Below are 72,089 nucleotides of genomic sequence, written 5' to 3'. Positions count from 1 at the left end.
ATAAAAGTAAAGAGACATGATGGAGGTTTTGCATTGTGCCAGTCACACTATATTGAAAAAAATATTGCAGAAGCATAAGCATTTGCAAATAAGAAGCACCGACCGCTTATGACTCTAAGATCAACATGCTAGTAAATTCTGGCAGATCAATTGCACAACTTCAGTATGCTCGTGCAATTGGTTAATTGATGTATGCTTCGCATAACACAAGGCTAGATATAGCATTTGCTATTTGTAAGCTTTCAAGATACACTAGCAACCCTAGCACTTTACATTGGAAAGCAATTTGTAGAGTTTTTGGTTATCTTAAAAAGACTACTAATTTGGGTCTATTTTATTCAAGATTTCCAATGGTACTAAAAGGTTACTTAGGTGCTAGTTGGATTACTAGCGCAAGCGATAATAAATCCATACCAGGATGGATATTCGCTATTGGGGGAGGTGCTGTTTCTTGGGTATCAAAGAAATAAACTGTTATATCACACTCCATTATGGAATCTGAGTTTATAGCATTAGCAACCGCATACAAAGAAGCATAATGGTTGAGAGATTTACGGTTTGACATAGAGTTGTGGCCACAACCAATGCCATCTATTTCTTTGTATTGTGATAGTGAAGCTACATTGTCAAGAACATATACCAAAGTATATAATAGAAAATCTAGACATATTAGCTTTAGACATGAATTTGCCAACCAGTTAATAACACAAGTAGTTGTTAACATAACTTATGTGAGGGCAAATAAAAATTTGGCAGATCCTTTTACTAAGGGACTCTTGAGAGATATGGTACAAAGTACATTTAGTGGAATGGGGCTAAAACCCTTTACTATAAATCACTAGTAATGGTAACCCAACTTTGCCTAGAACATCACCAGACCAAAGTTCAATGGGTAATAACAAGTTATTGATAAGTGGTTTGAGTAAGCACTGAATAATTTATATAGCCTATTCCAGAATGTCAGTGCATACTGCTACGATAGAGAGGATGAAATTTAAATTCTTAATGAGGCATAATAATATAAGACGTTCGAATAGCAGGAGCATATACAAGTAACTTCACATATATAAACATAAGGAGTGGTGCCGCTTCTATCAAGGGTTTTTTTGAGCATTCTCTTGTAAATGTTTATGAAACCAAGATGTAGCACAGGGCCATAATAGTGCTAAATAGATACAAAGTTTTCTCCAAGGAAGCTATAATATGATCATGTGTGTAATATTTTCCGGTTTTGACTGATAAATACATAGTTTAAGGTATGTAAAGGCTACAATTGTATTTGTAAAAGCCTTGAGATACTTCCACTAATTGAAGGTTAAAATTGAAAGATACCTTTTTGTATGCATGAACATATGTATGATTAAAGTTAAGGATAGAAAGATTGATTGATTATAATGTTTCTAGTTTTATATATTTTAAAATAAGTGATAAATGTTAAATATTTCCAAATATATGAACATATATATATATATATATATATGTATATATTATTGAACTAGGGAAGGATTGTTGGTATATTTCATTAATATAATAATTTAAGATACAATTGTGCTGTATGTGTAGGAAGTGAAACTTTCTTTGACATGTCTCTTGGATTGAAGGATTGAAGAAATACAACGAAGAGATATGTCATTTGGTTACTGAATTAGAAAGTTATGACTTTTTGGTAAAGGATACATACATGAACAAGCAATAGGATTGCATCCATTCGGGGAAATGAAAGGATGTAGCAGTTATGGTTTTTTATTAAAGGATGTATCCATTCGGTGGCAGTGACGTAGGAAGGAACATGACCCTTTATATTCACACTTTGATCCATCTTCAACGGGTTCCATAGTATCTATATATAGCCCATGTTGGCTACATATTTAGATATACTTTTTCAAACAATAGTTTCTTTTCCTCTTTTTCTCCATCTAAATCATATAGTTTCCTTTTAGAAGATTTTAAGGGAATTTCAGTTCTTGCTAAACTAAAATTACAAACTTTGTTGTATCCTAGGAGTGATTTGCTTTAGACCCGTTAGCAAACTCATATTAGAGTGGGGGCAAATATCACTTTAAGGAAAACGTATTAACGTGCCTAAAAGTCATTTTCTGTCAAATTCTCAACCCTATTCTAACAGTTGGGTCACGAAGGGCCTCAGGCAGACCAATATGGTTGCGTGTAATATTGCATGGCCCCAAGCAATGATCAGGAGCTTTGTAGGTATGACCAATGATCGAGCAATCATTTGAAGGCACTTAATGAATGCCTCTGCTAAGCCATTATGGGTATGAACATGGGGTTTTGGATGTTCAACTTTAATCCCAACCAACATACAATAGTCATCAAAAGTTTTCGATGTAAACTCTCTAGAATTATCCGATTGAATAGATTTGATCGAATACTTAGGGTGATGAACCCTAAGCTTGATAACTTGAGCCAATAGTTTGGAGAAGACAACGTTTCTTGTGGACAACAAGCACATGTGTGACCAACGTGTGGTAGCGTCAACCAATACCATAAAGTATCTAAATGGTCCTCAGGGAGGTTGAATTGGTCCACAAATATCTCCCTGAATCCTTTGTAGAAAAATAGGAGGATTTGAAAGAATCTTATCATAAGAAGGCTTAATGATAAGCTTTCATGTGGAGCAAGTTTGGCATGTAATATCTACCTGAATCGAACCTAAACTTCGAGTTAGGGGATGCCTTTGTGAAGATTTGAGAGGATACGGCGCATCATGATTCGTCCAGGGTATCCCAAACGATCATGCCGAAGTGTGATTTCGTGCTTAGTCCCTAAGGTAGGCCACGTAGTGACATTCAATAGGGCGTATAGTTGTAATATACAAACCACTTGGGATATGCTCTATCTTCTCTAACATACGCTTCTGGCCATATTCGTAGGAAGTGATGCACATAAATTTAACTCTGTTTTCTATATAGATTTCTATGTGATATTTATTGTCGCAAATATCTTTAAAGCTTAACGACGTTCTTCCAGAATGTGAAAAATAAAGTGTCTTATGAATGGTCAATATAGTGTCATTTGACAACATTATACAGGCTTAATCATATTTTTAGATCATATTGGATAGACCTGAAAGGGTTCTCAGAAGTGCATTCGTACGTATAAAAGTGAAATTAGGCTGGGTTTAGACTCGAGCCGAGAGAAGCAAGGGACTGTAGGCCCTACTACAGAGGACTTGGACTGCAGGAGCAGGCCCGGACACATAGGTCCAGTTTGTAGGCGTGAATCCTGTGCGGTTGATGTAGCGGAGGGCTGAAGGCCTAGAAGGTGCACAATCCGCTGCAGCGCGCGCACAGATGCACTAGCAACAGGTGCTGGGATCAGATGCGGCGCCGACCACGGATGCACCCGCATAAGGCTGGGATTTGGTGCGGCGCAAGCGCAGTGGACACCAAGCCTTACTGGCTAGTGTCATGCAGGCCGAGCCAAAGGGTTGGGCCACTGTAGGCGAGCCCATTGAAGAAACTTTTTTTTCTTGCAGGCCGAGATGGCAAGCCCAATTTGGGCTTCAATTATTTCTTTGGCATTTCATTTTTTACTCCTATTATTAATACATTTGTTATTCATCTCTTTATGGTGATTTTAGATTTTTGTATTGTTTATTATAATATTTAGTTTAATAAATTAATTAGAATGTGTAAAACCTAGTTGTTAGGGGCATAAGCATAATATAGGTACGTTTCATTGTATGATTTTTGATTATATCGATACGTTTAATTACCTAGAACATGAGAACATTTGGTTGATGATACATTTGAATTTTTGGTATATTTGAGATCTCAACGTACCAAAAATTGGTATGTTTGTTTTCAAATAAATCATAAGTTTTAATTACTTTTTTTTTCTTTTTACTAATAATGAGGAATTACTCAAATTAATTAATTAATTTTATAAAAAAAGTCATTGAAAGCTAGGAATTCAAGGGATTAGGAAAATTAATTTGGAATTCAAGGGATTAGGGAAATTAGCTTTCCTAGATTGTAGGCAATTAGTTGCAAGGTGATTATTCTTTTATACAAGGGAACTTTAACAAAAAGCTCCTGGTATTGTTCACTTTAACGAAAAATCACATTTTTATACTAAAAAGTCAATCCTGGTACTATTCACTTTACCCTTTACTTTGTCCTTATCGTTAAAACTCAAATTTTTTAAGTTTTTTTCATTAGTTTTTCTTTTATACTAATGATCTGTAATCTAAAAAATAGAAAATTGTTGATGTGCCAATCGGTCAAAACCTCCTAATCAAATCTTAAAATGGAACTAATGTTTGATCTGAAAAGTATTGAAAAATGCAGGGTATTCTAAATTCTCCTATTATTTAATTATTTTTTGTATGATATATAATAAATTACGTAAATCAGTTTAGGTTCTCGCTCAGGCCCAGCCTAATCTTAGTCTCAACTTGTCGCCTGACTAGCGTCTAACGTCATTTGTACCTTGGTTGCGCTTGTGGTGTTTGATTAATTTACCCAAAAACTGGTTTTCGAATCGAAAGAATCGAATTTTTGCAGGAATCATTAGAGGGTAGGTGAATCTTTTATTGAAATGAGGTTTTGTGCATTTTGTTCCTAAATTTGAAGTGGCGACACACTAAATTATTGATATTTCCTATTGGATATTTTAGTTGGTATTTAGTGAAGCAACTGTAAATGTCTAGATAATTTTGTTTGAGTTTGTATTATAGAAAGAAATTAAATAGAACTAAGATTTTGACTAATAAATCATGTGTTTGTTGTAAACTTTCTAGTTTAAGTGTGATTTTGTAAATTCTAGAGTATATTTGATTCTAGTTATTCTTTCCTATATGGACTTGTATTCCTTGGGGATGAAGAATTTATTCTTTCTCTTATTACTATAAATAAAGGTACTGCGTAGGGGGTAACATATCCTCTACACATTCTTCTACACAATCCTACAAACACATCTCTATCTCCAATCTCTCTCTATCTGTCGCCGGCCCCCTTCCTTGTCAGTTAAAATAGGCTACCACACGTTATTAGTATGCTCCTACCGCTAATATTAGGAATTTGACGTGGAAGCTTATTGCATCAAACCAGTTCACCAATATCATCACGCAATCAGGTTCTTCCAAAACAACAGTTTTTATCTCAATATTTTTGTAGCCCTGATAGCATGAACATTTACCATAATGCATGACCCAACTTTACATTTTTCAAATTTTAGATTCTACATAAATTGTTTATGCATTATATTCATAATTGTTGAATTATGTGAATTTGATATAGCCATGAATTGCAACAAATATATGTCCATGCATTGATTTATTTGAATAAATATGCCTCGAATTAATTGAAAAAAGAAAAGAAAAGAAAAACATCGAAAATTTTAGGGTTCTTCGAACCCGTGACCCCGAGCAAACATGGAACATCAAGCTTCACTAAAACCCGACGCCTATGGCGTCCAACCCAGAAAATCCCACTCGCCTGCAGTGAGACCACAGCCTTGCTGTGCAATTTTTTGGCAAAATCCAACATGATGTCGTGATTTTTGAACCAATATCATTGAAATTCCAGTTTGAATTTCATGGGTTTCCTTTTTCCTTACCCCCTATGTCGAGGTACTCCCTCTGTCACTAGGAATTTGCTCATCGTCGAACCCCATGGCCTTGCATTGAGAACCATCTTCCAAAACACGATTGCCTGAAGTGGCAAAGTCGGTCTTCTTCCTTGATGAGTGCACCCAGCTCCGACTGGGGTGTTTTTGGCTAAAACCCAAGCCCAAATTGGGATGGCCCTTTCAGCCAGTGAAATTTTTTATTTTTATTTTTATTTTTTATTTTTTGTGACTGGTCTCACCTGATGTGGCCTAAGCCATGGCTCAACCCACAACGCGACACCAACCCGTAGGGCTATGGTGTCCCTGTGTATGTGTCACATTAAATTTCATCCCGAAGTTGGAATACTGGTACACTGCATCGCAACGCATCGGATTGCGCCTCCGAATGGGCTTACAGCCCCAGTTTGGTCCCTACCACACCTGATCTGCACCCATCTGGGCCTCTATTTCTTAAACTCGGTCATTGCAGCCTATTTGCTGCCATTGGGCTTGCAGCCCAAATATGAATTGGGGCATATACATGACCGACCTTGAGCGTCACCGAAGTAGACGCCCGCCAAGAACCTCCACCCGGGAAGGGCCCCAAATTGTTATATATATATATTTGCAATTTAAATTCTTGTTTTTTTTTTCTTCCCTCAGTCACATGTAACTATAGTTTTACTCTTTCAAATGAATCAAATCTAATTAAAATTTAACAATCAAAATGCCAGTCATTTTTCTTGATACAGCTCCACTCGCTTTCTATCTTGGTCTTCACAAAAACTATCGCTCCTCTCTCGGTCTTCACACAGTGAACATTCTGATATTGGTGGGAAATAATAATTTCTAGAGCTAAGAATCTTGAGATAAACTAGACCGGATGAAATAAATCTATCAATGGAAGTATTGAAATATCTGAGACAAATGATGGTTGTTTCCCGAATGCATGAGTTGCTTATAGAATTTTGTTAATCATACCAGTTACATTTGCCTATGCAAAAAGAAGTTTTTCAAAATTAAAGTTGATCAAATCTTATCTTCAATCAATTATGTCACAAAAAGATTGAATGGGTTAAGGGTTAACTATTTTATCAATTGCAAAAGAATTGATTGAAAAATTAGACTATGTAAACTAAATTAGTACATTTGTATCTAAAAACGTGAGACGTGTGATATTTAAGTAATGTTGTATATCTTTCTTGTTTTGATTTAATTTAAATGTTATTTGATATAGGAATAGACTTTTCATATATTTAGCGAATTCTTTATTATACATATCAATGTACAAAGGGTCGTGGGTCAGAGAACTCCGACGTCCCACTTCGAAGGCTCACCTAGGGCTTCAAATTCTCAAAGTCGGCCTGGCTATATATGTCTGGCAAGAAAAATTCCTAGAAAAAGAGAGAAAGTTAATCTTTCATAATTGTCAAATCAATGAGGGTAAAATACACGTTGCCCAGCATTTAGCTGGCATCTATAGATCGGATTATTCCATTCATAAAGTTGAAAATTATGTGATGGTAACAAACCAGCAAGGTGCTAGTCTATGTGCCATATAATCGTCACTGAAAATTCAGAGATCTCCCTAATTTTCTAGACAAAGGTTTCATTAGAGTACGGACAATTGACTGGACTGAACTATGAATCTCAGATAAAAGTCCACAAACCCCACACAGGTATCCCCAGGATTGCGTTCTAGAAAATCATGATATTTACGTATTCGTTGGAATCATATGGCTGTGAAGAATTGTCTGCATGCATATGTAATGACCTCGATGGTTCTAATTGCCCTATTGAGTATCTATGTTTACTTTGAACAAGTATAATAAGTTGTCAAGTTGAGCCAAATTAGTCATTTCCCTGACATCTCAGAAAGCAAGAAATTATCATGTTTTGGGTCCCCAAGATTGTAATTACGTTCTAGATAATCATGATAAATTAGTATTCATTAGAATCTTATAGCTGTGTAGAATTGTCTGCATGCATGTGTAATGGTCGCGATAGTTCTAGTAGCCCTATTAAGTATCTATGTTTACTTTGAACAAATCTCAGAAAGCAAGAAATTATCTTTTTCGGGTCAATGTGAAATTATTATTAGATTTTTCTTTGCATGTGATCTACAGGATTGAGATGGTCTTTGTATGAAATTTGAGTCTTTGGGAGCGCATACAAAAATGAATTTTAACCTCTTACCCCTTAATTGTTATTACTAAAAATTTGATTTTTACAATGTCGACTGTCTATTAGACTACCAATGTAGCTATTATATGTGTGAACATCTTGCATTATAGAATCATAGGTGCAAGCATGTGGCCTTTTACCACAATGGTGGAAAGGCGTTGAGCCTTTGCATGACGGTATGGATTCAAACCCTATCGGCGGCTAATCTAACATCTAATCTAACAAAATCTATCGTTTGACAAAAAAAAAAAAAAAAAAAAAAATCATAAATGCAATGTAATATCGATTCATTGAAAGAGAAAAGAGTACCAATACATTAAAGATAAAAGCAAACCACATACCAAGCCAATTATTATTTTGCTCTTCTATAATATTTTAGCTAGCATTCCATAATAAATTTACTACAAATTGTATCCATACGCATTTCAGGTTGTGTGTCAATAATATGTACCTTAAAGTTGTATTGTTTCAATAATAACCGTTGTTTCTTATTTATTTTTTACTGGAGAAATTAGGTCCTCTTTTCTTATTTTTCCATTTTATTATTAAAACCTTATTTCTTTTTAATAAAAGAAAAAAGAAGGATATTACATAAAATAGGGATATATTTCACAATTTGTAACTTCCATAAAAAATTATATAGGTAAACATTTCATTAATATTAATATAATGAGGTATACGAAGTCAAAGAACTTTAACAAAAAAGTGAAAACCGATAATATTTCAGTCAAAGAACAGTTGTGGATAGAGGCCGCATCCAAAGTATCATTTTTTTTAAGACATAATCAGTTCTAAAGTTTAGTCCAAGTTTTCTTTCATGTTTGCTTACAACATGAAAGAAGATTATATTTTTGTACCATATTTTAACACTACATAGTGAATCTTGTTACATCATGAAGTATTAATATTTAGCTGTAAAATTTTGGTTGCCAACCTACTTTATTTATTTGATACAAAAAGTTACGCTTGTAATCAAATCATGACGTGTTCAAGTCTTACTAATTATCCTTTTGGAAATAGGCTTTAAACCTCAAAATCAAGTACGAACATTAACCAATGTTGGGATATGTCGGTAGGAAATCTTGTGACTTACAATGCAAAAAAAGAAGGGAACTTTAATGAAAAGCTCATAATACTGTTCATTTTAAAGAAAAATTACATTTTTACACTAAAAAATCAATCCTAATACTATTTACTTCACCCTTTACTTTGTTCTTACCGTTAAAACTCAAAATTTTCAAACTTTTTTCATTAATTTTCCTAAAAAATAAAACAAGCTTATACTTACGATCATGCATTGAAAACGCTCAAAAGCTGCTGTGTTTAAAAGTAACACTCCATGGCATGACGAAATGGTACAACTCCACCTTACATTAATCGTATTGAACGTGCTGTTTTTAAAGTCTAAATTAATCACACAAAAAAAATGTCTTCAATACGCAAATTAAACCCCAGATGAACATTGTAAGAATGCAAGAACCTGATGAATTTCTTGAAAAAGAATCAGAAGAGGAAGGAGAGAAAATCGAAGAATTTTAGAGAGGGAAACTGAGAAATACTCTTTGTATTGACTTTTCATTAACCTCTCAATTTAGCAATACAAGTTGGTATTTATACAATTCTATTTGCTTACTCATTAAGTAATCTAACAAACTAACTATTACATCCCTTAATCCTTTGACAAGTGTTAGGATCTGAAGCTTCCTTTTGATCTTGAGTATTTACCCCTTTACATCCCCCCTCAATCTCAAGCGTCTGAGAACTAAGCATGAGATTGGAACAATGGTGTAAGAACAAGGAAGTAGACAGGCCTTTTTTCAAAATATCAGCAAATTGTTCTTTAGAAGCAACATGCTACACATGCAAATCACCTCAAGAAACTCTTTCACACACAACATGATAATCTATCTCGATGTGTTTGACTCAAGAGTGAAAAACAGGATTAGAGGACAAAGCAAGATCGGAGATATTATCACAATAAATCACAGGAGCAGTGAGCAATGGAACCTGCAGATCACAAAGAAGTTGTCGAAGCCAGGCCAATTCCGCAGCAGTTATAGCAAGGGCTCGATGCTCAGCCTCAGTAAAGGACCTAGACACAGTATGTTGCTTTTTAGAAGCCCAAGAGATAGGACTAGAACCAAAATAAACCACATAGCCAGAGGTAGACCTTCTGTCATTAGGATCACCTGCCCAATATGCATCATTATAGGCTTGAAGATGTAACTTTCCGGGCTTGAAATGTGTCCCAAAATCAATAATACCCCTAAGATATCTCGATCCTTTTGACTATAACAACATGAGACTCCATAGGGTTTTGCATAAATTGGCAGCATTGATTCACTGCAAAAGCAATGTCGGGCCGAGTAAAGGTCAGGTATTGTAAAGCGCCAACAACACTGCGATATTGCTCAGGACTATGATAAGGGTGGCCGTCTTCCTTGAGTAGTCGATGATAAGGAAAAAAAGGTGTTGCACAAACTTTGAATCCTGCATATCCACTTTCTCCAAAAGATCTTGAATGTACTTTGTTTGGGAAACAAATAAACTTGAAGGTTTATATGAAATTTGCAATCCCAAGAAGTAATGTAACTGTCCTAATTCCTTCATCTCAAACTCTTTAGTCAACTTCAAGATAACATCATCTATCAAAGAAGAATCACTACCTGTGATGATGATATCATCAACATATAGGAGCAGTATAACAGTACCAGAAGATGAATGCTGCACAAAAAGATAGGGATCTACAAGGGAAGCTTTAAATCCAATTCCGGGCAAGAAACTTGTAAACTTGTCATTCCAGGCTCTTGGAACATGTAAGATCTTCTTTAATTAGAAAGCGTATTGTGGAGCATGCAAAATGGAAGAGCCAATATTAGATATAGGCAAACCTAAACCACTAGCAGTAGTGATTGTATCAGTGCTAAGTAATGGAGCAGTATTAGTGAGAGAAGCAAGATCAGATGTCATATGAGATGTAGCCCCTATGTCAGTAACCCAATATTGTTCCTAAGGTGTAAATGGTTGATAAGCAGCATGCATTACAGTTAAAGTAGAGGGTGGACTCCTTCATTGATAAGAAAAATTGGCTCGATGATAGCACTACATTGCAAAATGGCCAAACTTCCCACAGATTTGACATTGAACAGGAAATGAAGAAACAGTTGTGGATGAGTGTCTTTGATAATAGTCAACAGCAATGTGACCTTTCTTAGTACAGATTTGACAGACAGGAACTTCATAGCCATGGTTAGGACAAGTGGAAATATGTAGCTGAGCTCGAGCAGGACCAAGAATACCAGCACCACTATGAGAATTATTAGCAGGAAACCAGGAAGTGTTTTCAAATTGATTTATGCCCCGAACTCTACCTCTATAATTGTTGGCCCTAAATCCTCCAGCATTGTTGTTGTAACCACTTGAGTAACTAGAGCTTCCAGAATTATTAGTAGTATTGTTATTGTAACCACCATGATGAGTATATGGCAAAGAGGTGGACTTCGCAGATGACCCTTCAGCAAGCAACAGGGCCTTACAATTATCTTTGACAATCATAGCAGTGACAAAAGATTCAGACAAATGAGTAGCATCAACTATAACCTCTTTTTTAATCAATTGTGCTCGAAAGTCTTTTAGTGAAATAACATCTTCTCTTCCTCGGATTACAGGTCTAAAGGTGTTATACTTTGCGGGTAATCTTTTAAGAGCCAAAATCACAATATCATCATCTGCAAACTTAACACTAGTGGCTGACAAATGATCTCATGCATCTTTGATACGTTGTAGATATTAAGACACTGATTCTGATCCTTTTTTAATATTATGAAGCTCAGTTTTCAACTGGAATATACTGGCTTTAGTTATAGTAGAAAACAGATCTTTCAAGCTAGTCCACATTTCATGAGAGTTAGAACAACCAATAACACATGACATCGCAGTTGCAGAGAGTGTAGCAATGATTAATTGCATAAGTGCACGATCGTGCATCTTCCAAACTTGAAAAGCCTCAGTTTCCACACCTTCTTTATTAGAACTTTCATCAAATCTAATAGGACATCGATGTGTACCGTCAACAAATCCAAGTATACCATGACTTTCAAGAAAAAGCCTCATTTGATAGTGCCAAACAAGATAATTTGTATCATCAAGTTTTACCTGTCACCAAGGTTGAAACAGTGGGAATTAGAGTATTAACAGGAGATTGCACAATTTGCAATTGATCAACATTCACCATTTTTCCGAGATCTTTGAGACATTTGTTCGAAGAATTGACAAAATTAGTGTTTCAAATTACACTTTCGTGAAGAGAAGAAGAGAAGAATCACACTTTAGAGAGAGATAACAACATAAGCAATCGAAGAATTCCAAAGAACAAGATCACAATGCACAAGTTTTAAATGCACAATTTTAGACTGGCAGATCGCAATTCAAAAGATCAAGAACAAGAATTGTGTACCAATTGAGAAGAATTCAGAGCACGAAAGTAGCAGAAGCACAGAATCGAAGATCGTCGGCGAGGATACCATGTAAGAATGCAAGAACCTGATGAATTCCTTGTAAAGAATCAGAAGAGGAAGTAGAGAAAATCGAAGAATTTTAGAGAGGGAAATTGAGAAATATTCTTTGTATTCACTTTTCATTAACCTCTCAATTTAGCAGTACAAGTTGGTATTTATACAATTCTATTTGGTTACTCATTAAGTAATCTAACAAACTAACTATTACATCCCTTAATCCTTTGACAAGTGTCATGATCTGAAGCTTCCTTTTGATCTTGAGTCTTTACACCTTTACAAACATATGTACGTACATGCAAAAACATGATGGAGAATGTGAGTACCCTTTTCACATGCAATATACATATATATATATATGTGTGTGTGTGTGTGTGTGTGTGTGTATGTGTGTGTGTGTATATGTATATGTATACGTATGTATGTATACAGTATATCCTTAGTCTTTCTCTTTTGTCAATCGAACAGATCATGCATGCATGCCCTATATTCGGATATATGTCCAAATCCAAGCGAACTGATGACGTGAGGACAAAGATTGGAGTCGTATAGGAAGGCTTAATTCCAACCAGTCCCCAGTGGCATGCAAATTGCAACGCATGCGTGCATGCCTTCGTGCTTTCGCCACCGCCCCATTAATTTGTAACTCCACCACCCCGCGGGCCTTTTTGTTCTTGTTCTAATTTTTTCAAGTCTAACGCCGACCCCCTCCCAGTACTTCCATACGTGTGCATAATTATCTAGGTTTGATGTAACATCTCGTACATATTTTATATTCTATCCGGTAATTAAGGAGAGCATACATGAATTAGTCTCTTAATTAGGAGGCTACTACTAGCATTAGGAGGCATCATTTAGTAGTTAGAGATGTTCTTCTTACTAGCACTAGGAGGCATCATTTTACATATGAGGTTGCAGATTTTTTTTTAATCCCATACATGCATAGTTTTTGTTGGAATCTTATCTAACCGAAGAACCTAACTAACTTTGGATTGGTGTGTGCGTGTTTTTTATATGTTTTGGATAAGCCACTAGAAAATGGACTCAATGTTTTGGTTTAACAAGTTGTGCTTTGACTTGAGTATATTAAAATCGCTTTGTAGTGATATTATATTATTTAGTAATAATTTCATCTACTTAAAAAAAAAAAAAACAAAAAAAAAAAATTGGTTTCAACTTGGGCTAGTTAAAAACTTTCACATTGTAAGAAGTTATATTAGGTCCCGTCTTAAGTAATTTACATCTACTTAGTAGTAATCATCAATAAAACCTTTAAGATGTGTTTTACATATCTTCCTAAACCACTATATACATGAACTAGCTATTTGTAACTACAACTTCATAAGTAATAACCTACTTAAAGCATCTCCAATGAAATATACAAAATGTCTTGAAATGTGCATTTTATATATTCTTATTGACCGAAAAGTTCTCCAATGGATAAATTTTAAGGCATGTAAACTACCCATCTTAGCGGAAAATGTACATAATGTAGAGTTTACATCTTTAGGAGGTAGCTAGGCTTCACGCCTCCACCAATTAAAGAGAGAAAAGGTGGCAAATTTGGATTGGTATGTACATTTACATCTTTTAGAAATAAAAATGAGATGTACATCTCAAATTTGTACTCTCCATTGAAGATACTCGGATAGCTATAAATTGTACTCTTTGTTTTCTTAATTTACACAATCTTTTCTTTAAAACTGTAATTGGCACAATTAAGGAAGTATGAATAAAAAAAAAATCCAACCATCATCGACCAAAGGGCTGAAGCCAATAACCAAACACATTATCTTAATGGGATGTATAGAATCAAGGACAAAGTTTTGAAAAATATTTTTACAACTTTTTAAAGCCTTTTTTTTCTTTTTATTGGTGGTAAGCCATGGTAATCTTCCCTTTCTAGGAGTCAAGAAGACTCGCAGAGGCATTTCAGTCTCCCCTTGGCCACAAGTGGTACTCATTTATTCATTAAATTACATGGATTACGGTTAGTTTTGTTTCGGTCCTAATCAATCTAATTGTTAGAATGAACCCTTATTTGTTTAAATAGTTTGATCAAGGTCCCTAACATCATTTAAGGTGTAACAGCCTGTTCCTAAAAATTATGATTTTTATAATCTTAATAAGTGAAGTTACGAAAATGCCCTTCGAGGCAAAGTGTTGACTTTTGTTGACTGCCATGTCATGTTATATAAGGTTCATTTTCTTGGCGTATTCTTATAGTACTCATCGCTACGGACGCGTTGGCGCAAACAGGGCTTGATTTGGAGTTATAATGAAAAAGTTATTAACATTTAAAGTTAGGGATATTTTAGTAATTTTATTTAACTTGCAAGGCTCCAGATTTCTGGAGCAAAGATCTGTGAGGCCACGTGTGCGGTTGGGATGGAAGGAAAAAAAGAAATCGACGGCTGGGATGAGAAGGAGAGAAGAGAAATGAGGAACGAGGGAGGAAGGTAACCAATCAGAAACAGGAGCAATGAGGGGAAATGAGAGAAGAAAATGAGGGGAGACACGGGTTGGCCCATGTAACCCGTCGGGCACCACGCACATCGCCGCCTTCCTGACATTTTTGCGTTGGTTTTTCGACAATCTAACCCTCACCACCACCTAAAACTAATCCTTATCTTGGGTTTAAGCTTGAATTTGAGTAGAACGAAACCCATGAGTTCCGTGGGTGCCATGGCGAACTCCAATGATTGTGAAGTTAACCAGCAAATTACCACCACCACTAAGTTCCCCTCAACCCCAGGAACAAAGCCCAAGCAATATTTGAGGTGTTGGAGTGAATTTGGAGGTTGAATCGAACAAACCTAAGTTTAGGGTTCCGTACAGTTTAAGCTATATTGGGGCTTTTCCCGGTCAAATTGGCCTTAATCACAGGTATACAAGTTGCTTCACTCATTGAGATCTTCATTCCTGTAAACTTTGAGAATTTTTAGGAATAGTTGAATTTTTTGGCGAGTCGGGACGGCCGACCGCCACTGGCGGCACGTGACCAGTGGATCGCCGATGCTATTTTATGTTAAATCGATACATTGATCTTAGATTTGATATTCATATGATGTGATTTGATTATTGTGAATCTAGTTTGATTAAGGTACGTTACTTGGTAAAAATATGAATCGACGATCCGACTGTTGGTCGCCACCAAAATTTAATATGTTATAGTACGTAATATTTGAGGATCATAGGAACTTACAGATAAGAATCCGATGCGCGGATCTTCCAAATTGGATTTGTAAGTTCGTAAAATAAAACATTAACCGCCACTTGAATTTGCAATTGCTTGAGATCCAACTGTTGGGTCATAATGAAATTTTAGGATGATGTTTTAGAAACATAATATAGATCTTTGGAAGTTACTGATCTGAAATCCGAGGAGCGGATCTTTCGGATTGAGTTATGTAGGGTTGTGGACCCTGCCGTCGATCTTTGACAAACAGTTGACTTTTGATCAATGGGTCTCAAATCATTCTAGATCGTCCTTGGGGGATGTGTTTTATGTAAATTACGTGTTCTATTAGTAAGGATTCTAAGATGTGATTTGATATTTGCTTTAGGCAACTGTCGTTCAAGACATCTCAATATCCATGCTAGAGAGTTATAGCGCGGACTCCAAGTGAGTGGGTTTTTGGTTTTCTATATATACGTATGTATGCTTTACGTTTTTCTCAGAAATTGTTTTAAATGAAATGTGATTGAAATGACATGTCATACTTGCATTATATTTTAGTATATGCATTAGTGTAGTCATGCATAATGTTGCATGACGCTACAGAGCCCAAGTAAGCTACAAGTGAGTACATTATAATGTTACTGGTTGTGATGTATATGGTTATGCCTGGATGCATTTGGTACTCATTATCCTGCACCTCGGTGTTAGTGCCTCACCTGAGGTCAGGGCCTAGCCTTCACATGATCGTTCACCTCATGTACCACACGCTCACCTTGGATCCAAGGCAGGTGCCAGCCTATCGTACAAACCACATTACGTGGTTTTGACTCGTAGGTGACTTGCAATACTTCGCACAGCCTTCACGTGATCGCAGCACTTGAGCGTAATTATTTACATATAGCCTATCATACAAACCACATTATGTGGTTCCGACTCGTGTGCAAGAATTGTTTATGAGCTATAGATTCAGCCGTACAGGTCACGTTAGGTGACTCCGGCTGATATATCTTTTTATATTGATTTGCATCACCTGACTTACATATTTATTACTGAGATACTTAACATGGCACTCACTTTGGTTTTCATTGCTCTCAAGACTGATTTTTATATACATATGTATTATTATTTTTTGGGAAATTATACGGGTTTTACGGTGAGGGGTTATTATTTTTGGAAAGAGAAATGGTTCTAAAAAGCTTTGTTTTTGCGCACTCACATTTTCTGTTTTTCGCCCCTCTAGGTTTTAGCGACTGAAAGTTCGTATCGATGAGGATTCTAGGCGAATCTCAGTATGGGTGGCTACCTCTGAGGGTATGATCCTTACCCACACTACTGTACTTTACTTATGCTCTGACGTCGCGTGTGAAATAGGTTCATTCCCGCTTACAACGCACTTTGTGCTTTAGGCACTTTTAGGTTCAAATTTATTCACATTTTCCACATCACTATACTTAATGGCTTTGTTACCTTCCAGGTGTCAACCAGTACAGCTCGACTCGGAGTTCTAGTGGACATTCGAGTCAGGGTGTGTCATAAGGGATTTAACTCCTACATTTATGCATTAAATATCCCACAAATTATGAAATTTATACAATTACTTAAAAACCAATAATAGAGTAATATTGTTCTTCACATTGTTCTAGCAAAAGAATAGTGTACCATGTAATTATTAATATATTTTAAGAAATAAATATTAAAATAATATGGTAGAAATTATATTAAATTATGGGTACATATTAGAATTCAAAATTATGGGTCCAAATTAAAACTAAAAAGAATATTGGTACAAATTTAAAAAGGGTACAAAATAAATAGAAATATATGAAAAAAAAAAATACTAGAAAGATATATTAGGAAATGATTAATAAGTTTTTCATTTTTAAATTGACATATAATGACTTGTAAATAATTTAAAATTCCAATAATAACATGGAGAAAAGTCAAGGGACCTTAATCAAAAATGAAAAAAGAATAAGGTTTCAATTGATGAGAAAGAAAGATGAGGGATGGTAATCTAGTTTATCCTATTTTGAAACATGAAATAAATACATATAATTAGCATGAAAAAAATTATGGGTACAAATTAAATTAAACTATGAGTACAAATTAAAAATAAAAAGAATATTGGTACAAATTGAAAAAAGGGTACAAATTATAAATAGAAATATATGAAAAAAAAAATACTAAAAAGATTTACTAAAAAAAATACTAAAAACATATAATGACTTGTAAACAATTTAATATTCTAATAATGACATGGAGAAAAGTCAAGGGACCATGATCAAAAATGGAAAAAAAAAAAAAAAAAACCCAATAAGGTTTCAATTAATGAAAAAGAAAAATGAGGGATAGTAACCTAATTTATCCCATGGATTATTGTAAGAATTTCAACTAATATTAAATATAATACAATTAAAAGAAAAAAAGGACTAAAACTTGATTTGTTTTTGCGTCCGAATTTCGTATGGTTCGATTGAAAGTGTCTACTTCAGAGTAACAACGCATTGGATTGACATTAGATTGTTTTTCGAATGATTCATCACCTTTGGCTATACATTTGATAAAAGTCTTACTGCTTGGAAACAAAATCAAGAAATTTTTTTTTCTTCTCAAAAGTGAGAAGAATAAATTACTTCGAATCAATGGAGTTTTACGTCCTTTCTTGTTTTCACGCTCACAAGTTTCTTCCTTTTTAATTTCCTTCCAGAATTTTTTTTATTTTTTGTTTTAATATTAGTTAAAATTCACGTAAGCATCCATGTCATTTATGAATGAATGAGGACCCTTTATGTTATATAATATAAAGGCTTAAAAAAGTGTAAAAACATTTGTCTCTTGATCATGTCTCTATCTTAATTTGTGGTATTATACCTATATTGTTCCCTAAAATATTTTTTTTTCATCTATAGCACATAACACAAACAACTATATAGACACATTATTGGGTGAAAAAAATTAGTTAAGTTATGATTCAAAGAATGCATCCAAAGACAAATATCGTTTACCTTTTCATTTTTGGACAATTTGCACTGAATTCTTATCAAGTAAAGCGAGATATTTTTGAACTTGAGTACAAATAATCGAGCACATTGTTCTAGTCAATGTGGCTAAACTCATGTTTGCAAATATCGGTTTACCCTAGGTAACCTGACCATTGAACCTCAAACAAATTTATCTTATGTAGCCTAGCATTGAACCCCAAACCATTTTTTTTTTTTACTAAGCTCTAATTACATTGTTTTCTCTTACCACGATCTAGTGGTATTCCTCTTTAATTGTAAGTGAGAGGTTTTAGGTTCAATTATTGCCAAGGGTGAATTTGAACCATATTATTGATAGCTCATTGTGAGGCTTAACATCATTCTCTCACTCTCTTAATGTAGATAATATCAATTGTTCAAAAAAAAAAAAAAAATTACATTATTTTCTCTTAGTTAACTACCTAGTAGTCACTTAATACTATGATCTAGCACTTGTAAAATGAAAGGTTTGAGTTCAAATTTCGTTGGTTGGCGAGTTCAAAACTATTTTTTTTCCCAACCCCTTTCTAAATATTTTTTATTATAAAAAAAATAAATTTAACTATACCTATTAATATCCCCTTTCTAATTTATTTAATCAGAGGAGAAAAATCCTCATTAAGTTAGGCTATTTATTTATTTATTTATTTTTAACAAATAATATTATCTACACTAAGGGGTGAGGGAGTGGGCTAAGTCACACAATAGGCTAAGCGATAATAATGTGGTTCAAATTTGCCTTTGACAAGCCACTTAGTACTACAGTATAGTGATATTCCTCTTCATTTGTAAGTGAGAGGTCTCAGGTTCGATTCTCATCAAAGGCCTCTCATTTACAATTGAAGATGAATCTTAATACTAAGTGACTCAATAAGTTAGGCTATGAGTTTATAAAAATAAAATAAACAAATAAAGTTAGGGCTCGGAGGCCGAAACCCTCTTGTCCCTCCCGCTCTTTCAAAATTTGAAATAATTGATTCACATAAATCTTTTAGGGTAAGGTACAAAAAACTACCTCAACTATTGGTTTCATGACACTTTCATATCTCATCTTTTAAAATTGACAATGTCATACCTCATCTTTAGAATTTGGTTTAATGTTATACCTTCTGTTACTTAGATGTTTACTTTTCAATTAAATGCTGATGCGGCTTGATTCAGGGCCCACTTTCTATTAAAAAATCATTAAAATATTATTAAAAACTAAAAAAAAAAATTTAATATTTTTTAAATATTAAAATAATAAAAAAAAAGTAAAAAAAAAATTCCAATTTGTCTTCCCCCCCTCCCCACCCCCCTTCTCCCTCCTGCAACCCAGAAAAAAAAAAAAAAAAAAATAGGTGCACGAAGAAGGTGGAGGATGGGTGCGGAAGAGAATGTGGAGAATGGACGAGAGTGGTGGATTTGGGGTTGGCAGAGGGTTGGGTTTGGGGGGGTGGGGGGAACGAACTGGGTTCGCTTTAGATTTGTTTTTTGGGTAAAGTACAAAAAACTACCTTAACTATTGGTGTCACGACACTTTCATACCTCATCTTTTAAAATTGACAATATCATACCTCACCTTTAGAATTTGGTCCAATGTTATACCTTCCGTTACCTAGCCGTTTATTTTTCAGTTAAATGTTGACGTGGCTTGATCTTGGTCTCATTTTCTATTAAAAAAATCATTTAATAATTTTAAATATTAAAATAACAAAGAAAAGTTAAAAATAAATAAATAAAAAAATAAAATAACCTTCTGTTCGTACCCTTCCCCCCCCCCCCCACCTCCCTCTTCTCTCTCTTCTCCCCCATCTTCATCTTCTTCTCCCTTCCAGCCCCCTTTCTGCAACCTAGAAAAAAAGGAGGAAGAAGAAGAAGAGAAAAAAAAAAAAAACCGAATCTGCATCCCAAGAAGAAGAAGAAAAAAAAATCCGAATCTGCATCCCAAGAAGAAGAAGAAAAAGAAATTTGCAACGAAGAAGAAGAAGAAAAGAAGGTGGAAGAAGACGAAGAAAAAAAAAAACCGAATCTGCATCCCAAGAAGAAGAAGAAGAATAAGAAAATAAAGAGGAAGAAGAAGAAGAAAATAAAAATAAAAATAAAAAACTCGAATCTGCAACCCAGAAGAAGAAGAAGGAGGAGGAGAAGGAGGAAGAAGAAGAAAAAGAAAAAAAAAACCCGAATATGCAAAAGAAGAAGGAGGAAGAAGAAGAAGGAGGAAGAAGAAGAATGAGGAGGAGGAAGAAGGAGGAAGAAGGAGGAAGAAGGAGGAGGAGGAAGAAGAGGAAGCAGAAGAAGAAGGAGGAGGAGGAAGAAAAGGAAGCAGAAGAAGAAGGAAGCAGAAGAAGAAGGAGGAGGAGGAAGAAGAGGAAGCAGAAGAAGAAGGAGGAAGAAGAAGAAGGAGGAGGAGGAAGAAGGAGGAAGAAGGAGGAAGAAGGAGGAGGAGGAAGAAGAGGAAGCAGAAGAAGAAGAAGGAGGAGGAGGAGGAGGAGGAAGAAGAAAAAAAAAAAAAAACCCCAATTTGCAAAGAAGGAGGAAGAAGAAGAAGAAGAAAAAAATTAAAAAAAAATAAACCTGAATCTGCAAAAGGAGGAGGAGAAAGAAGGAGGAGGAGAAGGAAGAAGGAGAAGAAGAAAAAAAAAAAAAAAAAAAAAAAAAAAACCTGAATCTGAATCTGCAAAAGAAGGAGGAAGGAGGAGGAAAGTGGGATTTTTTTTTTTTTACTTTTCTTTTAATATTTAAAAATTATTTTTTTATTAGTTTTTAATAATATTTTATTAATTGTTTAGTAGAAAATGGGATCCGGATCAAGCCACGTCAGCATTTAACTGAAAAGTCAATGGCCAAGTAACAGAAGGTATAACATTGGACCAAATTCTAAAGATGAGGTATGACATTGTCAATTTTAAAAGATGAGGTATGAAAGTGTCGTGACATCAATAATTAAGGTATTTTTTGTACATTACCCAATCTTTTACTAGTTTCATGCTTCATAAATATGGTTGATCACATATCTCATAGGACTTATAAGGATATCAAATCTATGGTTTAAATACTAAGGAACACTTGATGGGCACGAAAAATCCTAAATCATATCTCCAAATATATGCACTCAATCCCCAAATATTCTCACAAACAAAATTAAAACTTTAGCAATTGCTTGGTTGTCACGGCAGGTATTGGCAATTGCTTGCAGTGCCTCTTCCTTGCCATTTACTTGTACAGCACATGACGATGATGTGCCTTACTCCTGGTTATTACCATTTCCAGTCCCTAATATTGTCTTATTGACATCTGTTTTTTTTTTTTTGGAGAGTAATGTGTGAGCCTCGCTTCTATTAATTATACCGTGAAAATAATATTTTTGTAAGTTATAAACAGAAAAATTTACCAAATTCATAACAACACCAAACTTTACAACCCTTTGTCACTGTATACGCTACCACCTCAATAAAGATTTTAAACAGTGGGGTTTCAAATTTTGTTATTTATGAATACCTCATTGATGTTTCATTTAATTTTTGCCCTACTAAACTATAGATGCTGTGTGTGTGTGTGTGTGTGTGTGTGTGTGTGTGTACCCTCTCTTTAAAAATGGGCAGAAAACCGTCCGACCCAAATTTTGTCTTGACGAGAAGAATCCTAAACTGGAAACGTTCTTCATGCCTCTTAAACAGCACCATTAAGTATTAATAAATTGACAAAGAAAAAAAAACTTAATAGTAAGTTTGACTCGTAGTAATAAGTTAGACAAAAAATTAAGCCTTTAATTGAGGTCAGCATGCATTCACTTCTTGCGGTCCATTTGGAATTAGCAACTGAATAATATCCCTATTGAGCCTGCAGACCCCCCAGCATTGTCATCAAGCTTTGGTCATAAAAAGACGCTTGAAACTCCCAAGAAATTCAGAAATTGCTCTGTATAATAAGCGCCGAAGTCTCTCTCTATTTCTTTTTCATTTTTTTTTTTTCCACAATGGCCGTCCAAAAGTCTTAAGTTTTTGTTTTCTTTTCATTCCTATAAACCTTCCCTTTAAATCCCATACACACTTCTGCACATACCCAATTGAGCAATCTCTCTCTCTCTCTCTCTCTCAACATGGACAAGTTAGCTCCTTTGATCCCAGAAAGCCCAAAACTTGAGCAATCCAACCAGAATCCCCACAAAACCCATCTATCTTTGGCTCTCACAGAAGCCAAATGCATAGCCAACATAGCTTTCCCAATGGTATTGACGGGTCTATTACTCTACTCTCGCTCAATGATCTCCATGCTCTTCCTAGGCCACCTCGGCGAGCTTTCATTGGCTGGTGGCTCGCTTGCCATAGGATTTGCCAACATCACAGGTTATTCTGTTCTCTCTGGCCTTGCCATGGGGATGGAACCCATTTGCGGCCAAGCTTACGGAGCCAAAAAATTCAAACTTTTAGGCCTGACCCTGCAGAGAACAGTTATTCTTCTTCTCTTAACTTCAATCCCAATTGCATTTCTGTGGTTCAACATGAAAACGATTTTGCTTTTTTGTGGCCAACAAGATGAGATTGCAACTGAGGCTCATTCTTACATTCTTTACTCTCTTCCTGACCTCATTGCTCAAAGCCTTTTGCACCCTTTGCGAATTTATCTCCGAACTCAATCCATAACCATGCCTCTCACATTCTGTGCAGCTTTGGCTATTCTTCTTCACATTCCCATCAATTACCTTCTTGTTCATGTTCTCAATCTTGGGATCAAAGGCGTGGCACTAAGCGGGGTTTGGACTAATGTCAACCTCGTTGGATCATTGATAGCTTACATTGCAATCTCTGGTGTGTACAAGAGAACATGGGGTGGTTTTTCCAAAGAGTGCTTCGCAGGGTGGAAAAATCTAATGAATTTGGCCATTCCAAGTTGCATATCGGTTTGTTTAGAATGGTGGTGGTATGAGATCATGATTTTGCTATGTGGTTTGTTGCTTAACCCTCAAGCAACTGTTGCTTCAATGGGAATTCTGATCCAAACCACAGCTTTGATATACATTTTCCCATCTTCCTTAAGCTTTGGTGTGTCAACAAGGGTGGGAAATGAGCTTGGTGCTAACCGCCCCGAAAGAGCAAGACTTGCAACAATTGTAGGCCTATCTTATAGCTTCATATTGGGATTTTCAGCATTGTTGTTTGCTGTGACTGTGAGGAACATTTGGGCCAGCATGTTCACCAAAGACTCGGAGATTATTGCATTGACATCAATGGTGTTGCCAATTATCGGCCTATGCGAGCTCGGAAACTGCCCACAAACTACAGGTTGTGGTGTTTTGAGGGGAACTGCTAGGCCAAAATTGGGAGCAAACATAAATTTGGGTTGCTTTTATCTTGTGGGAATGCCTGTTGCTGTGTGGTTGAGTTTATATGAACAGTTTGATTTTAGAGGACTTTGGCTTGGTCTTCTGGCAGCCCAAGGCTCATGTGTTTTGACCATGTTGTTTGCTTTGTTTAGAACCAATTGGGATCTTCAAGCCCAGAGAGCCAAGGAGCTCACAGGAACTTTTACCATTGATGATGATGATTTTCAAGATTTTGATAAAGCTAGTGAATCTTTGAGTTCATTTGATAACACAGAAGAATGCAACAATTTACCACTGGTGTGACTGTAAGCATTGACCAATTGTTATGGGAAATTTAATACAATTTTGTTTCCTCCTTCAGAAAGATAAGCAATTCTATTGTAAATGACATTGAGATTTCTTTTAAGAAGGGATATTCATAGAAGCAATGTTTATTTCTTTGCACAGATTCTTGTGGAAGTAACATGCTTAATTTCATTTACAATTGTTTAATTATGTGTCAAATGGGAAAGCATTGTTGTTGCTTTGTTGCCTATGACATTGTTTAGTGGGATTAATTTGTCTTATTTATTGTCTACCAATTGATGGGATATGGAAGAAGATCAATGTTGTTTTTGTTTCTTATATTGTGGCAGTTTGTTTGTATTTTGTGCCTTAAATGCTTTGGGAATTTTTAGTTTTGGATTCTAACATAAGTGGCTACGGTTACGCTACCGTTCGACTGCCGACTCCATACCCCATCCTCTCATCTGTGCTTTACCATTTTCGCACTTACTCATTCTGCATTTCTTTAATTATTTTTGTCAGCCGAATATGTCAAACAAATATGAGATGAGATGTGCTCAAGTTTTCTAGTAACTAATTAAATTGCCACACTGACACTTGGTTTAATCAATTCCCAATTCTTTGAGAAGTGTGAGTGAAAAGTATAGTTCGTCCCCCCTCCCAACCCCCAAAACGCTAAATTCCCAACCCTCATTGTGTCCTTCCAGTGCCCAATCACTGACCGAGAGATGCCACGCCGTGGCCAAGCTGCTTACTTCTCATCAGATAGTCCCCCAGAGGGTCCTCATTCTTTGTTGGATTTAATTAGTATCAAGATAGAGCATACACAACAGGCTTATACAAGAGATATGCTAGAAAGAAGAAAAGAGAACAAGTTTTCTTCTTTCTATAGAAACCAATCTCTTTCCTTTTTTTTCTCAAACAGAGGAACCGAAACTTGGTTTTGCAATGTTTTCACCTAAAGAGAAGTTTTACACACGGGAATCGAGAGCATAAAGCTTCCTACACCTTAGCTATCATCATTCTGTCTGGAGCATAATGACTTTCACATATACTTGTCATTCGTATTGTGTTTTCCATGTTCGTTTTGTTTTCGTGACATACTCATTTTAACGGGTCATGTCGTGTAACACCCATTAAAGTAAACGGGTAATTTGACCAAACCTGAAATCGACCTATTAATATTATCAAGTAATATGACCCGATTTGTTACCAGTTAAAGAAAATATATTTTAAATTAATAAATAATGAAAATGAAAAACATAATTTGACCCAAAAAATGGAAAACATAATATAAAATTAGTATATGCATACCATATTGTCACATAAACATTACTTCAAAACATAAAAATAACTAAATAAATAACAACATTTGTCTTTCAAGTATTACATACTCCAAAATAAGAGCCTAATGAAAAAACATTAATACATTATTACAAAATACCAAATGTTCAAGGATATGCACAATAAAAGGAATTGTGTTTCAAGGTTGAGGAACTTTGCACGTTTATATATGCTTTCACATTTTTTTCAGACTTGTATATTAATAATTATGAATTTTATTTATTTTGAACTCCCTTAAAAATGTTATTCATGAGGATTTGTATGGTTTTAAAAATGGGAGTTTTAACGAAAAGTTTACGGTACTGTTCACTTTAATGAAAAACCACATTTTTACACTAAAAAGTCAATTCTGCTACTATTCACTTTACCCTTTATTTTGGCCTTATCATTAAAACTCAAAGTTTTCAAGCCTTTTTCATTAGTTTTCCTTTTAAAAATTCAGACGACAATGTACCCATACTCGAAACTAGAGGATGCGATCACAACCGTTTGCATATTTTTTCACATTTTTCGCACTTGTAACTAATTATTATAATTTTTTTAATGTGTTTGATATTTTTATTTTTAATTGTGTTTTATAACGTTTTAATGTCACTCTTTACTATGGTGTATTATAAAAATTAATTAATTAATTAATAAAATGCCATTCTTATATATTTCCTTTAAAAGATGCAAAAGGTGTTGATACATCCTATCCACACAGAAAGCTTACCCTCTTCCACGCATTACCGGTGGATGCTATAGCCGCTAACACTTTGGCTACAGGAGGGGAATGGTTAAGTGAAACTATCTCCTATATCTAATAGCTACACAGAAAACTTATTCCCAGACTATCCCTGAACTTTGATTGCTAATCCATGCGGAAAGGCTGTTTATACAAATCATGTGCAAATGCAATCAGGCATTCCATAAGAGTCCATTCTCTGATAAAGAACCTTGCTTTCCTAATACAATAATACATATTTAAATTACGATATATACATATACATTATGGCTATCGTATTTTATAATAAGTTTTTCAATAGTTTAGAAAATTAAAATCTTCAAAATAATTTTTTTCCTAACGTGTCGAAACGGATTACCTACTTGTCACCTTCGTGTAAACCTATTAAGGACTCGTTATTAACAGGTTCTTATAATGACCCGAAAACGACCCGATTAGTTATCGTGTTGACCTGAAACCTATTATTTTTGTATCGTTTACGTATCGTGTTAACAGATCGTGTAAGAAATTGCCAAGTCTAGTTCCACCTCTTTGCTAACATCTAGACTCTAGGCATATTGACTTTCAAACATAAAGCAAAGATAACTTGGCCTTCACAATACAAAACCAACATGCCTTTCATACAGACACAGGTAAAACTAAAACGTTATAACTGAACATTAATTTATATTTAACATTCTCAACTTGCTTCATACCCTGATATTCTTTCTCTCTCCCCTCTCTGGGTTCTCTATGTTTTCTCCATCGCCCAACTAGACTATGCAGCCACCACGCACCACCACCGAATGACTTTGTCTTACAACCACCACATGTCCATCACCACATCACGCAGCCACCACGACTCGCTTATTGTTTCTTTGTCTCTCGATCTTTCCTCCTCCCTTATTCTCCACCTTTGTCAATCCATGGCGCAGTGGGAAATCTTTGCACGAAAAAATGGCCAATCCTGAATTGTAACAAAATTCTAAAAAAATTTTGGGAATCCCAAAATTGCTGTTCAGTTTCAGTTGTCGGAATCCCATCCCGAAATAGATTGGTTCAGGATTCGGGTTATGAGTTTCGATACAGGATCCCGTCCTAAACCACCCCTACTTGTCATCATTGGCTGCTGTGTAGTTTCTTTCTTGCCTAATCCTCTATAGTCCATGCTACTTTAGATCTATAGAAGTAACTCTATACGCAGCAAAACTCATCCTCTTGTGCAAACGGAAAGGTCATACATTTCAGTTTGGATGTTGTATACTGAGAGGGACAAGTTAAGAAATATATTGTGCACCGATATGTTGTCTTTGCCAAACCAGCAGGCTTGAATCTTCTTAAACAAAATATATGTGCTTCAACCTAACTCTCTACGCTCTTGGAAGAGAAAATGTTATTTATGTATTTCAAATTGTAATTAACTTAATAATAAGCATTAACCTAATTCCTTACGGGGGCGTTTGTTTGCCCTCACTAAAGTTCATTGGACTAGACAGGACTAAGGGTTAGTCTAGTCTCAAGTTTGTTCCCAGTAGGGATTAGATTGGCTTTTTAGCCAAAATGGTCCCTGAGATTTGCATAACACATCACTTTGGTCCTTGACATTGAAAATCAATAGAAATGGTCCTTGAGATTGTCCACCATCAATAGAAATCTTGTTATACACTTTCCTATCTTCATTTTGATATATTATGGGTCGAATTTGGTTAAGAAACGATTGAGTTACGAAACTTTAAAAATTGCCCAAATTTCTGGCCAAGAGCTCCGGGGCACTTAACAAATTAGATTTAATAAGACCAAAGTGATGTGTTATGCAAATCTCTGGGACCATTTTGGCTAAAAAGCCAATTAGATTTAATGAGACTAAGTCTCACTCGCCTAGACCAAATCAAGGGCTAGCCGATCTCAATGAAGCCCCCCAAAAATCATGGGACTAGCTAAGACTATCATCTCTCTCATCTTCGTTATGCTCAATGACCACTCCAATGACTCCTTGTCATCTCCGATCACCTAGATCGATTGTTAACTTTCCGATTCGACTCTCTTTCAAATTCGTTTCACAACCAACTTTCAAATAAAATATACCAAATTGAAGCTGGGAGTGACGAGATTATGATTCTATTGAATCGAGGCCAAAAGGTGGTCGAATGTGGTCGAAAAATGGCCTGGAAGTCTCGACCTGTTTGGGCTTCTTCAAATCCATGACAAATTCGAGCATGCAAAGCTCAGATCCGGTCCAGGGATGGTGAAGAGTTTGTTGGTGGTGCTAACTTCATCCAATTCAACGAGGTTTGGCCGAAAAACGCATCGGGAAACCTGCAACTCATCTAGAAAAATGGAGCCGTGAGATTCCGTTTAAACAACGCATAGCTAGAGAGGGATGAAGGAGAGAGAAATATAGACTAAAATCGAGGAGTTGGACCGGAAAAGAGAGAGAGAGAGAGAGAGAGAGAGAGAGAGAGAGAGACGGGAGTCGAGAGGTATAGGAGGAAACACAAAGAGGAGGGTGCTACGGAGAAGGGAGAGAATAGGGAGAAAGTGGGACGAGAATGGTAGGAAAAGATGGAGAAAAAGAGGGGATAATAATAAAATATTAATAATTATAGATTAAATAATATAATATTAGAATTTGTTATTATCCAGCTTCTTAGTCAGACACTGCATCAAACGCTTCATTAAGTTAGTCCAGAGTCTAGTATAAGTCATTTCAGCTTAGTCCCTGAAGTTAGTCAAGTTCGAGATAATTCGGCGCAACAAACGCACCCTACGTGTTTCAGTTGCAACATACATTTATGCTCTCTTTTCTTTTCTTTTTTCATTGGTTCTCGATATAAGGGTTACAGTTTCAAATTTCTTGTGCATAAGTAAATACTCGTAATTATTGCGATACAAGTCAATTTCAGCATTTTTGCATCAACTGTTCAAATCTTACCATGTCTTCCACTCTAACCGGTAAAATGTAGACAAAAAATATCCTGCTCTTGTTCCGCATAAAGGCATACAATTTTTGGAAAAGGTAACACATATGTACCCTCATGCATAGGGCAAATGCCGTGCTACAAAATCAAACTGCATTAAGAGGAAGATAATGATAGAGAAAAGTAGACCTGGTAATTTCTTACACGATCCGTTACCACAACGCGTAAACAACAAGACAATAACGGATTTTTAAGTTAACACGATAACTAACCAGATCATTATCGGATCACACGATAATAACCCATTAATAACAGGTTTACACGAGATAACATACAGATAACTTGTTTCGACACGATAAAAAAAAAGTTATTTTGATAATTTTAATTTTTTAAACTACTAAAAAAACCTTACTATAGAATACAATAGATATAATGAATATGTATATATTGTTTATTAATTATTATTCTATATAAATTTTAAATTTTAAGTTTTATTTATTTATTTATTTTTATAGTATATTATAGGCAAAGATTGAGATTAAAAATCATAGAGCACATTAAAAATAAAAATATCAAGTAATTTAAAAATACCAAACACATTAAAAAAAAATTATAATAATTAATTTACATGTGTAAAAAATGTGAAAAAAATATGCAAACGCTCGTAGTCGCATCCTCTACACTTTGAGAATGGGTATATGATTGTTTAAATTTTTAAAACCATACAAACTCTCATGAATAGTATTTTTAAGGGAGTTCAAAATAAACAAAATTCATAATTATTAATGTATAAATTTGAAAGATGTGAAAGCATAATAAACGTTCATAATTGCATCCTTAACGCTTAGACGATGATTACATGATCGTTTAGATTTTTAAAACCCTCCAAATCTCATGAACAGTGTTTTTTATTTGAGTGCAAAATTAATAATAATTATTGTAGAAGTGTGTTAAATGTAATTATTCATGATGAAAAGCTTTACAACTTGCATGAAGGGATCAACTCCGAAATTTAGTATGTATATACGAATTTAGTATTATATTTTACAATTTTTTGGGTCAAATTATATTTTTCATTTTTATTGTTAGTGATTAATATTAAACAGAGGTCCACAATCTCTCCAACAGTGCCTCTGCATTGCTACTTGTTTCCTAGGTCCTGAACTGGAAAAACCCCCAAACGGGCAAATCCAAATTTTATCATCAAAACCAAAATTATAGTAAAAAAAATAATCATTTTTTCCAAAACCCTTCTAAAGGGCTGAAAGAGAGAAAATACAAGTTAAGTTTGGAAACCTACAGAGGGGTTTTGGAGGAGGAGCAGAGAGGAGGAGAGGTGCGACCACCATGAAGAGTCCAGGTCAGTCATCCTGGATTCAGTTTGCAGCATAATTGCTGCTTCTTGCGGTGATTCGCCTATCATTGTCTGGCGAGCGAAAACCCTGCAAAGATCAAAAATCCCAAAATATAAGTATATACCACTCCCTGCAAAACTCCACAATCAGAGAATTAGAAAAATAAAATTTGATAACGTTATACCTGAAGAAACCCCAAATTTCCATTCAAAGGGAAATTAGTACAATCTCTGCAAAAAATAATCAAGAGACAAATACTCAATTCCTAGAAAAAGAATCAGCAAATTAATCATATAAATTGTGATTTGGAAGAAAATTTAGGAGGAAGGTCAGATTGAAACGCACTGAGAGGTAAGCATTGTATTTTTGCAATCCTTGTCCCATTGGCCCTTCACAAACTTCTCCGAGTACCACCTACACACAGAAACGACATCTATTAAACCCTTTCCGGAAAATAAAAAATGGATTTTAGAGAAAGGAGAGAGAAATTATTTAAAAGCAATAATTGAAACTAATTTTCTGCTGAGAGGACCTGGTGAATCAATTGTGGTAGGCGTCTTTGAGATTTGCACAGGGAGAAAATGAGGAGCTACGAGAGAGTCTGAGCAAGACGATGTTGAGAGCTCAAGAGATCTGTACACAAATGGAAAAGCGTACTGGAACCTTCGAGAGAAGACTTGGGCTTCCATCCTCCTACACACGTCCACCATCAACAACACGTGTAGTATTTGCCATATTTTTCCTTCAATCTAGACATTTTAGTAGATGGGCTTTGCTCAAAACCGAAATTTCTTCCAAGTTTTCAAATCACACTCTAAATTTTTCAAGAAGCATGATAAGATGGTGTCCTCATATATATTGATTGTTTATTATGTAATACTTTTGACTATTCAATGAACCATCAATATGAGAGAATTTTGTACAAAGATCTGTATATCAATTGCGTCAGCACGCTAAGCATAAATTCTGTGGTTGTGGTATGCTAATGGTCATTTGCAGCACAACAAATGGAAGCTCATTATAAGCAGAGATGGTCACTATATATACAACCTGATCCAACCACACTATGCAAAAGGAACTATAGTCTTAAACAATGGTAGGAAAAATGATTATACTTACATAATACACAGCCCAATGGCAGACCTCATACTTCAGTTCTGAATCCAATTTCTTCAATAACTCATAAAGCAGCCTAAGATAACAGCAAATATTAACTTTCAAATTAAATTCAGCAAAAGCTGTAGAAACACAAACAAAGGAACACTTTATTTAAAAACTAGTGTTTTTCTTTTTTAATAAATGAGAATTACATTGCTATTACAAATTTTACACTAAAAAATTATAGAGGCATTCCCAAGGTTTTGTATGGAGTTTATGATTTATCGAACGATCTGGTCTTCTCAATTTCATCCATGATTCATACAATATATGTACATGCAACCATTCTTTCTTTCACATCAGAGTAAGTTAAGCTTTTGTTCAGGTAACGTTGCCAGGTGATGTACATGTTTGAATATAATTTTGGCACAAAAACTTTCATAATCTTTATAATAATTAATCATGAAGTCAAATCCCACTTGCGTCATCGTCAACACTGTACGCATTAGAGATCTTTGCTATTTACTGATTGAGTATGTGGCCTATATGCAGTCAGTTGGGCATGTTTTCCAGATCCTCAAATTGCAAAAGATGTATTCCAATACCATACCCAAATACCCTACGACACAACATATAAGTCATATTCATCATAACCTCTTACAAATGTTAATTTGTTATCAAAGCATTCTTATACAAAAAATTTATTTAAATAGTAACTTCATGCAATCCAGTAGCTAAATGTTAACTCAGAAACCAAAACTGAAAACATTTGCAATTAGATAAGGCTAGTAAATCTGAACTCACCAAATCACTTACCCCAACAAAAAAAAATGTCAGACAAAATACATGCATCAACATGCAACCAAAGCAAAAGATAAAATAAAATAAATCAACAGTTCATCAAATAGAAAAGAATATGTATTTAAGGTTGTCAGAGCTGACAAATAGACCATACCAGAGAACTCACCAGGAAACCCAACCTTTTTTGGGTTTAAAATTTTTTTTCGGATTCGAGCAAGAAGAACAGTGGTGATGCTGATCCACTGCATGCTGCGAAAACTCCACTTGTTAATCTTTTCTGGGTAGACTAAAATTGGGGACGGCTAAAAACCCAAGAATTCAATCACTGAGAAAACATCAAAAACCTAAATTAAACGCCAAAGAAGTCAATCACTGAGAAAACTGCAAAAACAAAAATCAGACGCCAAAAATCCATAAAAATACAAAAATTAAAATATGCGGTTGTTGCCGACTTGAACAAATCAAGCATGGCAGCCTTCAGAACACAAAGCAAAGTGAGTTGGTGTGAGCAGAGCAAGAAAGAAGCGAGACGAAACATCCAAAAGGAAGAAAACTCTGTATAAATGACATTGAGTTGGTGAGGACCCCCACGTCACCATTTTCATCTCACAGCAAAGCAAGGCAACAATGTTGAAATAACAAAAAAGAAGCAGGGGTGAAAAAGGAAGAACACTGTAGAATGAACAGTAATTTGTGAAATTATATAATGAATGATACAAAATTGTTAAGCAAACATGGACTGGAGGTGATTTTAAAAGTTATTTAAAAGGGAATGGTAAATCTTATGCATGCCAAAGAAGATTCAAAGCAAAATATTATGAAACATTTCCAACTCGTTTACTTTGGAGTGCATATATGTGTGTGTGTGGTGTGGGTGTGGGTGTTTATTGTTTTTAAACTAATATATTGTACAAAATTGGGTCAATTTTCAGATTTTCACCAACATAGCAACCTTGAATTCTTCGACAATCAACATTCACATGCACTGGTAACAAATATTGTTTTCATCTTACTTATTCTCCCAAAAGAGAGAAAAATAATGTCAAAGATCCAAATACTTCAATTTCAAGAAATTCCCATATCAATTGCAAGAAACGGCTTCAACCTTGTACAATTCTTCAATTTTCAGAAAAAAAATTTCAAAGAATTATATTAACAAATTCACCTTTTATCATCTAAATCATTGACTAAGTTCAAAAATTGGAATGAAACGAGCACCTTTGACACTTACTGGCTTCAAGGTCAAGTATTTGCATGATCATAAACATGATATTGACACCAGCAACAACGAAAGGATATTCCCAAGCAGCTTGCTTTCCACCCTGCTTTTTCAATAGCTACTGGAAAGATGTTCTGCAACAACATAAATAAACATATTTAGACAGCCTAACATGGTTGGAACATTAAGTATATATCAGTCGAGCACATTAGCCATAATAACACATGTATTTCAAGCTTCGTAGTTTCTTGTTATGTTGAGAGTATGCGAAACCTATTTCTTGTTGTTTCAAACTTTCTAGTTACATATCAATGTTGGAATCTTACCGAAAATTTTTTCGCAAATAACAGCAGGTTCTCCAAGGAAATGAATCCCATCTTTCTGCCAGGTAATCCAAACTAAGCAAATAAGAGAATGGACAACACAAACTAAGCAAATATGAGAATGGACAACACAAACTAAGCAATAAGATAATGCTATTAAACTGTAATAATTAGATAACTATACTTCAGTTTGAATGGATGAACAAAACCATTATAATCATTTTGTTTACCTCCATCATTATGTCTATGTGTATTAGACCAAATTTCTGTAAGGGATATATAATTGAACGGATCAAAAAGTCCAGCATAAATTGGAAGATCAATTATTCACCATACATTGCACAATGTGTATAAAGCAAGTACAAATTATAACAGCAGAATTTTGATTCATCCATTCCATAACAACCCAAACCTAAAAAACATAAAAACCCAAAAAAGATTAATAATTTACAGATGTTTAAAATGCAAGTGTATAATATAACAAATGAGTTTCTCAATCAAACTCAAATGCTTCAATTTTCCAAAACGGAGAACCAGAAAAATCAGAGAACTCAAACCAGAAACATGAGCATAAGATTGACTACTTTCCTGCGGGACTCTCGAGCATGGAAAGGTTTTTTGTTGACAGTGATAAAATTCAACAGTAAACCAAAATAAAAGGACTAGAGAGTAAAATTTTATTCTCTCTCGCAGAATTGAGAAAGAATAAAATGTACAAATCTAAAAATGTATCCAAGCAGCAATTTTTAGTTGTTAGTTTACTCATGCATCAAAATTTATAACATCCCAAAGATATGTAAGAACAAATTGCCTTGATATGAGGATGCAAATGATTGTGCCATCTTTCTCTGCACTGCTTGCCAGCCCTACCCACCAACTTCTCAACTATCTGTGCCCATTTTCCCACTCCATACTGCTTCACCAGCCTGATCAGCTTTCTGAAAGTTTCACCATACGAAAACAAAACCAAACCAAACAAAAAAGAGGAAAACCCATTTAATTTTACATATTATTTGATGGCTTCGAAACAAAAAAAAAAAAAAAAAAAAAAGGAAAGAAAATAATGAGTTAAGTGGGGCAAATAAAAAGGAAGGGAGAATCCACTTTACCAAACAACGTGTCCAGGCGTCCGAGACGAACATGGCAGAAAATCAATAACCCCACAACCCTAAACCCAGTCACTGACGATTCCTTGGCTGAGAAAGCTCAGAGGTCACTTTTCGAAGATGATTAACAAAATAGATTCAATCAGAGGCCAGAAAGATTGAGCAGAACAGAGAGAAAAAAATAATCTCAAACAAAATTCTAGAGAGAGAGAAGACTTACCCTGCAATTAAAGCCGTCTTGGGTGATCTCGACGAGCTGGACGGGGGCGGCAGAGGTAGCATCTCCTCCAAGCTCCTGGCCCGCCGGTGGTGGTTGTTGGACGGCAGAGTTAACATAGTGAAGAAGGTAGCCAAGTGTTTCTCCGGTTAAGATTTTGGATAAAGGATAAAAAATTACATCAAAATTATTGGGGTCACAACAGTTTTATATCTTATTTTTTTTAAATTGAGAATATCTTACGAATTTATGACAACGTCATATCTCCGTCAATTTTTCTGTTAACTTTTCTGTTAAATGCTGACGTAACTTGATTTGAGACCTACTTTCTATTAAAAAATTATTAAAAACTAAAAAGCAATTATTTGTTAAATATTAAAATAATAATAAAAAACAGAAAAAAAAAAAAAAAAAAAAAAAAAAAAAAAAAACCCTCATTTCGTCCCTTCCCTCTCTCCTCTCTCCTCTCCCCTCTTTCCATCTTCATCTTCTTCTCCCACCTGCAAATCCTAAAAACGAAAAAATAAAAAATATCCAATTTGTCTTCCCCCCCACACCCACACTCAATTTCCCCACACACACACCCACACTCTTCTCCCTTCTGCAACCTAGAAAAAAAAAAAAATATCCAATTTGTCCTCTCCCCACACCCACACTCTTCTCCCTTTTGCAACCCAAAAAAAAAAAAAAAAAAAACTCAGATCCCGTCGGTGGGAAGATGGGTGTGCAGAGAAGGTGGAGGATGGATGCAGAAGAGAATGTAGAAAATGGATGAAAGTGGTGAATTTGGGGTTTGATGGGTTTTCAAATTTTTTTTTTTCCTTCTTTTTTTCCTCTTCTTCTTCTTCCTCCTTCTTCTTCTTCTTCTTCTTCCACAGGGGAGTTGATGGTTTAAAAAAAAAAAAAAAAAATTTCTTCCTCCTTTTTTACCTCTTCTTCTTCTTCTTCCGCAGGGGAGTTGATGGTTTTAAAATTAAAAAACAATTCCTTCCTCCTTTTTTTTCCTCTTCTTCTTCTTCTTCCTCCTTATCCTTCTCCTTCTCCTTCTTCTTCTTCCGCAGGGGGGCTGTTGATGGGTTTTCAAATTTTTTTTTTATTTTTTCTTCCTCTTCTTCTTCTTCCTCCTTCTCCTTCTCCCTTCTTCTTCGTCCGCGCCGACAAGGGGGAATTTTTTTTTTTTCCTTCCTCCTTTTTTTCCTCTTCTTCTTCCTCCTCCCCCTCCTTGTTCTTCCGCAGGGGGTTTGTTGGGTTTTCAAATTTTTTTTATTTTTTTATCTTTTTGGGTTTGCTGGTGGGGGGAAGAAAATGAAGATGGGGAAAAGAGAGGGGAGGGAGGAGGGGGAGGGGAGGGACAAACTGATGGTTTTTTTTCCTCTGCTTTTTATTATTATTTTAATATTTAAAAAATATTAAATAATTATTTTTTAGCTTTTAATAATTTTTTAATAGAAAGTATGTCCCGAATCAAGTCACGTCAGCACTTAACAGAAAAACTAACAGAAAAATTGACAGAGGTATGACATTGTCACAAATTCGTAAGATGCGGTATGACATTGTCAATTTTAAAAGATAAGGTATGAAACTGTCGTGATCCCAATAGTTGAGGTAGTTTTTTGTACTTTACCCTTTTTTTTTAATTTTACTTTTATTTATTATTTTAATATTTGAAAGATATTAAATTTTTTTTTAGTTTTTAATAATATTTTATTAATTTTTTAATAAAAAGTGGTCCCTGTCTTTTGCCACGTCAGCATTTAACAGAAAAATTGACGGAGGTAAGACATTGTCACAAATTCGTAAGATGCGGTATGACATTCTCAGTTTTAAAAGATAAGTTATGAAACTGTCGTGACCCCAATAATTGAGGTAGTTTTTTGTACTTTACCCTAAGATTTTTTAGAGAGAAAGTGGAATGAGATAGAGAGTGGAATGATAGTCTCCCTCCCACCGCAAATGAATCAACACACGTATATTCTACCTCTTTTCATTCCTAGATGACCCACACGTGTACATCTAGATCTTTTCCTTCTTAGAACAACTCCACCCCTAAAGACTTTGCGCCAGTACTCAGCCCATTTATCCACTTCAGTGAACAGTAATAGACCTTAATGAACAGTAATAGGCCAAAGCATCTCCACCTCAAAAAAAATGTGCTAACACCCAGTCTAAAGATGCGTTGGCACAAACAATCTCCACCCCTACAAAATGCGCTGGCACCCGGTCCATTTAAAATATTAATAATTTTTTTATAAAATAATAAATTAAAAAAATAGTTTTAATTTCGGATAGGATTTTTAACTAATCTCGTCACGTCACGTGTCATTATCTGAACGTACTATTTTGTGAATAGATTTCCGCTAAGATTTTCAACCAATCCTGACAAGCCATGTGTCACTTCCTGTTTACAATAATTTAGGCAAAATTTTGATAAGATTTTCAACTAATCTTGTCATGCCATATGTCATTATCCGAACGTACTATTTTATGGATAGATTTCTAATAAGATTTTCAACCAATCCCGACACACCACGTGTCACTTCCTGTTTACAATAATTTAGCCAAGATTTCAATAAGATTTTCAACCAATCACGTAGTGCCATGGGGCATTGTCTAGAACCTTATTTTTCTTTTTTTGTCCATATAAACCATACAACCCTACATCCATCCTTACACTGAACTCAATCCTTTTTTTTTTAGCTCAGAATCAGTCTTACAATGTCTTCTTCAAGAAGAGTGTATAAACAGTTGCAAGAGCAGCAGAAAATGTTGTTGGCACAACAAGAAGAATTGGTCAATCTTGACGAAGGTAGAGGTGGAGATGAGGCATTCGCAATGGAGGAGGATGAGGATGATCACCATAGAAGGTGGAGGGCCTCACATTCCCGCCATATCATGGAAGCTGTGGGTCAGATAGCTAAACTCAGACGTGCGGCAAACATCGATAGAAGAAGGGAAAAACGAGGTAAAGATCTCTTGGAAGATTATTTTATTTCCAACAGCATTTTCCCTGATCATGTTTTTAGACGTCGTCTTAGAATGCAACGAAGTTTGTTCGATAAAATCATGAGTGCTTTTTGCAGCAATGATCCATATTTTGTGCAAAAAGATGATGCTTTTCATGTTCTAGGTCTTCTTCCTGAGCAAAAAATTACGACTGCTTTGCGAATGCTTGCATATGGAGCATCTGCAGATCCAGTGGATGAGATCGCAATGATGGGAAAAACAACTGTTCTGGAGTTCCTGATGCGGTTTTGCTCTGCAATTGAAGCCCTCTACACCAATGAGTACCTTCGACAACCCACGCCAAGGGACATATGAAGGCTTCTGAGGAAGGGTGAGATGTGAGGCTTCCCTAGCATGATTGGAAGCATCGACTGCATGCACTGGACTTGGAAAAACTGTCCAAGTGCGTGGCAAGGAGTTTATGGCGACAGAAAAAGAGCCAAAAGCATCATTTTGGAAGCGGTGGCTTCATTTGATACATGAATTTGGCATGCTTTTTTTGGTGTTCCAGGAGCTCAGAATGACCTAAATGTCCTTGCCCAATCTCCAGTGTTTGACGAACTACTACAAGGAAATGGGCTGAGATGCACATATTGGGTTAATGGTAATAAATACGAGGGACCATACTACCTTGCAGATGGCATTTACCCAAGGTAGTCAACATTTGTCAAAACAGTGCCACATCCACAGAATGAAAAAGAAAAACACTTCGCAAAGTGTCAAGAGGGGTGTAGGAAGGATGTCGAGCGTTGTTTTGGTATCCTGCAAGCTCGTTGGGCGATTGTCAGGGCTGCAACTAGAATGTTTGATGTCGAGGCTCTCCGATCCATCATGATGACGTGTATTATTCTCCACAACATGATTGTTGAAGACGAGTACGATTATGATGTCGTCGATGAATACGAGCCAGATCCGATGAACAACTCAAGAACACAAATCTACTATGCTCATTATCGGACCGAAGATCCCGTGCGACACGAGCCGTTGGAACGGGATGGACGTTACAATGAATTGATCGTTCAGCGATACACTTCATTGCAAGAGCCATACTAGCACATAACCCGCCAAAATGACTTGATTGACCAGCCAATGGGCATTGCACGAAGGCGAAGATAATTAAAATAAGGCTTGTGGTTGAAGAATAAAGTGTATTGCTTTTTAAGTAATCTTATTTAGTGTGTTTTTTTTTTTAAGTTTATATGGTGAGGTTATGTAATTTTGGTGTTTTTTTTAAAAGTTTATTTGGTGAGTTTATGTAATCTTATTTGATGTGTTTAAATAAAGTACAAAAATTACATAAGAAATTAAATAAAGTTCTAAAAATAAATAAGAAATTACATAAGAAATTAAATAAAGTTCTAAAAATGTTAAGAAATTACATAACAAATTAAATAAAGTAGTACAAATAAATACGAAATTATACAAAGTCTGTGGAGTTAGGATATGTGGTGCTAGGATCTTCGTTGCTAGGATTTCTGTAGCTAGAACCCCCTTGATTTGTTTCGGCATCTCTTGCACGCCTCTTTCGCACAACATCTCTTTTTTCCGATGTCCAAAAATATTTTGAATTCGGAGACAGTCTTACTAGAGACTTGTTCATAGTGTCACGATTTGCTTGAGCCATCCTTTCTTCTCTAAGCATCTCATTCTCTCGATGAAGTGCTTTTCTAATCATCTCGTTCTCTCGATTAACTATTTCTCTTTGTCTCACAGCCGCCGCATCACGAGCCTCAGTAGCTGCTATTATTGCTGCCATAGCAGTAGCTTTTTCCTCATTTCTAGTCTTTTCCCACTCCATGTTCAGTTCACCTTGGCGAGCAAGTTCCTCCATATATTTAGTGTAGTCATTTTTGGAAGAACTACCTTTTTTCTTTGATGCCTTTTTACCTTGAGGCTTGAGGGACTGACGAGTCGGTTGGGTCTCTAGCACTTCTTCAAGCGTCCCTTTCGTGTCTTCAAATGTGTTGGCTTCTTGTTTGGCCTTGTCTGCTTCTGGCGAACTGTGTAGACCCATACCGTGCATGACAACTTCTGGACCGGTTGCCACAAGTTTGTATCTAGGGCAATCTTTGACAATTTGCCAACATTCCCATTTGTTGAATGATTTGTTATGGTTCTTTGCATTGTAGAATGCTTGTGCTTGTAGTGTCTATAAAAATGTGGGATATGATAGTATAAAAAATACGAGTGTAACACAAATAAATAAATTAAAATATTGATGCGCGTGGAATGCATATAAATTACATAAGAAATTACATAAAAATTGCATAAGAAATTACATAAAAATTACATAAGAAATTAAATAAATTAAAATATTGATGTGGGTGGAATGCATATAAATAAATAAAAATATTGTTACCTGATCCGCTAAACTTGTCCCAGGCTGACAAGCGGGCCCCGCCGCCTACACCCTTGTCTCCTACTCACGCCCAGTCACGAGTGTGCTGCACGCGCCAACCAAATAGGCCGGCTTCTGGGTCTGTCCGAAATGGGTTGGTCTGTTGCCTGGCTTGGGCTGGGTGCCAGGCTATTTAGCGGGCTGGAGCACTTGGACAGGGTGCTGGCCTTACTTTTGGACAGGGTGCTGGGCTATTCCACCTCCGGTGGAACTGCTCTTAGATAGACAAAAACGAAGCTCAAGACTCGAGAAGAGCTAAAAAAGAAGGGGTAAAAACGGAATCACGCTGTACAATAAACAGTAACTAAAGAAACAAAGAAGGGGTAAAAAAGGAATCACACTGTAGAAGGAACAGTATTTTAGGCTTTTTTCCTCTTTTAGTATATATATAATTTTTCTCAAATGTGTGAGAATGGTATTGCGTAAATTGTTGAGTTAAAGGTCTTTTGTACGTTGCCAAACCACTTCTATTTATAGAAGTGAATTCTATGACAGTCAAGTCTACTGAAGCAAAGTTCTATTCTAAATGTAACTCCTCAGCACACTTGGATACCCTTGGCACTTATCTCAACAAACACCTCTCATGCCAAGACTTTATCTCTATCCAAATTCGGCTTCTTAGACTTGGACTACGACTCTGAACCTAGTCTCTTTCTACGCTCGTTTCATTCTTTATATGATCAATCATAGGTTTAGATTCTTAAAATAATTTGAATCTTACCAAAACTCATTATGGTCCTTCAACAATCCTAACCCAAACAGGACTCGATCGAACCACTATCACAATCTGATCCTTTAACAATCCTAATTTCACTAGGACTTAGTCAAATTGCTGGCATTCTATTTCTGAGCTGAGAATGTTGCATGGACTGAAAATTCATTATTGAGCCGATAGTCACAACCTTCCATCTTGGTTTTTTACTCTCGGCCCATATCTGGATTTCATGCCCAAGCACTATCACTTGGTCTCACCTGGCCAACATGTAATTGTGAAATGTCGATGTATTCGGTGTCAATTTTAATGTATAATTTATTGACGTTTAGTTATACCACGAAACCAACAAGTTATAAAGGACCGATGCGACTAGCAAAAACCAATTTTTCTTTTCAGCCTTCTCTATCACTTCTCTATTTATAAAGCCATGGACCATGGGCAGCACGCGAAGTGTAATCGTGAAATGTTGATGCATTTGGTGCTAATTTTAACCTATAATCTGTTGTTAGTTATACCACAAAACCAACCAGGTAAAAGTTATAAAATATCGATGCAACCCTCAAAAATCAACTGTTTTTCCTCAATAATGATACATTTGAGTTTGGTTCACGTTTCAACATGTTAGTAATTCAAATGAAAACTTATAACTGCAATGATCAAGTACTCCTACAGGCTTCTGATACTTTGACATTGCTAAATGTTTTACCGAATTTGATTAACATAGTGAATCTGCAGATAATATTGTTTTAACTTTTTATTTTTCTATATCAGAACATGTTGGCAGCATGCTCCATATCATATCACATCTTCTAAAGTCAAACCTGCTTTTCTATTATTTTTGTATGATTAATCAGAAGGGTATCCATTCCACTATGATTTTCTGCAATTCTTTAATTTCCAGTAGCAGCAATGCAGCCATACAGGAAACAAGGGATCTTTTGTGGTTCTGCATACCTTAATTCCATTTACTTGTTTCATCATAGATTCATAACCACTTGTGAAAAATAAATAGGCTATAAATAATTGAAAAAAAAAAAGAAGATGAACCGAATGGTCCAATCCATTGGTCCCTAGACAAACAAAGTGTAGTTAACAAAGATATTGACAAATTTTTCACAGAATGACTAAAATGATTTACAGTGGACAAATTCAAAGACCACTTGAGCAACTTTCATCTTCAAAGACTGAACTGAGAAGTTATGTCAATTTTATGGATCATTTTGGCTAAAATGCCGATTAACAACATAGTTATGTTGGTTAGACTAGATGTGCTCTTCCCTGTATATCTGAATATGAATCTCCGTTTTCGCAGGGTAAAATATCGCTGGTACAAAAATGAAAAATCATACAACTTGAATGGAACCAACCACATTACAACTTCCATTTTGTGTTTTGTACGCATCTCTTCCTTTATTCCTTTTCCCTTCTTTTACTTATCCACCAAAAGTTATTTACAGATTTGCAAACAGCAAACCCCAAAAGTAGAGAAAAAAAATGAGATACCACTTAATTGTAAGAAATGGAAAATCAGACCAGGAACAATGTATTTAATTATACATGTTTTAACAATGCAATTCTCATTGTTTTGGACTCTAATTTGAGGAAGAACGTACTCAAACAACTTCTAATTAGCCCTTTTGGTTTTAATCAAAAGTTTCCCATTTTGTTGTAACAACAACTGACTCAGAATTCTTCTCTTGTTGCTGCTGCATCACTGGATTTTTTCGTACCGAATTTTCTAGTTTCCAATGCATGCTTTGTTTTTGTGTCGGTTTTGAGTCCTTTGGCATGTGGCCGGTTGAACTGTCTTGTTGCTGCAATTTGATTTTATTCCCATTGCTGCTAGATTTGGAGTTCTGATGCTTCAACATGTCCAGAATTTCTATGTACTTCTGAACTCTTGTCACCTTCAAGTTTGTAAACCAACAGTTAGAATAATACAAATAATGTGCAAGTAGAACACATTTTAAAGATGTTGAAATTTATAATACCTGCACTCTTCTCTGCAATTTTAGATCTCCGTCGGCAACAGTTCCATCCAGTTTAATCAACTTCATCATTAGAAGCTCAGTCAATTTCTCCACATCCGTCTCGGAAACTTTCCCACCTGCGGAAGCTGTTGTTTCCAAAGATGTGACCTATTTACAACAAAAAGGATATTAATACAAACTATTCAGTAGATAGCGATTAGGCCAGTTCGTCACTGCACGCTTGCGCCCAAGTTCGAGTTCTTTTCCCCCAAATTTTGATTCAATTTCATTACCTGGCCTGCAAGCTTGTCCACTTCCAAGTTGATTTCGGCTATGGATTTCGAAGATTTCTCTGCATTTGAATTTCTGAGCAACTCTAGGCACCTTTTTTCTCTGCCCAAAATGTCCTCCACCAGCACCATCCTTGATCCGTGTTTAACTCTTGCCACATCAAGATACTCTTTGGAGTCCCTCTCTTTCTTTTTGTATATTAGCTTCTGATCCAGATGGTGCAATTTCGTTGGCTCTGCCAACATTTTCTTCAACTCCCCTGCAAATTCAAAACCAAATTCAATTAAACAAAACAATTCCAAAACAAAAGTTTATGGATTCGAAATTTCAAACTAGTACCAAAGCTTGCTTGGGAGCTGATTAGAATTTCGTGGTACGAAGAGCCATAACGGACTCTAATCTTGATTGTGGGGATTGAAACAGAACTGGGATTCATCTCAACGGTTCGCTTTTGCACCAGCATTCCCCCCGGCCTGATTTCCAAGCCTGCGCTATCGGGGCATCCCCTGCCATCGTCATCAGAGCGCTTGCTTTCCGAAGAAAGCATTTTGTTCTTCTTTGACTTCATGGGTTCCATCTATAATCTATTTCTTGATCTTCTGAGGGTAAGACCAAGAAAAAAGAAAACTACTTGAACAAGAAACTCAAGAGAAGCCGAGAGTTTTCGTGCAATGTTCTTTGCTTGGATTCAAAGTAACCCAACAGAGAAGAAAGAACCCTTCGATCCCTATCGTGGAATCAAAGAAAACCCAATGGTGAAAGAATTGGGAAGAAAGGGTGCAAAACAAAAACAACGGTTACAAGTAATATTAACAGCCTTTTTCTATTGACGACAATAGCAAAAGGAAACAGAGGATTAGACGAGCATAACTATAAACTAAGTGAGACAGATGACGGAAACGTGACCAAAACTTTGTCAAGAGTGAGAGAGTAAGGAGGAAATTGAGATCTAATCAAAGCAATGGAGAAACAATGGAAAATGGGAAAGAAAAAGGAGAGAAAACTAATGGCCAGCAGAGAAAGAAGGTGAAGTGAGTGAAGGGAATAAAATTTTTATACAAAAAATGGAAAAGAGGGGGGAAAAGAGAAAAATCCACATCAGTTTACGTGAACGTAAGGAGAGGGACAAAAAATAGAGACAACTATTTGGATTTTAAGGTAAAATAAAACCACAAATGGCAAATAACAATAAGCATTTTACATGCAGAATTCAGATCTTTTAACTCTCTTTTTTTCTTCTTGTTCAAGACTGTCGTGTGTGTTCATGTAAACTCAAAATTCAACACCAAAACAAAAGAAATTAAAGCAGGAAAAGATTATAGAATAAGATATATGTTTCTTTCCCCATAGCAACGGGTGGACAACTACATTGGTTTTCGTAATGATAATACAACGTTATGTGCAGAGAAACCCTGTCATTACAATTTTTTTTTTTCATAACAAACGATATTATTTATTCTACGGAAAGTGAAGTGAGGCTCAGCCTCACAATAAGTTTGCAATAATGCAATTCAAACTCGCTTTTAATGAGAGTGAAACCTAAATTCTCTCACTTACAAGTAAAAAAAAATACAACTAGATTGTAGTATTAAGTGGAATTATATTATTACATTATTAATACAAAACGACACAATAATAATAAATTTGTACTATAAAAGTTGTTCTCCCCTGTACATAATTGAAAAGGAAAGCCAACATAGAATTAAAAAGCGGAACATGCAAGCCAACTAAGCAGATAGAAAATCTCAGCCAGTTGGCACCCATCTGGGTTGCGTAAATGTGGTTGTTCTGAGGGACATTACTGTCTTGCCACAAGAAAATAATTGGTATTTATTTATGAAGCTCAAAATTATTTTATTTTAGAGAAATGCCAAGGTAACTCTAAAAGCAGAGCTTTATATGAATTTTCTGTCATCTCATATTTTAATGTTAATTTTTATGCTAAAATTATAAAGTATTATGTCAAAATCATGAGGTAATAAAGAGTCCATAAAGAGTCTTATATTTAAGAGAGTCTTCTTAACATTTTCTCTACCCTTTATAGAAGGTACGTCGCATTTTTTCATGTTTGAAGTAAAGCTTAATTGAATTAATAGTCCACGTGATGACAAGATAGTCAAAAGATAAACTCTCTCATTTTTGCACACCAAAGCCGTCTCTGCAATCTCATAGGTTAACACATCAATTCGAGTTTATCGAAATAAATACTAACATTTTTTATTGGTCCTTCAACCAGACTTAAATTATACTATTTTTTTACGATTAAATCTTTGATCATTGGCTCTTTAATTAAGGCTTTGACGATGAAATGCTCGACTCGAAAACCGACATTGGTGCATCATGCAATTATGAATCAAACCCAATTCCTCCAAAACTGTCCCTCAAGTTTAACTTAAAAGATGTTTGTGTCGGTTCAACTGTAAAACTGGCACCAACAATCTTATTTTCCAACGCTGTTTTAAAAATTTTCGTCTAACGCCATCTAAACCTCGACTAAGTGCTAGACAACTAGTCATCGTCCCGATTAGTCCCTAAACGCTTGAAATTTAAGAAAGTGCATTTAGACCCGTTTAGGAATCCGCCTAGTTCGCCTAGGCACCTACCTAACCCACCTAAACCCACTTAGCGCTAGGTCGCAACCCTCATTTAGACAAAAAATTGATAGCTTTCATTTTACATTTTATTTTTTCAATACTTGAATGAACACTCATTATATACTTGATCTTATGTTTTGAATATGTTCTAATACTTTATAAAATATTTGTCATTTTATTTTGCAATTATGTATTTTTATAAATGGGAATTTATTTATATAATATATAATAAATTTACTTAAATTAGCCTAATCTGCCTATCCACCTGGGTGTTAGGCCCAAACTCACTGTCCGACTAGCACCTAACGTCATTTAGAACATTGTTTTCCGATAACATCTGTTTGGACAGCTAAAGAATTGCTATTGCTAAGCTACTACAATTGCCTTCCGGTTCGTTATTCGCGTGATTTCGCTTACGGAGGTTGACGCTACAAAAGATGAAACAGATGCTCTACTCAAATAAACATTGATTCGGAAGTTATCATGATCAACATTTTCGGTGGAACAGATGTTAAAACCATTGTGAAACAAGGTGAAGTAAACTTAGAAAAGAAGTGCCTTCTTATCTCATTGCAGCAGACGACCTCACTCTTCCTTCCGAGGCTTTGATTTCGCAGGCCTTGGAGGTTTTATTACGTAACTCAGTAGGATCAATGCTACGGGAAGAAAGGTTCCGATGAAATGCACGCTTCCATACGAGGCCAGTGTTTCGCGAAGGCTTAATACCTGCACCATGTGAGACGGGTGCATGAGAAAATTTAAAGCATCAGAGGGTCGTATGTGTTCATGTACATGCGTGTGTCATGGTCATGGTATGTTTGGATGATGTGCTCATATGCATGCGTGTGTCTTAATCGCATGTGTTCATGTACATGTGTGTGTCTAAAACGACATGTGTATGTGCGAGAGACAGCGAGAGCAAGGACTAACAATGAAACCAACACAGGAGTAGTTCAGAACCAAGACAGTGTAAGCAAAGTTGATGAACACCAATATCTTCTTAACAACATCCATAGTTGGAGGCACAGCTTGCTGCCATCGGTAAATCACTGCTTGCGGAACAGGTAGAAAACGATACAGATTAATTATCTTAAAAAAGGAATAATTAGTATATGCTTGCTTATTAAAGCACATATAGCAATTTAATGAAACAAAGAAATAATTAGTGAATTAGAAGTGGAAAGACCGATACCTCTTGATCCAGCGATCATCAACGCTGACTGAACAAAGAATATGATGTACCCAGGATAGAGGCCCTGCAGTTCAGAAAATAACCAATATGATACAGAAAATTCAAGTTTGAACCGTGCGAAAAATCAAACATATTCCGGAGATAAGAGAGCATAAGGCTAAGAAACAAAAGTAAGCCGACTAGTTAATGTAAGAGAAACTTAATGGGTCCGAGCACAAATTTTTGGAACTTGGCTTGACAACACTGCATGGTGGATGATCAGAAATTATGACGTTAACATTGCAAGTACATGAAACTATAAGGTCTGCATAATGAACTACCCTCCCACCCAAAATAAATATCATTTCACTTTAGCAATTTGAACACAAATGGGCACCAAACATTGGCACAACGTACAATATAGACTGCCATATTTTTTTTGTTGAAGACATTGCCATCAATCATTAGAATGGTATAACTCCTAGGTGTTCTAGAAAACTATAGAAACACATGTAATAACACAAGAATCATAATTACGTTTAAAATAACACGTCACAGAAATCTATTCAGAAAAGTGGTGGCATGAAACACAAAACTGGAGGGCATGTTGTCACCCCATCCCCCCCTCCCAAAAACAAATTCTACTCCACCCAGCCACCTATTTTTCACCTAGTATTTGTTAAAGGCACAAAACTTAAACACAAGATTTTAACGTAAAATGCACTAAACCATGTAGGTTATATTAACATTGAATTTCCCACACAATTTATTACATTGCAAAACTAAGAATTAAAAAGTGTACTCAATACTCTACTAGAGGAAGAGTAAATCATCCTTCCGGTGCCCTAAAACAATCAGTCCCAGCATCCTTATTAGGGAACAGAACACTACAAAGTAACAAAGTCCACACATAAGTTACACGAGGAAACTGTTTATCTGACGTTTTGAAGAGAACTGTCAACCAGTTAATCATCTGGTAGTAGTTGACCGCTTTTCCTTATTTTTTATTTTTCTTATTTTTTAAATTATAAAAATGGACAGCTAAATCCACTCCGTAGAATGAATGCATTTGCAGCAGAGCTATTGTTTGAAGAAACAAAATCTAAAATGGACACAAAATCAGCAAATGACAAAAATACACATTCAGGATGAGGGTAAGACAGTTTATACTCACATGCCAAACAGCACTGACGGTCTGTGTAGCCAGCAACTGGAAGAAACCAGGCTTCTTGCCAGGTTTAACAAGCCTATCATAAACATCTACAGAAGGATAATATATTAGTTAATTAAACAAAATATGCGCTTTCTTGATCACAGCTAAAAGTAGAAAATATCTCAGCAATGAAATGCAACAGGAAGAAAACTGAAGGGACCAGATACCAAACTATATGATCAATTATTCATATAGTTCTTTGCATATAGAAAGCATAAAACAGAATCCAACTCAGTCCTAACTAGGATTCATAGTTTGGATATGCAAAAATAGTTTCCTAGGAAAATGTTGGGATTGTATGTTACTGACAAAAAAGAAAACTTAGGAAGCAAAAGAAATGCTCACAATGGCGAAGCCAGGTGCTGACTTGTATGTTCCAAACAAGTGGTAACTGAACTGAACTCTTCGCAAACTCAACGCCTATAATATCAACATTTTTTGCACGATCCCATCGAGGTTTTGGTGGTGAGGACTCTGTCCAGCCACTGAAACCGAGACCAGAAAGAATGATAGAAGCCTCTGATATTGACCAAATGAAATAATATTTCCACCTTGCTGTGAATCCAGACATATACTGGTAGCCCAATCGTTTCCAAAACCCCCATTCTTGGTATATGGGCTCAGTAAATCTTGACAAAGGAAATTTGGGTACCAAATATAAATACAAGGCCATACAGAATGCAGCTTGGAGAAGAGCTCGAATTGTTGCTCCATAGGGTGATGGAGACGGTCCTTTATCTGAGTGGCTCCATATCTGAAAATGATAATTAATAAAAGCCAAAGTATGAGAAAAAATCAATTCAAGAAAACAGAACTGAGAAGAAGGTTAGACACTTGGTACATAATAAGCATACCCCTTTTCCTTCGGTCCAGTCAAGATAATCCTTTATTTCATAAACTGGACCAGCAAAGTGACTACCACAGCAGAGGCAGTAGCCAAAGTACTCAATCAAGGAGGGTAACTTAATCAACCGGTTTTTCTTCTGCGACTCACGCAGACCTTCCTCTTTCAAAACCCCATCATTGTAATTGATTGCACACGAGATGACTTTCAGTGTTAACACCATTAAGGCCCCTAAGTATGAGAAGGAAGTTCAAACTTAGCTAACGCGCATAAAAAGTAAAAGTGCATAGACAGATATGGCTATTCAAAATGTCAACTATATACATTTTTAGTCGTGTTGAGAATTCATTAGAAGAGTCCATGAATTCTAGTAAAAAATAAAAAAGAAACGGAAGTCATCAATGACCAAAATCAGAACTCGCCATTTTCTTACAGGAGAATGACACTCGTTGCAACCTGGTAAAGAGCAGAAAATTAAGGAGGAAACGCAAGCTGGCTAGAAAGGCTGATATTGTGCTTACCAGTTGCGTCAATTCCTCCTTCCTTCCATGCGTCCCCACTCATGTAAAATACATGGCTACACATAGAGACACATGTTTACACATGATCAAGAATTATCAAATAAGACCTTTAATAAATCCCTAGATACATAAATATTAAAATTATCGCATATAGATAGTGTTATCACTTCAATACTGTTTAGGATTATCGAAACAATGTTAGCATCAACAAAGAGCACAAGGATCCCTATACCATTCACATACTGTTAATGGTGTCATCATAATTTCTTGCCAACATCATAAGTGATTGAAAGTTGAAACATTAAAAATGCATTTTTAAAGTTCAAAGACAAAATTTTGGGACAAATCAAATCTGCAAAACTTAGAATGTAAAGCTCTTCACTGATTGCGCATAAAGAATCAGAATTTTTATGAAATTAACAGTTTCACACATGCGTCCTGAGTTAGAAACTTTCACCTCACCTAAATTATTGTAAAAGTTTCGAACTCTTCCACCTCCCCCTAATAATAATAATACAATTTTTTCATTTAAAAAAAAAAAAAAAGGTTACAACCAAAAATAACACGAATTAATTGGAATTCATGACAGTTACACATGCATTGTCAAATTCAATCATCCATGATTAAAAAACAAATAAAAATTAATAACACTACAAATCATAAAATAACCATACCAATCAACCAACATGAACTATCCAATAACAATCTTTGAAAAATCAATAAAACCCGAATAAATTACAAAATCAGCGACACAAAATAATACTATCCGCCAAATTATTCTCACAAAACTCGATTACCAAACTCACAAATAAGGAATCAAATATCAGTCTTCGTGTTTTGGAAACGTACCAGCCGATGAGGTAGCCGAAGCCCAGTACGAAGGTAATGATTCCGCAATGGTTTCGGGCGAAGGCCATGGAAGCATAGCCGAGGAGCATTGGGACTAAGAAATGGAGGTTGGAGGAGAATCCGAAGGAGAGGTAAGAGAGGAGAGCGCCGGAAGCGGCGGCGTAGAGGTGCTTGGCGGGTGCACTGGGGACGAGTCGCCAGATAAAACTGACGGGGATGGTAGCGACGAAGCAGAGGAGGAAACGGAGCACCGAGACCGAGACGCCGATCCCAGCGGCCATGGATTCCATCTCCAGGGCCATGGCTTGTAGTATCAATCTGCAAATCGATTTGAGAAACCTGTCCTGATTTTTCTTTACGGAAAATTAGAAGGAGAACAAAATCGATTTCTGAGTTTGGGCTTGCCGAATGAAATGACCGATATGCCCCTCGGCGGACTTTTTACTGTTTGCGTGGGAGTCAGTGTCGCACACGATTTGGATTTGGCGATGAAAACTGCGAGGGAGAACGCTGGTTGGTTGTCTGTTGGAGCTGAAATGACGATAGTGTCCTTGTACTGTGTTCTTGAAGTCATCGAAAGCATTTATCCACGGCTGGCATATTCTCGTTGAACGGATTTCGAGTCTCTCCATAATATCGGTGCATTTATACGCGTTACACTCATAACCCTTAAATTAATGTAATAGATTTTGAGTCCCAACATAATATACGTGCATTTTATATACATTTAATAAATCGGTGCACTTTTTTCTCATTTGACAAATCAAAAGGGTTTCAGTCTTTCAGATGGAAAAATCCCAATCTGTCTTTCACTTCTCTTACAGTTTTTTTGGCAGTATGTTCAAGTTAAAATGCCTCTGGTTTGTTTCTCTGAAATCAGCAGGAAAATTTAAAGGGAATAAATCTTGTTGAAGTCATCGAAAGCATTTATCAATGTTTGGCATATTCTTATTGAATGGATTTCTAGAGAATTAAGTTTATGTTGACCCTAAAGACCACTTAACTTACATGACTCGCAGGCCGAATAGCTAATAAACTAACTACGTCATTTGGTTGAATGTGAGGTGTGCCAATTCGTTGGTCTAAGTTGGTTTAGGGTAGTTAGGCTCTCCCTTATAAAAACAGTTGTGTAACCTTCATTCTATGAATTAATACAAAAGCATATTTCTCTCTCTAAATCTATCTCTCTGTAAAACTCTCTGTGTTGATCTTTCTTCTCTTCAGCTTTCTTCTTGATTTTCTTTCAATTTCCAAACATTACAATGTAGCTAACATGGTATCAGAGCCACCAGGCTCACGCCATGGATTCTGGTGGTTTCTTCGTAGTAGTTTGCAAATTTTTTTTCTTTTTTCTTTTCCTAGTTTAGTTTCTCTTCAAATTTCCATTAAATTTTCAGTGCTTCCGCGAGCTTGGGTTGACCGGCCGTCCGAAGAGCTATCCGAGTCAGAGTCCGGGTAATACAGCGATAACGAAGGGTGCTTATCAAGACCCAGAACTTGGTCTCCTTCCTTTCGATTCGAAGCCGGGTCGTTTTCATCCGGATCCACCTCATCTTCTTCACCTTCATACTCTTCATAAATGACCTCCAATGGCGCCTTCAGGTTCCACTCAACGAACGAGTCTTCGAAACACGGGTTCGGGTCAAAACCCGCTTCGCTTTCGGAGTCCGTTTCGGATTGGTTGTCGAAAAATCGGTGTTCTTGGTCGTCTTGCAAACTTGGGATTTGTTCTTGGACTCCATTGCTGCTTCCCCTGTTTTCTTTGCTTTTGAGCAGAGAGCGATTAGTTTCCATTTGTTCGCGTTCATCGTCTTCCGTTGAGGAAGAATCAGGGGTTTCATTGGCGGTGTCCTCAATGTCAATTTGTACAGCTCACTTCGTCAAAAGATTAGGGTGCCGAGATCCATCTTCTTTCTGCTATGCAAATCTTGATTCGGTGGTGATTCTTTCTGCTATTCGTCTGGGAATTTCTCTTCTGCGTTGCTGATTGGAAAGTGGGATCTTGGATTCTGTCAGGTTATTTCGTGTATCTGTCATCTTCTTTATGCATACATGGTGTTTGTGGAATTGCCGCAGAAGATAAAGTGTGAGATTTTATACATGATTACTTGTGAACTTGTGAAGGTCATTGACATTAGTTGAAGAATGATGAAATATAGTTTCTGCCAAGATTAAGTTTTGAAGGAGTTTCTGCGATTCTGATGATCTGGTGATATGGGGGACAAGGTTCAATTGTAAAACCAGTGTCTGGTGATCTGCGTTTCTTGATTGTCTGGAGTTGCTGTTGATAGTCTGATAGTCTAGAGTGTCATTCTTCTTGGTTGATTTGATTTCTTGAAGTTCCAGCATATCAACTGTTTGTTGATTTGTCTCAGTGAGACTTTCTTTATGTTTGATGAATTCCAAGACCGATTGTCATCGTCAACTAGTTTGCTCGTCGATTTCTTGAAGAATTGTTAATTGTGGAGGCTTAAAGATTTGGTTTTGGTTCAATTTCTGGTAGTCTGGTTGGTCTAGGAATGTTGATCTTACTTCCCTTGATAGTCTGGTATGCTCAATGCGTGTGAATTCTTGCATTCTGGTATGTACAATTTTGTGGTTGTTCCGATTATGGTTTGTGTCCAAATTCAGAAATGTAATGTCTAAGAAGATTGTTCAGCAGCTAACTGAGGAGTGGTGCAGTATTTTTCTTATTACAACCTATAATGTCGAGTCTAACCAACTCAATTGTTAGCATGAATCTACAGTAAGTCCGGTTATACGATGAAGTTTGATGAAGTTGTAAACGGTAAATCCCACGAAGGGTAATTCCGTGATGTAAGTAGGTAAATCCCACGAAGGGTAATCCTACATAGATGTTGATTTTCTGTTGTTGAAATTGTGAAGGCCGATGCCACTGTTAAGAGTAGTTGTATTTTGGTAAAATCCACAAAGGGCGATCCTGTGGTGCTATAGTTAAGGCCGATGCCACACTATAGTTTGTTATTTGTCTGTTTAAAGGCCGAAGCCAATGTTAAATGAAGTTGTTGACGGTAAATCCCACGAAGGGTAATCCCGCAAGAAGTTGTTATAACCGGCCTGAGGGTGTGTTACAATTTTATAAGAGGCTGTTCTTCGATTGAAACTCCTGCGAGAGGCAGATGGAAGATTGCAGATGGTTCAACATTGTGTTCAGTGATTGTAGATGTTCTTCCAATCTCAAACTGGGTTCCCCCAGTTGAGATTGAGGGGGAGTATTAAGTATACAAGTTAGCAATACAGTTAGTAAGTTGGTTTAGGGTAGTTAGGCTCTCCCTTATAAAAACAGTTGTGTAACCTTCATTCTATGAATTAATACAAAAGCATATTTCTCTCTCTAAATCTATCTCTCTGTAAAACTCTCTGTGTTGATCTTTCTTCTCTTCAGCTTTCTTCTTGATTTTCTTTCAATTTCCAAACATTACAATGTAGCTAACAGGTCGAGCTCATTCGGGGAGTAAATGAATGTTGTTGCGTCGTTGGGTGTGCTGATAACTTCTAATCTTGCAATTGCGGCTAAGGAAGGAACATGTGTCGGCCTTCGGGTTCTAGATCTTGAAGATGAGGCTACTAGTTACTATGAAGTTCAATAAATATTCGACTTTCGTGCCGAATGATGTAACTTGGCAATACCCCAACTCGCCGAAAGGCTAATGGGACGACCTCTTCTAACAAGGACTCAAATATTCATTGTTGACCGAGACTTGGATAGATAACCAGTCGGTCTCGAAGTAGTGTTGTTTATCCAAACAAAAGGTGTTCCTCAACCGCCTAATTCTATGGCTCCAGTGCTATATATCCAAATGGAAGATGTCACCAGTTGCCTTCACAATGCTGTTTATCCAAATTGAAGATGTGTTGGCGATAAAAACAATAAAATAAAATTCTCAAGAGGTTTAAGAGGTTTCGCGTAGAGTGCGAGTTTGCATAGGGCAGATTTGTGTGTTGAGTTGAAGGGGCTTTGAATTGTGCACTCCTTCTCTATTTATAGTAATAATTTCTCACATGACCAAAGTAGAATCCGACTCGAATTATAATTCCTCGAAATCTCCTTCATCCATTCTGATTGGACCTCGATCTATCCTAACATATTTAGGACTCTGAACTCAGCCTCATTATCTTCCAAATTCAATCCCCAATTCTCAATAAATGCTCCTTGATTCTCAAGGCATTATCAACATCTAAAGACTCCTTATTGTATAAGGACTCAGCCGACTCTAAAACTAACTCTTACAAGGGACTTCTCCTTTGGGCCGAGCTCATAATTTCTCTCGGCCCAAAACTATTAATTTGAGTCCAAATAGTTTCATACCGACAAAATTGTCCTATCTGAGCTCATTAGTTTACCCCCATTTATCTGAATGATCGATCTCAACTCGGGAGGAAGAACTAGTAACAGACATAAAACCATCCATTCTGGTTCTATATTTGTTCGAATAAAATGCTTAGCCAATTCCATGCGCCTAACCAAAAATTTCCTTCTTCTTCCAACTTTTCAATCTTCCCATTCATTAACCGTGGGGCCCTCTTCCCCTAATTCTTTCTATTTTGGAAAAAAAACAGAAGAATGAAAAAAATGAAGTGGAAAAATAGCAAGACTGGACAGGAGAAAGATGAAGAGAGAGCGAGAGCAAATACAAATGATAATTTTTTTTTTAACAAACGATATTATCTACAATAAGGCCATAGGGTTCTAGGCTCTTTTATAGCCCGAAATGAAGAAAAACCCATCTCCAATAGAGGTCTAGGCCAAAGGAAAAAGAGGACCCACTGGGCCAAATTCCAACTCATGGTCATCAAGCTGGACAATTGAAGTCAGCCAGCCAGCCCGAAATGTTGGGCCAGCAGTCAGCAACTCATATGCTAGCTGACGTCAGCTAGTGGTTATATTTGATTTTCCGGCAAATCGGCAAAGCAATGGCCGATGCCACCACTTGGGCTTTGTAGCCCATCATCCCAGGAGCAAAACCCAACCAACCTTGACCCCGTTGGACCACCGTAGACGACGAATCGACGTCGGGAAGTTTTAGGCACCCGCCGGCTTCGTGGGCACAATTGACCATCTTCCGTCCACTTTGGGACTCCGTGGCAGGTATGAAAGTTGCTCCACTCACTGAGATCTTCAATTCTGTGAAGTTTGAGAATTTTTGGAAATAGTTGGATTTTCCGGCGAGTCGGGGCGGCCGACCGCCACCCGCGGCGGTCCGTGCGGCGGCGCGTGGCCAGTGGGCCGCCAATGCTATTTTTAGGCTATGTCGAATGTCTTGAATTCAGTTTTGTTATTTGAATGACATAGGTTAATCGTTGGAACCTAAATTCGTTACGATACATTGCTTGATGAAAATGTGAATCGACGATCCGACCGTTGGATCGTCACCAAACTTGGGTACATTATAATACGTAATATTTAAAGATCATAGGAATTTATGGATCGGGAATCCGATGTACGGATCTTCCCGAATTGGATTTGTAAGTTAGTAAAATAAATGTTCACGGCCACTTGTTTTAGGCAATTGGCGGAGATCTGACCGTTGGATCGTAATGAAATTTTAATATGTTATTCTAGAAACATATTGTGGATCGTTGGAAGTTTCGGATTGGAAATCTGATATGCGGATCTTCCGGGTCAGGTTATACAGGGTTGTAAACCCTACCGTCGATCTTTGATCGACGGTTGACTTGTGGTCAATGGGTCTCAAACTATTTTAGAATGTCATTGAGGTTGTGTTTTATGTGAATTACATATTCTACGGATAAGAGTTCTGAGATGTGATTTGATAATTGGTCACAGGGACCAATCATTCAGGACGCCTCGATGCGTGCGCTAGAGAATCATAGCGTGGACTCTAGGTGAGTGCATCTTTTCCTTTTTATTGTACATATTATTGAGAGTTCTATCGACACCTTTAAATTGATTAGGCATATTACTTTCATATATAATTATTATGAATGCTTGAAGTACTACGTGAACTACGAATGACTTGATCCCTGTTTAGGGTACGTAGGCAGTCTAACAAGACGTTAGATGCAGCCATAAAATATTTGAGACAAAAGCCTTGCTTGGGAAATTGAGTAATGCGAAGGAAATTGGTTAAGGCAAGTTTTAGTTTTATGAATTAGTTAGTTAAATTAATGTTAATTGGGTTGTCATGAATAATTATCCTTGAAAATAAGTAGTTTGGGAGTAGGGTGTTATTGATTGTACACTTCACACTATATTGTTTATAATTGAAAATGCTACGACATGGTTGAGTAGTAGATTGCATCATGATATATCCATATGTATATTACTTGCATATAATTATTAGGAATGTTTTCAAGTGCAAAGGTGAACTCAGGACACCCAGGTAAGTTCAGGTGAGTTTATGGTACTAGTTGAATCGATTGCGTTATAGCATGACTACAGTTATGAGTTAGGCAACTTCAATACGGTCTTACTGGTTGCCATGAGTTGCACATGTTATATTGAGATGCATTGAGAGCTCATGAACCTGCACCTCGGTGTTAGTGCTCCTGCCCGTGGCCAGGGCACAGTCCTTCACGTGATGTTCACCTCCCGCACCTTACGCTCACCTTGGATCCAAGGTAGGTGCACAGTCCTGTCGTACAGACCACTTTAGGTGGTTCCGACTCGTAGGTGACCCGCGATTATTCGCACAGCCTTCACGTGATCGTAGCGCTAGAGCGTTTATATGTATTACACCCAGGCCTGTCGTACATACCACTTTAGGTGGTTCCGACTCGTGTGCAGGTATACTTATTGAGCTATTGGCTAGCCAGGATTGACGAGATATGGATAAGTCGTACAGGTCACTATAGGTGACTCCGACTTATATGCTATCCAGGATTGATGAGATATGGATAAGTCGTACAGGTCACTATAGGTGACTTCGACTTATATGCTAGCCAGGATTGATGAAATATGGATAAGTCGTACAGGTCACTATAGGTGACTCCGACTTATCACTATAGGTGACTCCGACTTATATGCTAGCCAGGATTGACGAGATATGGATAAGTCGTACAGGTCACTATAGGTGACTCCGACTTATATGCTAGCCAGGATTGACGAGATATGGATAAGTCGTACAGGTCACTATAGGTGACTCCGACTTATATGCTAGCCATGATTGATGAGATACGGATAAGTTGTACATGTCATTTTAGCTGACTCTGACTGATATATCACTTTGTATTGATTTAGTTCATTTGGCCTACTTATTAATGTATGGTGGATGTGATGGCAAACCGTGGTTTTGGTCATTTCCGAGAATGGTTTGGATATATGTATATATGTTGTATTGTCTTATGGAAAACGATACGGGTTTTACATTTAAGGGCATTACTTTTTGAGAGGTAGTAACTTTGGGAAGCTTGGTTTTATTGCTTACTCACACCTTCTGTTTGGTGCCCTCCAGGTTTTAGCTGCTGAGTTTGTATCGACAAGAATCTATGGCGAATCTTAGTATTGATGGATATTTTTGAGGGTATGATTCTTACCCACATTACTGCACCTTACTTATGCTCTGACATCGCGTGTGAAATGGGTTCGCTCCCACTCGTAGCGCACTCTGGTACTTAGACACTTTTATATTCAAATTTATTCACTTTTTATGCACTATCACATTTTATGGCTTCGTCACCTTCCAGGTGTCGACTAGCACAGCTCGATTCAGGATCCAAGTGGACTTTCTGGGTCGGGGTGTGTCATTTTTTTCCTATAAGTATAAAAGCCATTTCTACATCATTTCTCACATATTTTTCGTCATTCCATACTATTTTACGGTTTTTACCTCATTTTAATTTTATTCTTCACATTCTTTAAACTCCTATCCAAAAAATTTATTTTTTATTTTTTTATCTTTTTAAGCAAAACAAACATAGTATTCCAAAAAATTATTAAGATTACATAAATATAAGAAATATGGAGAGTTACTCATTTATATATAGTAGTTTAATTCAATTAATCAATAAAGTTAAAGAACAAACTTAAAAATAATAAATTATTGAGGGGCTAAAAAATAGTCCTTCGGTAGGAGATGATATATAAATATGTCAATGTAGTGTTCATTAAAAAATAATTTCTTGTAGGGCTATAATTTGGATGAAGGCTAAACATAGCCCTTTTGGTTGAAGATGGCCCAAGGGGTAGACCTGGCATTTTCAACCAAACCCGTTAAAATTAGTATTCGAGTGAGTGATAAACATGTCGGGTTGTTAACAGGTCAACCCGTTAAATAACGGATCATTTTGGGTGAACCCGTGAAACCTGTTAACATCCCTTAGTGAGAACTTTTGTGTAAATTCAATAGTCCTAAACCCAAATGGGTGGCCCTGTGCGGATCGAACGGCTGCAATCAGCTGGACGCTAAAAGAGACACCTCTCAGATTCAATCCCTCGCGCTCACCTTTGCGTCGCCGCAATTCTCAACTCAGCTTTTGACATCCCACAACGTCTGCAATTCTTCGAAATCCCAAAACACCCACTCCGCCAGCAAGGGTGAAATTTGTAGAGGGAGAAAAGGAATTGCCAAAGGGTGTTTTGTCCAGCGCCGGCTTAATTGCATTTTTTGCATCCGTCCAAGCTTATCCAAATTAATTGTTGTATGTTGATTTTGTTCCTTAATTAAAGTTTTTTTTTTTTGTTTGAGCTTAGTTGCATTTTTCTTTTTATTTGTTTGTTTGTTACCCTGGTAAAAAAAAAAAATTGTTAACAGTTGAAACGGGTGATCCTTTAGTTTAACGGGTTGGATTCAGATGACTCGTTAACTTAACGGATTAGATTTGGGTGATTCGTTAAATTAACGGGTCGGATTGAACCCGACCCAAACCCAATAAACCCGACCTGCTTACAGGTCTACTAAGGGGAAGGGAAAGGGCTTAGCTTCATAATGGGATAGCAATAATGTGGTTCAAATTTGCCTTTGACGAGAATCGAAGCTAAAACATCTCACATACAAGTTGAGAGGAAGTGACTACACGTGATAAAATTATTAAACGAAAGCAAAAAATATCACTGAGGAAAGGGAGAGTTTTACTTATGTTGACGTGGATGGAATGAAATTCATTACATTAATGTAGGTGTTATGATTTCAAAGATAATACTCTTACCACATGGAATTCACATGTGTTTGTGGGTTCTACATATATTAGAAAAATAATTGTATAAATATGTGGTAAGTTAGCATTCATTACTCGATGATTTTTTTTATTTTGTCAAATTACTTGATGATTTTTACTTATACTTATTTCTAGGTATGGTAGACTGGCATCTAGACAAATTTAGACGCTCATTCTTATTTTTTAGACACCTAGAAATTAATTGACGTAAGTAGATTACTAAATAATTTGAATAAATAAATGTTTTGGTTAGAATGTCTTCCGGACTTTGTTTAGGATATGTTTTTTTATGTATTTAGGATGTCTTTTTCTTTATTAGTTTTTTCCTTTGTAATTTTACGCGAACAAGGTTTTTCCGGAGGAGAGAAGATCCTCGCCAGATTCTCTTTGTGAAGATTCCGGGAATCCTCTAATCACATTCATTTATCGTACATCGTGCGATCAATTTTTGTCAGGTACTGTTTATATTTAATTTTAAATAAAAAAATTTACAATAATTTATGACTGTACAATGTACGATAAACGAATGTTATTGAAAGATCCCCAAGATTCTCACAAAAATAATCCGACGAGGATCATCCTGGTTTCCAGAGACCCATCTTATCTATATGTCCAAGATGTACTTTATGTTTAATTTATTAATGACATGTTGTTTCTTGATAAAAAAAAGAAACAAAAATAATTACAAAACATGCTAATGTGTTGGTAAACATCTATTACCCATTACTTTTAGGAGGTGGATTGATTGTTTGCCCTCCCATTTCCATACTCTCCCCAGCCTTCATGTGATGTTTTGTCACGGTTAAGTCACGTCAATATTTTATATTAATTTTTTTATAGCAATAATAAAACAAAAAGTAATAGAAAAATAAAATGTTGACGTGGCTTAACCGTGACCACACAAATAAGAGTGCACGAGGAGAGTATGGAAATGAGAGGGTGAACAATCCACCTCCTTACTTTTATGGTACATATCCTAAATGGTGGAATATAATTCCTTGCATGTTGCACTAAACAACGATTACAATGTTATTTATATGGTATATTCGTTGATTATAGGATATAATGAATGGTGTTATATTTATAGCATCAAAATTAGGGTTTTTGTTTTTTGTTTTATGTTTTATTTATTTATTTATTTTTGGAACGATCAATCAGAAATAACATTTCTAATTTCCATTCCAAAATTTTAAAATTGAATTTATTGGAACGTAAATTTCGGTATATTCGAAAATCACACAATCGAAGTAATTTTAAAAATTTTGGAACATAAACAAAAGCTATTTGACGTTTTTAGATTAATACTAGAACAATTCCAACTTGTAGTAGCTTCACTGTCTTCATAGGAGTTTTCAAGTCTCTAATCAGAAACTGTGTAGCTAGCTCATCATGGGCATCCAAGAAGATTTCAAACTTTTGAGACCAAGAAGCATAGTTTGTCACATCAAACTATGAAGGTGCATTGCAGGAACCAACAACTCTATCACGTTTCATGGTAAGATTCACCTAATACCAACAAGTTTCCAGTGATAATATGTATGATAAGAGCTGACTCTCTGATGCCAATTATAAGTAGTATCAGGCAGAATCGCTGTAATAATATGTAATAATGGACAACCAAGTAACCATTTCTACCCAAAACCACCCCAAAATAACTCAAATACACAAGACAAATGAACTCTACATTATGATATACACCCAAGATTAAAAAAATCATTTAACTAAATATTTCCAACGACAGTTAAGGTTCAAAGAGATGTTAGTCACACACAAGGATTGTACCTGGAAAATTCTTAACTGGTAAAAAATCGAGAAAACTCTAGGGGTCTCCATCCACTGGTAGAAAAAAAGTTCATACAGAGAATCACACGCACAAAAACTCAAATTCCAAGTTATACTGAAGGAGCGGCTTGTACATCTGTGCAATTTGGAATTTTTCAAGAGAATCTAAGATTGATCTTCAGAATGGTGGCAACTTTAGCTCGAGCTCTTCACTTGTGGCACCAATGATATGAATAAGACTAAGATGAGATGCAAAATGTGAATCTAGCAACAAACAAATCTCCTCAATCGAACATCAACAGATTGAGATGATTTGATATGGATCTTTACTAATGTTACGGTTAGCACTAGCTAGGAATTGACATTAGGTTAACGTTATGGTCAGCACATAGAACCTTGACAAGCTCAAGATAAACAGCCCGGTTGCAGTCCTCAGCTAAAACGCAGAGCCGTGCAGCGTGCTTCTTGATAAGGAGGAGGATTCTCTCCCCTCCTCATGTCTCTTCCCTTTTCTCCCCTCCTACTTGAACGGTTATGGTTAAACCACGTCAACAATATTTATAAAGATAATAAGACAAAAAATGATATGTAAGAGAAAGGAAGAGAAGGGGTTAGGAGTAGAAGGAGAGAGAATCCTACCCCTCTCGATAACCATTGCACAAGAAGATGTTGATGAACAAAGGAACAATTGCAAGTGCATATGTTGCGCAGAAACATAAATGCATTAAGGAAACCAGAAGTGTATTCCGGTGTAAATATTTTGGGCCTAATTGGATTAATACTTACCGTAGTAATAAGATAGTTCATGTGAGAAAAAACTAGGATTTAAGCCTATGAGATAAAGTTTGTTAGGATTTATGCTCAAAATTGAAAATTCTGTCAATTTTTTTATTAATTATTAGCAAGTAAACCGAACATATTAGGCTAAAACGGATATCTCCATACACATATTAAACTAAAACGGACCTCTCCGTTAATTGTTAACATGTGAAGCTGGCTCATGTGCTAATAATTAACAGAAAGGTAACAAAATTTTCAATTTTAGACATAGATCCTAACAGACTTTATCACAGAGGCTTAAATCCTAATTTTTTTGCCACATGACTATATTCCAACTACTCTATCACCACGAAGACTACTAACCAATTAAGCCAACATTTTGATTACAAAATCCCATATGAAGCAGAACAGAAGCCCTTAACTTGGAAGACAGAAAGACTTACAAAATCTTAATCCACTGTCACTAATTAAATTAATCAAACCAAGAGATATGAATTTACAGATTTCTTTGCTTATATACACAGGGCACATTCACTATCTAATTTCGCTTTCTTCTGAACACGACCTGACCTGACCTACCTCAATACTACAGCGCTTCCTACCCGATAAAAAGCTTACGCGCAAACTAAAAATGCTTTAGCCTTTCTTTAAATTCGCCAGGGTATATCAGTACAGAGTCTAAACAGAGACCGCCTTTGGTGTGGGTGCAATCAATCTGGGTCATACAGAGTTTAATCTTCGTTGATGCATTCGGCTTCTCCACAACAAAGTCCCCAACATGGTAGTAATTCCATTTTCCAGGTTCGGTCAAAAAGCATTGAGACGAGGCATAGTGACCTTCTGAAGTCCAAAGCTGGAACCTCACAGGTTTTATGTCCCAACCGTGGACATGCTCCATGTTGCAAACTCGGCGACCAAACCTCTTCTGTGAAGACCGTCCCAGCTGCAACCTGAAGAATAGGCTGTATGTCCCGACAGGAAACGGGAACTCAACCTCCCCATCAACTTCAAACCACCATATTTGCTGAAGATATGCAACTGAGAAAAATCTGTGTTGAAGCAAAGAAAAATTACGAATTAATTCCACAAATACTTGTAGTTCAAAGGTAAATAGGCAAAGCATCTTATTCCAGTGAGGCAACCTCAATCTGAAAACCAGACCGGGAGGACATGCAGTTCCAAAGACTCAAGAACCAGGGGACTTGGGGGCATCAGAGCCACAACAGAAGTAAGCAATCCACACCCCCTCGGTTTATTTCACATGAACACATTAAGATGCATTGTATTAGTCATGAGCCCAAATGAGAACCAGCGTAAGAATAACCATAAAAATACACACCAACCTCATATTCTATATGCTTTGGGTTTCATTTTGTAATCGCGTTTAGAAACATTTTGTAGGACAGAATAAACTTGTAGGAAGGCAACCATAAATGCAACAATAGAAACAAATTCATAAAATGGCTTGATAGCAATTCAAATACGCTCAAATCCAGGAATAATCTCAAATTTTTCTCAATACTGGGAACTTTTAATTTGAAGAGTTTCAGTTGCTTTAAATAAGCCAAAACGAGCCATTTCAATATCAGATGCTTCAACTTTTGACAAGCTTAAATAACATCAACTTCACGAAGGAACTATGTACTACAAAAACTTTGTAGTCTAAAGGGACGGGGCACATCGTCCTCAAATAAGATATTAGCCCATTCTCATTATTTTCAGTAACCAAATAAACTTACATATTTATAGACTCCTCCCTCCTATCCTTTCAAGAGCAGAAGGGAAATACTTCTATATGCAGATAATGAGATAACAGATTATGTTTATCCAAACAGTTAACATCGATCATTAGAATGATTGCGATCATATTGAAAAAGGTGATCACCTCGAAAAAAAGAGATTGCCACAAATTCTTTTTTATTTTTGGCATGCTTGACCTGAAAAACTTCAAAGGTCATTAACAAACCACATACAATCACAGCCTCAAACTTCCATACCCCAGAATCATGCATTAAAATCACAATATTATTCAGAAAAGCCATAAAGTACCATCAATCCGTAACATACAAATTTTCACATTTCTCCAAAATCCAATTACTAAAAAAATGTCATTGTTCATACCTAGATTCTTCAGTTGGAATATGATTCCAATATCTTCGATCATCAATGCCGGTAATTGCTAATCCCTTCGACGAAATTGACAGGCAAACCGATCCTGTACTTTTATCCAGCCAAACTGTCTGCACCCACAACACAAAATCTATCAAACACCGCACCAAATGCAAAAACAAAAGGATAAACCAAGAAACAAATTAATAAATTTAAAAGATGAAAAATAATAATTCTTACGGAAAGTCAATTAGTTGAGTTTCTAATCCCGGAACATGAAAATATCTAAACTTTCAATAATAAATTTTCATCTTTCAATACAATTTCTGCTAAACAAAAACCGAAAACGAAATTTGAACTTATGAGAAAACATAGAAACTAATCAAAACCCACACCACAATGATACAATTCAATTCAAAGGCTCTAACTTTCCCAATTTTCCCACGCCTTCTCGGCAAACAGAAAATAAGAAACAAAACCATGAAAACGAAACGAAAGATGACCCACCTTGGTACCATCATCGAAAGAATTAGGCTGACAAAGCCTCGTAAAAACATCTCTCTTACCCAGATTTTCCAATCCATCGCCGAACACTTTACCCACAATAGTTTGATAATTCGACGGCATTTTCGATTCCCAAATGAAATCAGCCCAAGAAGCGCCGCGAAACGCCCGATTCAGATTCGCCAATTTGCAAATCTCCGGCGGGTCCAAATACCCCAGAATCAGCGCCGCGCAGCTCTCCGGGAGATCGCCGAGACCGGGTTTCGATGGCAAAGATAGGACTGCAACTGGGTTTTCCGATTTGGAGACAGAGGAGAAACTGGCACCCATAGTCAAACAGAACACAGCAATTCTAGAGAGACAAAGCTTGAAGAATTGAGGAGAGAGAAGTGGGTATGGTGGGAGTGGACATGGGGGATTTATTGGTGGCAAAAAGTATGAAACTTGGTGATGATTTGTAGAGGGGAGGGGCCGCGTACAACACAAGCTGTGGGAGGATTGTGTTTGGCTGTTTGTTTCCCGAGAGAAAAGGAGGGAGAGAGAATTGCGGTGTCTGATGTATGAGAAAATATGAGGAGAGGGAGAGAGAGAGCATCATCTTGTCGTTGTTTTACTTCTTTATTGTTATTTTTTCTTAGCTGTGGACTGGTGGTTGGTTCGCACAGTAAACCGTTTCTGGTTTTGGAATTTATCCTTTTGGATTTGGTTTCTCGAACAGGATTCGTGAATCATATCTGTTCTTCATACATCGTACGGTTAGTTTTTGTCAAATACTATTTATGTTTAATTTTAAATAAAAATATTTAAAATAATTTCTGACTGCATGATATATGATAAACGGGTAAGATTTATAGATCCTTAAAATCTTCACAAAAAGAATCCGATAAGGATCCGGATGCTTGGTTTCTGACTTTTTTATCTGGATAATGGATTTGTTTTGTTTCTTTAATGGGGGTGATTAAGCTTGACAACTTTCAAGTTCACCATCGGTTAATGAGACTAGCCTTAAAACCCACCTCATCTCAACAACTTAGAAATTTTTTTTGGGTTTAGAATTATAATGGTAAGTTGATCAAATACCAGAGTCTACCAGAATGGTTTTTTTTTTTTTTTTTTTTTTTTATACATGCCATTTCTTGCAGTCCTTGGCAAGTTGGCATTAAAAAATGACTCGATAGCTAGGCAACTAATCAACAAATATAAAAGCTCTCGATCGAGATCGAGATCGAGTGTTTGTCGACAAAAACATAAAATGCTACGTACCTCTTCTTTCTTTCAATTGGAAATCCACTATATAACACCAAATTGGGAGTCGTACGTTCCACACTCATACTATTTAACGAAAAAGCCATCATTCCTACAACTAGTATTTTTTTTCTAAGAAAGAGGGCCAATTGGTTGTTTTGCTACAACAATTCATTTTTTTAGGAGTTGAAAAGACTCACTTGGGTATTTCAGTCTTCTCCTGTCCACCATCGTGTAATTCATACAGAGTTAGGAATCGACTCAAGATATGTCATGTTAATTACGAACTTAGAATTCGTCCCAACCTTTGGACCATCTTGTGGTAGTTTCCCTACTCCCTCGTATTAGTCAAAATGTTTTGTTACTTTTGTATCCCATTAATTCAAAAGAAATGAGTGGTTTTTGAATTCCAAAATCGTCCAAAATAATAAAGTAATAAAGGGAAAGATGTGGACCAATGGGGATGCTTACAAGTAGCAAAAAGCACATTGAGGATGGAAAAGGATCATCGTCGGATCCTTTTTTTAGGGATCATTTTTCATTGAGGATATCAACGTGAATATGTATGAGTCAGCTCATACGCGTAATGATAACCTTTTAGGATTTTCATGGTCAGAGATTGAGGTAGGGTTTTCTCTCAAATAAAATAGAGAATGCTTGCGGCCTCGATAAGAGAGTAGGGCAAATTTTTTATTTTTTATTTTTAATTTATGTGCATGTGTTGACCCTAAAAATTACAAAGTCTACGCGGCGCGCAGACCAAGTAACTAATGAGCTAACTACGTCCTTTTATTGATGCGGGGCGTGCCAACTCGTTGGCCGATGAGTAAAATTTGTTGATGTTGTGTTGAGCGCGTTGCTGACTTCTTGATCTTGCGACTGCGGCCGAGGAAGGAACACGTCTCTGCCTTCAGGTTCTAGTGCCTGAAGACAAGGCTGCTAGTTCTGCGAAGTTCAATATGAAATTTGGCTTTCAATGTGCCGAATGTAGTAACTTGTAACACCTCATTTCGCTGAGAAGGCTAATGAGATGACCTCTGCCAATAAGGATTCGAAAATCCTTCTTGATCGAGACTTGGATAGATAACCAGTCAGCCTTGACGCAGTGCTGTTTATCCAAACTCAAGGTGCTCCGCGGTCGGCTGATTCTACGACAACAATGTTATTTATCCAAACTGAAGATGTTCGCCGGTTGCCTTCATAGTGCTGTTTATCCAAACTGAAGGTGTGTTTGGGAAAAAAGAAAATAAAAAAAATCTCAAGGCGTTTGAGAGGTTTGCGCAGGGCAGTTGTGTGTTGAATTCGAGATCCCTTTTGTCATTGCCACTGTCTCTATTTATAGATTTTGTAATGCTCAACCACTGAAATAAAGTATTCCAGTTCCATTCTAACTCTCAGCGTCAAGATATTGTGATAAAGAACCTTTTTAATAATATCCCTCAAAGTCAAGATTCCTCGGGTCGATGTTGTGTGCTCCCTTCATCTTTGCAGAACACCAATCTAATCCAAAGATTGGTTATAATATTTAAATGTCGTGGATCTCTGTCATCCAAATTCCATGTACCAATGACATTCCAATTTGCATCATTATCTTGACTTTAACATTATCCCAAAACCATGCATCTTGACTATCCAAACCTCATCTTAATGCACCATCACCGTGCTGCTCAATCTGATAATAGGAGTCCCAAGTCCAATTGAATTGTACTGCTTGCTCGGAAACTTACTTTGCATCTTATTATCCCGTATAAAAAAATATCAAGATAATTTGTTAAACGATAATTATTATGATAAAAATCATAATATTATCTTTCAATAATAACAAAATTATCTTCACTTTTCATCCGACGGTTGAGAGCTATGCTCACTCAATAGCCTTGATTGCATGGGCCGATTATGTAAATTTGGGTCCAAACAGCATGATGGATTCGTATGTTAGAATTAGTTTGTATCTTAGCACAGTTGTTAGTTGGTATCTAAAGCTATGATAGGCTTTTGGCTTAATTTAGGACCATTTGGAATTAGATTTTAAGAGAGTTAAAATTATTTATGGAAAAAACACATGATATGTATTTTTTCCACAAAATTATTTGCAGCTTTTTTATTGAAGTGATTTTACGAAGAAACATATAAAACGTGCTAGTCTTTATGTAATCACTTTCAAACAAGCCTTGATTAGAATTGGACCAAATTCCACTTGAAAAGGAGCTTAGTCAGCTAGAAGCAGGAGAACTATTTAAATTCAAGACCAATGAAGACTTGTTTGAAAATTAACTAAAGTTTGTCCATGGTAGTGAAAACTGAAGACCACCTACCAAAAGTTGTGAAAACTGGCAAAGTTGACATAATTAACTAGGTCAAGACTTCTAGTAGTTTTCAATTTTTTGCATTGGATGAAAGTTGAAACTGTCTGCCAATATCCTGACACGTGCAGCACGTAGAAAGTTAGAAACTAAGAAATTAATCAACAAACAACAACGAATATTAGTCAATAATGACGTGCTCGGGTAGGAAAAATTAGTATGGAGTACACATAAATATACTGCTTACAACCAAAGAACTGAGCGATAAACCAGAAATATAATTCAGTCACACCTACTTGCAAACTGCAATGCCAACCACATGTTTAGCTTTTTTTAGTTGGAAACCACATGTTTAGCTTAATCATTTTGTCTTCTCTAAAAAAACATGGGAATTACTCTTGGTCGTTTCATCGTTGTCAACTTCTTTTCAAGAAAATATCCCAACTTTTTATCAATTTCAATTGAATTATGTCGGAGAAATGTCTAGAAAATATCCCCAACTCTTTATTAATTTATGGGATTTCCTTTGAGGGTGATATTAAATATGAAAACCTACGTCTGTTTAATAATTTTGAAAATTGACTGAAATGATGAACATACAAATTTTAATTGTTAAAATGATCACTTTCGAAATTTTATTATACGTCGTCCATGTTTGATTGACAATGTTGCTAATTTAGGGGGAGCAACAATTTTGACATTTGTAGTTTAGCTTCTACCACTCTTTACTCGGAATGCATGAAAATCATAAAGTGCTCATCTGGAGTGTCAAAGAGAATGCCAAAATCATTACTATTTACGTATGTCATCGAGTTAACTCTAATTATGATTGTTGTTGTTAAGGATCGTGTGGAGTATGTAAAACCTAAATATCTACTATATATATGTTGACTTCTTCTAAATAGAGTCATAATTAGTTTTCTATGGACGAGTGATGGAAATGTAGGTTTCGTAACTTATAGTTCTTTTATAAGTTAAGAACCCTAATAGCTAGAACAAAAAAACCTAACGTGTATGCATGTAGGTTTCCTTTCGCCGATGTAGAACTCTTTTACCTTGACATCCTCCCACACCCCTCACGTGTGGGACTCTTTTTTATTTTACTTTTCATATATTAATTTTTTTAAAAGATTTATCTCTTTAATTTGTTGGAGACTATTTTATCTGTTACCTTCTTGTCGCTAAGAGAAAACTACTTAATATTGTCATAGATGGAATGTTTTATTGATAAAACCAGCTAATTAGGATCACCTTCTTGTTGATGAATATATTTTGACGGTTTTATTTACTCTATCAATGGTAGTCTGGTAGATGATTAAACGTCATAGAGCTTATCTGGATGTGTTTTTAAAATGACTGAAAGCGCTTTTGGTGAAAATGTTTTTGGAATCAATTTTTAGTAAAAATGCAAATAAATTCTGGAAAAGCACTTAAAGTATTTTCTGGTGCTTTCAGTACTTTTAGAACCAAAAAATATTTTCTCTAAAAATACTTTCAATCATTTTAAAAACACATTCAAACGAACCTTTATTATTTTGACAAAGGCTCACATCCGTGTAAACAACTTTCAAGTTGATCACATCGGGTAATTAATGAGACCTAGCCTTAAAACCCACTCCATCTCAACAACTGACTTTGGAATTTTTCTTGGGTTTAGAATTATAATGGTAAGTTGATCAAATACCAGAGTCTACCAAAATGGTTTTATTTTTTTTTTATAAATGCATGTTTTTATCCTTCGTACATTTCTTGCTGTTCTTGGTATTAAAAAAATAGAACTTTAACGAAAATCTTTCGATACAATTTATTTTAACAAAAAATTACATTTTTACATTAAAAAGTTAATCCTGGTACTTTTCACTTTACATTTTATTTTGTCCTTATCGTTAAAATTCAAAGTTTTCAAACTCTTATTTATTAATTTTCCTTTAAAAAAATGACTTGATAGGTAGGCAACTAATCAACAAATATAAAAGCACTCGATCGAGTTCGAGTGTTTATCGACAAAAACCTAAAAGGTACGTGGCTATTCTTTCTTTCAATTGGTAATCCATTATTATAACACCGAAGCCATCATCCCTACTCCCTAGTTTTCCCTAAGAAAAGGGACCAACCGGTAGCTTAATCATGTCAGTTTACTCTTTAAGAGGTTGAAAAAACTCACTAAGGTATTTCAGTCTTCTCTTTTGCATTATCGTGTAATTCACACAATGTCAGAATTCGACTCAAGACATGACGTGTGGAATAAGAATTTAAAATTCGTCTCAATCACTAAACCATCCGTGTAATTTCCCTACTCCTTAGTATGAATTAGTAACTCCTTAGTATGAATTAGTAATGTTTTGTTACTTTGGTATCCCATTAATTCAAAAGAAATGAGTGGTTTTTGAATTCCAAAATCCAAACGAATGAAAGGAAAAGAATACGTAGACAAATCGTCCAAAATAATAAAGTAATAAGGGGAAAGATGTGAACCGTTGGGGATGCGTACAAGTAGCAGAAAGCATATTGAGGACATCAACGTGGATATATATGAGTCAGCTCCGACGTGTGACGCTAATTTTTAGGGTTTTCATGGTCAGGGACTGAGTAGGGATTTCCCTCAAATAAAATAGAGAAGGGCGGCTTAAATGAGAGAGTACGGCAAAAAAATATATATTTTTTAATTTATGTGCATGATGAACTCATTTTTTTTGTTTTTTTTTTTGTTTTTTTTAACAAATGGACTCATATTTTAGAATTAGTTTGTATCTTGGCACAGGTTTTTATTTTTTTTTATTTTTTTTTATATTAGTTTGTATCTTGGCACAGGTTTTTATTTTTTTTTATTTTTTTTATTTTTTTTTTATTTTTAAAGGAACTAGTTGGTGGCTTCATCATATAGTGCATCTTTTCGGGGACCGGAAGACTCATAGAGACATTTTGTTAGAGAAAATGTAGAATTATGGAGAATAATCCGAAAATTTATTTTGAGGTACAACTTGAATAGTTTGCTTAAAGTGTTATTTGCCCCCACTCGAATGAGTTTGCTAAGGGGTTCTTGGCAAATCACTTCTAGTATACAACAAAGTATGAAATATTGGATTAGCAAAACTGAATTATATTCTCTTAGAAATAACTAGAAAGAAATTGTATGAATGTGATGGAGAGAGAAGACAGTAAGGAATGTAGAAATAAATTTCTGAAATTGTGTATGAAACATTATGCCACAATAGGTATTTATAGGCATTAAAGCACCCGTTTATCGAACTCTTTCATTTTAGTTGAAGATATACAACCCTTCTTAATAGTGTTAACCCAAAAGATATGTCTTCTATTTAATATTTTCAGAAAAAAAATATTGACTAATTACATCTTTTGATTCCACTCATACAATTTGAGTAATCATCATGTCTTTTAACTAAAAGTTGCAACCATTCAACAAAATGTGCAAAAGGTTGAATGAAACCCAACCTTTTGTAAAGGATGCCGCATGTACATTTGCTACGCACTGCAGTCTGCAGCACCTTTATCAT

General features: G+C 36.0%; 4 protein-coding genes and 2 long non-coding RNA genes across 10 annotated transcripts; 1 reads left to right on the top strand and 5 right to left on the bottom strand.

The window, feature by feature from the left end:
- Positions 1-22,408: 22,408 nt before the first annotated feature.
- LOC103936156 (protein DETOXIFICATION 49-like) lies at positions 22,409-24,127 on the top strand. Its single transcript, XM_009345996.2, has one exon. The coding sequence runs from the start codon at positions 22,552-22,554 to the stop codon at positions 24,076-24,078; it is 1,527 nt and encodes a 508-aa protein (XP_009344271.2). The 5' UTR covers positions 22,409-22,551; the 3' UTR covers positions 24,079-24,127.
- A 5,907-nt stretch (positions 24,128-30,034) lies between these two features.
- Positions 30,035-35,532, bottom strand: LOC103936147. 5 transcript variants are annotated; one of them, XR_007256689.1, is made up of 11 exons: positions 35,148-35,532; positions 34,931-35,037; positions 34,052-34,759; positions 33,825-33,896; positions 33,511-33,632; positions 32,446-32,604; positions 30,913-31,572; positions 30,726-30,794; positions 30,565-30,610; positions 30,326-30,467; positions 30,035-30,189 (listed from the first exon to the last, which is right to left on the bottom strand). It is a non-coding gene; the product is annotated as an uncharacterized LOC103936147 (long non-coding RNA). The 5 variants fall into 5 exon arrangements; XR_007256686.1 differs by having other exon boundaries at positions 30,913-31,129; positions 31,500-31,572; positions 33,825-34,759; positions 35,148-35,530; XR_007256688.1 differs by having other exon boundaries at positions 30,913-31,073; positions 31,500-31,572; positions 33,825-34,759; positions 35,148-35,530.
- On the bottom strand, positions 31,776-32,330 carry LOC125475276. The gene is made up of 2 exons (XR_007256690.1): positions 32,295-32,330; positions 31,776-32,097 (listed from the first exon to the last, which is right to left on the bottom strand). It is a non-coding gene; the product is annotated as an uncharacterized LOC125475276 (long non-coding RNA).
- Positions 35,533-42,742: 7,210 nt separating the features above from the next.
- LOC103966483 (BAG family molecular chaperone regulator 1-like) lies at positions 42,743-44,737 on the bottom strand. The gene is made up of 4 exons (XM_009379649.3): positions 43,861-44,737; positions 43,524-43,780; positions 43,252-43,398; positions 42,743-43,167 (listed from the first exon to the last, which is right to left on the bottom strand). Exons 1-4 carry the CDS (start codon positions 44,096-44,098, stop codon positions 42,904-42,906), a joined length of 906 nt encoding a protein of 301 aa, XP_009377924.2. The 5' UTR covers positions 44,099-44,737; the 3' UTR covers positions 42,743-42,903.
- A 1,814-nt stretch (positions 44,738-46,551) lies between these two features.
- On the bottom strand, positions 46,552-51,023 carry LOC103936150 (lysophospholipid acyltransferase 1). Its single transcript, XM_009345990.3, has 8 exons — positions 50,714-51,023; positions 49,865-49,920; positions 49,354-49,574; positions 48,845-49,253; positions 48,461-48,546; positions 47,308-47,371; positions 47,046-47,164; positions 46,552-46,841 (listed from the first exon to the last, which is right to left on the bottom strand). Exons 1-8 carry the CDS (start codon positions 51,013-51,015, stop codon positions 46,701-46,703), a joined length of 1,398 nt encoding a protein of 465 aa, XP_009344265.2. The 5' UTR covers positions 51,016-51,023; the 3' UTR covers positions 46,552-46,700.
- An 11,788-nt stretch (positions 51,024-62,811) lies between these two features.
- On the bottom strand, positions 62,812-65,388 carry LOC103936151 (F-box protein PP2-A12). Its single transcript, XM_009345991.3, has 3 exons — positions 65,030-65,388; positions 64,535-64,653; positions 62,812-63,462 (listed from the first exon to the last, which is right to left on the bottom strand). The coding sequence occupies exons 1-3, from the start codon at positions 65,354-65,356 to the stop codon at positions 63,039-63,041; spliced, it is 870 nt and encodes a 289-aa protein (XP_009344266.2). The 5' UTR covers positions 65,357-65,388; the 3' UTR covers positions 62,812-63,038.
- Positions 65,389-72,089: the final 6,701 nt, after the last annotated feature.

This window comes from the organism of the source record quoted next, unplaced genomic scaffold (genome assembly GCF_019419815.1).
Source record: "Pyrus x bretschneideri cultivar Hongxiangsu unplaced genomic scaffold, Pyrus_bretschneideri_v1 Contig14, whole genome shotgun sequence".
Taxonomy (NCBI): domain Eukaryota; kingdom Viridiplantae; phylum Streptophyta; class Magnoliopsida; order Rosales; family Rosaceae; genus Pyrus; species Pyrus x bretschneideri.
Note: the sequence above shows the minus strand (reverse complement) of the source record. Positions and strands in the feature narration are given on the sequence as shown.

Excerpts from the sequence above, each read along its gene's own strand:
- LOC103936150 (XM_009345990.3), bottom strand. The coding sequence starts at position 51,015 with ATGGCCCTGGAGATGGAATCCATGGCCGCTGGGATCGGCGTCTCGGTC. Across the intron at positions 49,254-49,353 it reads ACTGGACCGAAGGAAAAGGG|ATATGGAGCCACTCAGATAA; the intron begins GTATGCTTATTA and ends TATCATTTTCAG. Across the intron at positions 47,372-48,460 it reads CCGTCAGTGCTGTTTGGCAT|GGCCTCTATCCTGGGTACAT; the intron begins GTGAGTATAAAC and ends TCTGAACTGCAG.
- LOC103966483 (XM_009379649.3), bottom strand. The coding sequence starts at position 44,098 with ATGGAACCCATGAAGTCAAAGAAGAACAAAATGCTTTCTTCGGAAAGC. Across the intron at positions 43,399-43,523 it reads TGGACAAGCTTGCAGGCCAG|GTCACATCTTTGGAAACAAC; the intron begins GTAATGAAATTG and ends TGTTGTAAATAG. Across the intron at positions 43,168-43,251 it reads AATTGCAGAGAAGAGTGCAG|GTGACAAGAGTTCAGAAGTA; the intron begins GTATTATAAATT and ends ACAAACTTGAAG.
- LOC103936151 (XM_009345991.3), bottom strand. The coding sequence starts at position 65,356 with ATGGGTGCCAGTTTCTCCTCTGTCTCCAAATCGGAAAACCCAGTTGCA. Across the intron at positions 64,654-65,029 it reads CTTTCGATGATGGTACCAAG|ACAGTTTGGCTGGATAAAAG; the intron begins GTGGGTCATCTT and ends TTGTGGGTGCAG. Across the intron at positions 63,463-64,534 it reads ATTCCAACTGAAGAATCTAG|ATTTTTCTCAGTTGCATATC; the intron begins GTATGAACAATG and ends GCTTCAACACAG.
- LOC103936156 (XM_009345996.2), top strand. The coding sequence starts at position 22,552 with ATGGACAAGTTAGCTCCTTTGATCCCAGAAAGCCCAAAACTTGAGCAA.